We start from the raw sequence: 65,301 nt of genomic DNA on the forward strand, positions 1-65,301 counted from the left end.
GATAGTAATTTCTGAGACTTTCACCTCCCTTTTGCTTGAGTCCTTTCAATTCTGCATGGGTGATTGGATGTGTAATGATTCCTGCAAAATTCTCACAAAAAGCTCTTTGCAAATCCTCCCAATTTCTGATAGATCCTGGGTTCAGTTTGTCGAACCATTGGAGAGGCATGGCTTCCAGTGCCATGGGAAAGAACAGGGTTTTGATATCGTCGTCTCCTCCGGCTAGTTCAATTGATTGTGAATATATTCTGAGCCATTGCCTTGGTTCAGTTTTGCCATCATACTTGGAGTGGTTAGATGGTTTGAATTTGTGAGGTAATCGTACCAATGCAAGCCTGTTCGCGAAACAGGGGAATCTGTCGTGCGTCTTGGTTTCTTTGAATTCGGATTCGGCACCTTCTTCTGGCCAACTGTCGTTCTGACGGGAATAATCTTGTGAGATTGTTTGGGTAGGTACCCTACTCCTAGTCTTCTTTGGTGGTTCAAATCGGTGGCCTTGATTATGTTCCTTCCTACTTCCTTCGTCATGGCTTCCACCCGGCCCAAGTCTTTCGAAAGCGGATTTCCTTTGATTTTGATCTTCTTGCCTGTAGGTTGTTGATCTGGCGGGTAGTCTTGATCGAGCTCTCTCTTCATGCATTTTCGGGATCGTCGGTCGGAGCAAGTCCTGGAGCTGTTCATACTTCTCACTGGGATGTGAAGTTTTTCCGAGTTCTTCTAATGCTTCTCGAATCTTATCGTAAGGTGTATTCGCCGTGCGTCTCCCCTCGACTTCTCGTTGCGATTTTCTTTTGTCGTACTCTGCCAATTCTGACTCGTATCTGATCCAAGCTTCCCTGCGCTGCCTAGCACGGTGTTGACGCCCTTGCTTCAACTTGTTTTTTCTTTCTCTAGCTTATTTCTGACTATCTGTTTCTCTGTCGTAGCCTTGGGCAAAAGGTGATATGTTGGATTCTGATTCATCTGATGATCTGACATCGGGTACTTCTGGGGGATTTAATGGTGACCGCGGTCGTCGAACCATGAGCACTTCTCGCGCATGAGCCGTTCTGTTATTGGCGTTAGTTTTCATGCTGTTGGAGTTGTTAATAACTTTAGTGGATGCCTCGGTGTCGTAGATCGAGTCTCCTTCTTGGTAGGGTAGAATTGCTGTTGTCGTCGTGCTGACTAGTTGGGTACCGCTGTCCTCAGGAACAGAACCTGGCCAGTGGATGATGCAGTCTTGGGGTGTTATTGTTAGCACGAGACCCTCCTGAGCTCCTGTCAGTGGTATCCCGCATCTTGGATTGAAAGATCTTTCGAACTGTCCCTGATAGGATTTTGCCATGTTGTCGAGCCCAAATGGAAAAGAACTCGACTTCTTGGAAGAACTCTGAGGGTAATCCGAGTTGTTTTGGGTTGTGCTCTGGAATCTTGCCAAAAAAGAACTCGGTTTTTTGAAAGCACTCGGATAAAACTTCGCCTTGATGTTTGAATTCGAATCGGATATGAGTGGCTGTGAGATCTGATTTGAATCGGATACTGTGAGTTGTGCGAATCTTCTGGTGAGCTGATCCGTTGTAGTTGGTGAAATATGAAATTCTTTATGACGATCTGGATCTTTGAGGAGATGGCCCTGAAGCTTGCCGTTGTTGTCCGCCTCGCAGATCCATGAGCCGAAGATGAAAGTTGATCCCGTCGGGAAGATTATGTTGTCGAGGTCCATCGAGTTCTCGGATGCAAAATCGCCGAAGGCCCCTACCTGGCGCGCCAGCTGTCGATGTTTCACCACCGATAGCCTGCCACGGGGGTACCCGGGGCAGTATGTTCGGGCTTCGGCGTATGCCGAACTCGACGGTTAACGCAAGACACAGTCGATTTATCCTGGTTCAGGCCCTCGATCGTAGATCGAGTAATAACCTTACGTCCAGTCGGCGTTAGCCTTTGCGTTGGATTGATTGTCAAGTGTTGTGTTGTTCAATTGTTGTCCTGTTTCAGGAGCCCTGCCCTCCTTTATATAGTCAGGAGGCCAGAGTCCTAGTCCGTTTACAATGAGATTTTCTAGTAGGATTACTTAATAGCTATACTACTAAGATTACATGGGGAGAATCCTAGTTGGACTAGATCTTCTCTCTCTCTTGCGGGGTATCCTGTGGGTCCCGCATCGACAGTTGCTGACCCCTACTTACTAATTACTATGACTGAATGATAAAAAAAAATTACTATGACTATGGATTGGATCATGCAGGACTCCCGGACTCCCTACGGAGTCACTAAGATTTGCGCATCAAGTGTAACACCAAGAAATGGATATCACTTACCTGAAGTATTTAAGAAATCAAAGATGGTCCAAGTGTAACACCAGGAAATAGAAAGGAGTACGAAATAAGGAACCAATACCCCCTACCCCCCCCCCCCCCCCCCCCCCCCCCCCTCTTCTCTCTCTCTCTCTAAAAACAAGGAACACCAAATGCAAGGCACAATATATAATCAGTCGCCCAAGACAATAATATATCATAGAATCACACTGCAGCTGAAAGTCACCAGAATCAAGCATGATCCAAGTCACACCTGTTCCATCAGAGAAGGGCCAGGATCGATCATATCATTCAGCTAAATAGCACAAGTAGTGTTCCAACAGCATGCCATGGACAAAAATGGAGCTGACAACCGAACGTGCAGCCAGACCCCCAAAGCATGTCACCGGCGCAGAGCATGCCATATCCCACCCAAAACATGTTACCAGCTTGAGTCCAGCACTGCTAGCTAAACCTGGATCAAAAGGAAATTTCGGCAAAACAAAGTCCCATTAGTAAACGCCTGCCTTGCATAATGTGGGAGGGTTAGAAAGAGCAAACTAAAACCATGTATGTGTGTGTGGAAATGAGTTAACCTAGTAGGGAATTAAACAGCTGCAACCGCTTCCACCCATCCTGAGCTCATCCTATGAATTTCATCCTCATGTTACCAACCAAGTGGTAATCCTCGGGCATTTTCGTCGGTGGCAACGCTTCGGTTGGTTCAGCTGAGCCGATGTCACGCGACCAATTCGCCGGTCCTTCAAGGAAAATCAACCAATGCTTGTCAGAACACAACACATGGCATTTTGCAAGTCTGGGTTTATGGTGGGTCAAGCTTAATGCTTGTCGGCCGCGAGCGCGAGGGTTTTGGCGCTGCCTCTGCTGCAGGCCGCCGCAGCGGAAGCAAGCCAGTGCAGGTGGAATCCCATCCCAATTTCCTTGGACTGGCTTGGGGATTGGGGTTGGGGTTTTGCTCCTGTGCTTTGCTTGTGCGGGCGCGGGCGCGGGCGAGAGCGAGAGCGAGAGCGAGACGAGTGGTGGAAGGGGCAAGACCTGCTGCTGCTGGGGCTAGGCCGCTAGGGCCCAATTCCATTTTCACGGTCGCTTGTGTGTTCCGAATCGAGCGAGCCATACGTCATCCACTTGACCAACCTTATCCCATTATTTTTCTTTCCCCTTTTAGCCTTTCGTGTTCCTCCCGTCGCACGTTGCGAGACTCGAGAGACTTTGCTCCTGGAATCCCTGCGCGAGGAGCCTACGGACAGCCGGTCACCGGCATCTCCGGGAACACCCCGTCATCCCTCAGCAACAACGTGCACATCAAAGGAGGTGCTCCACGCCATCGCCGAGATCCAGGATGAAGACCCCACCATCGCCAGGATTTGCCATTTCTGTCCCGCGTCCCGTACGTGGGGTTCTGGAGTCCAGCAGGTTTTGAGCTGTGTGGCTACTGTTTTAGTTACCGCTCATGCTTGTTGCTGATTAGTTGTCCCTCCGGTGTGTTCAAGTAGAGGTTAGACTGCTTCGTTATGTTTTTTTGGCATGCCCCTGGACAATTAAGCTTTGCTTAAAACCTGTTCACTTGTGTTCATGTTATCGAAGTTGGCAGATAGTTTGATTAAGACAACATTGTCTACTGGTGACTGTAGGATTTTATGATTTTCATGTAATCTATAAATGTCTAGTATGGTGTGTGGTTTGTTTCTTCTGAAGTCATTTTCCTTCTAGCTTATTCATGCAGCTGGTGTCTGTGATGACACTGACATTTGTTAGCCTACATTGCTCGTGTTGCTCGATTGCATATTCTCTCTGTGTAATAAAATGCCACTGTTTTGGACTCATAACTAGGATAGTTTTAGTTCTACGCATTTAGCTAAATCTAACTTTGGCACATTGCTGATGTGTTCTAGCAGGTAATTTAGTTCTATGCATCAATCTTTCTCTGAATTTAGATGCATATATTATTGATCTTTGCCTAAAACAAAAGCACAGGACACACTTGCACACCGTGTCATTATTGCTATTTTTTTTGGTTGGTTTCTTTTGATATTTTGGTAAGTGATATTTTGATATTTGAATGTCTCCCATGTTTATCTTGAGTTCTTGATATCAAGATTACGTTGCAATTTTACTGAATTTAGTGATAACACACAAGTTTTTATTGGCATACCTAGGTTAAAAATGAGCAAAGTCCTGCTAGAGACTGATCTGCCTCGTTTTATGATGGATTCCAATGAAGAATGCAAGATCCACCATGGCATTACGTTCTTGATAAGTAAGTGCTACAACTTTCCTTAATAAACATTTTTTTGGTCTCTATTGCTTGGCATATTTGATAATGGTGGTGTGGGATCTTGTATAAAGAGATATTATAATCCATCATATTTCATGAAAGCATGGGATATGCTAATCTACAAAGAGAAAAGTGATAGCAGAAAATTAAGGTTATATTGTTCATTCACAGTGTCTAATGTTGATATCTATGCTTAGTAATCTTTTTTTGTTGGAACACACTTCTCCAGTTTTCTTTTGTGATCACTCATTCATTCATGTACACTGATTAGGAACTGAATAGTTTACTTCCATTTCCCACCTTTTATTTATGGATGTTTGAGTTTACATTTTTGCATATTTTTTATTATGACAAGTTCCTTCCAATCAATTTCTGCCCCATCCTATGCAATGAGAAATTTACTTGACTATTTCAATTCATGCTTGTAGTGCCATACTTTGTACCATCATCACTGTCCCTCTATAAATAATTAAAAATCTCATTTTCCTAAAACAAAAAATAATCATATGAGATGGCTAAACTGAACATATGAATAGTGCCTGATAATACAAAATTGGATAGTGACTGATATTATTTAACTAATGCAATTTTCACTATAATGTATTAGCAATAGGCTGTATCATTGAACTTACTTGCAATAGTGCATATTTTAAATAAACACATCTTACAAGTGAATTCTACATATAAATTATATATTACTTTTATATAATTTGTACATAAGCATAACTTTTTTATAAAGTAGTGTAACTTATGTACATAAGTTATACTCCCACCATCCACGAAAGAATGTAATTCTCACGTTTTGAGAAGTTAAACAGTTTCAACTTTGACTAAAATTATATAAAAAATATACTAACACTCGTGAGACAAAATAAGTATCATTAGATTAGTTATAGAATATATTTTCATAATAAATTTATTTCGAGACATAAATGATAATACTATTTACTATAAACTTGGTCAATGATGAGTAAGTTTGACTAGCACGTTTTCATAATTGTATTCTTTTATGGACAGAGAGAGTATTATGTAACTTAAGTCGTGTAGAATAACTTATGTACATAAATTCAATTGAATAACTTATACACATAACTTTTGTGTCTAACTTTTTGCATATAACATTTGTGTCTAACTTTTTACACATAACTTTTGTGTCTAACTGTTTGCACATAACTTTTATGTCTAACTTTTTGTATAAAACTTGTAGTTGTTTACTGTCTAACTTTCTGCACATAAGTTGTATGGTTTATTATATTTATATATAACTTGTAGTTATTAACTTGTATATTGAACTTGGTTTATTAAATTACATGCTAAAGTTTTGTTTGCAAATTTTATGTCTAACTTTTTGTTCTCAAATGGGTACTTAATTAGCCATTGTGATTAGACTTTTATTATGTTTTGCCTTTTTCACTCAACTTTTATGTCTAGCTTTTTGTACCTATGACCTTTGCTCCTTCTCAAACTTGTTAGGGTATAAAGCTTTCAAATTCTACATCAACAAGGTATAACAGGTACGATTTTCTACTAACTTATTACATTCATTGCTATTGAAATAGTTTCTTCTGGTTTTTATGAGATTCTTCATTCAAATGTGCTTCTTAATTTGCTCTATACATTTGTTCTATATAGTTTTTTGTGCTATGTTAAATAACAGAGTTATTTATCTGTTTTTTGTTTTCATGTGTGCTACCTAGCTTAGTTAATTAACTTATTCTATAGAGTTATGTATCTAACTTATGTTTTTATGTGTATGTAAGTTACTGTACAGAGTTATGTATCTAACTTATGGTTTTATTTCTATGCTACTTAACTTATTTGATTAACTTACTGTTCAGAGTTATGTATTTAACTTGTGTTTTCATCTGTTAAGTTATTCCTCAAAGTTATGCTGTGTAACTTAGTTTTCTAACTTATGCGCGCGCTTCTCAAAAAAAGAAAAAAAAAGAAAATGTGCAAGCGCGTCAGACCAACCGTGCGAAATGGAAACTACTTGCGCGCTCGCGTGCGAAAAGAGAAAGAAACATGCGCGCCAAAACTGAAGGAGAAATAGACGCTAGCACAAACTATACGTAAAAGGAAGCAGGCGTTAATTATTGTTTCCTAAAAAGGAAAGTCTGGCTATCGGAGAGTTGTTTGCTGAATTTAGGTGGAGTGAGCGTTCGCCAACTAGTGGTGTCGTCGCTAGGGCTCTCTCCTATATCTTCCTGTCCCGGAGACCAGACGACTGGACGGCCTGACCGGGTGCCAGTCGTCGAGCTTTCAGCTTTTGCAGGTTTGGAACGTGCCGCACCACCAAGGCTAACACTTATAATGGTTCTAGTACAAATAAAGTGATCCCCATAAACTAGGAAATATTAATACTACTATTCACACAATGCAAACTATTACTACTTGTGGTTTGCAAAGAAACTTTTTCCTTTCATCGTACCTCATCTTTACTTCCTCTCTTTCTTGTTTTTTTAGCATGGATCACTTTCTCTCTCCCCAAGCATATGTAGCTTCTGCAAGCCACTATGACAAGTGTGATTTTTTTTTTAATTTTAACACTTTTTGTAAACTAATTTAAAATCTGACACTGTTTGTTTTTTAAAACTGACACTTTTGGCCGTGCCTATTGTCATGGCGTGGCGAAATGCCGGTGCCGCGCCATGCATGGTGGCGTGGCGGGAGGGGTGACGTGGCGAAGACCTGGGCGCTGACCGGTGACGTGGCAAGGTTTGCCGCGCCACCGCCCACGGCGCGGCACTGACGCGCCACGGCCCATGGCGCGGCAGGACCTAGACGCATACAGGACCATGCGCCGTGGCGCGTCCGGACCGCGCCAAGATCGGTGGCGCGGCAAACTTTGCCACATCATCGGTCAGCGCCCGGGTCTTCGCCACGTCACCCCTTCCGCCGCGCCACCATGCATGGCGTGGCACAGGTATTTCGCCGCACCATGACAATAGGCGCGGCCAAAAGTGTTAGTTTTGAAGTAAAAAAACAAACAATGTTAGATTTAAAATTAGTTTACAAAAAGTGTTAAAATTAAAAAATATCACAAGTGTAGAGCACCTACTTTTTTATTCGATCCTACATGGCACTTGGGGCTACTGATAAAAAATCAGCGTTGGGGAAGCCCTGATCTCCTCGGCTGGCCGGGCGGGGTGTGCCGTGGTGTGCGGGCAAACGATCCGGTGAATCCAGCAGATTGCAAAAATTATAAACTCCGAATCAAATTTATTTAGATAAGATTATATTCCTTTAGTCCTAAATAACTGCACTTCTACGATTTTCAATTAAAAGAGTTAAAATGTATAAACGGCTTCTAAACTTGTCAAAAAAACTATCACTTACATTCACAAACTTTGAAAATACATTTCTAAATCACTAGACTATGTTAAAGACCCTGACAATTTTTAGGCTAGCTTTTTACACCATAGCCCCATAACAACCACGGTCGTATTGCCATTGAGCTTTGGTGTCGTCTCACCTATAGAATGGATCCTTAAATTCCCTACTAGGGGCATCGCTCGTATCCATCCTCCCCAAACCCTACCGTCCCGAATCCGCTCGTCGCCATGACATGAAAGGGAATGGTTGTAAAGTTCTGAAAATTTTGGTCCCACATGCACTCAAGCATCAATGCAGAACGTTGTAATCGATCCATCATTTCTGGGCATCCACACAAGCAAAGTATATAGATTCTTTTCGACACCGCTCACATTGTGGCCAGTCTAAGGAGACGAGACGACAACGCGCACAAGGTAGTGAGGTTAGAGGCAAGGTCTATGCTGGCTTTTCTACTTTTCTTTTTTTTTCAAATGCAAAGGGTGAGATAGATGTAATATATGATGGGTTAAATGTAAAGTGACAGTCACAATCAATGTTATAGCGCAATGCTATGCACGAGGCAATATAAAAACTACGATGTACCACTTAACAAATTTAGTGATTAAATATACATTTTTAAGGTTCGTAGTACTAGGTGATACCTTAATTTGAAAACTGCTCATGAATTTAACTTGCTTAAAATTCATCCTAAAAAGATGCATGTATATTTAGGCTAGCAGGTGGACTTGCTTGTGGGACCCACGAGGCCCTCGTGTAGGCGGTAGCTCCACCACCGACACATGGCCAAGGCCATGCTTCACACCACATCAGTCCCCTCACACCGTGGCCGGTCCAGCAGTCCGGGACAGTCGGTCGTCGTCGGTACGCGACAATGCCAGGGTGAGGTTGTGACCCATCGTGACACCCAAATTTAAAATAGGTCTCCAATAGAATATCTATACGGCGTGTTCGGCTGATCAAGTTCCAGCTTGTTTCAGCTTATTCTCTCTCACAGAACACTATTGAATCATCCGAAATCATCTGAAATCTACTGCGCAATGGATCAGTCAAACACTCTCCTCCAACAGAATAACTTATTTTAGGTGTCAGGAGAGGTATAATATTCTCTTTTCTGACGACCCATTTGCAAAAAGAATTCTCTTTTAAGTCTCATTGTTGAAGAAGACCAAAAATATATATTAAACCCTTTGCATGTACCACTATCAAATATGAATGGATGGGTGTTTGGCTGGTCACATTTCGACCTTATTTCGACTGGTTTCGACAAATTCAATAGTGTTTCATGAGAGAAAATAAGCTGAAATAAGCTAAAACAAGCCCAGACTACACAAGGAAAACGTTGTCTTTTGGATAACAGTCGTTGGTGACAATTTGGGAAGCAGCTTAAGCTCGTACGGACAGGGGGCCCACCACTCCACTCCACCCTCGCTTTCTTGTGACCTCGCCGGCTCCGCCACGCCCGCAGCCAAACGCCCAAACCAAGCCAAAACCCTCTCTTTTCTCCCCACTCGCCGCCACAGCCGCGGCACGCCCCCACCGCCCTCAGATGGCGCCCGCCGCCCGCCACGGCCGACGTCGCCGTGGGTCATCCTCGGCAGCATCCCGCGCGTCGTCGAGCTCGAGGGCGGCGCCGACGTGTCCCTGGCGCTGGTCGCGCCCCCGCGCGTGTCGCGCCTGGCCGTCTCCCCGCGGGTCTTCCCGGCCCGCCCCACGCCGCGGAACTTCCCGTTCCTGCTCGCCGCGGACCCCTCGGGCCTGCTCCTCCTCTCCACGATCCTCGACGCGCCGCTCACCCGCGTCGACGTCGACCTCCCGGGCGAGCAGTCCGTCCACCTGCGCTACTCCGACCCGCGCTACTTCGTCCTCGACGCCGCCACGGGCTCCGCGCTCCGCCTCCCGGACACGGACCCCAAGAGCCCATCCAGCACCAGGCGCTCGTCGGCGTCCTCGCCTCCCCCGGCAGCGGCGGCGGCTACGTGGTCGCCGAGCTCCTGCCCTTCATGGGCACGGACAAGGCCGACCTCCGCTGCTTCGCCTCCGACGTCGGCGAGTGGGTCAACAAGCGCGTGCGCTACCCCCTCCCAGCTCGCGTGCTCGCGCCGCTCCGCACGCTCGCCCACCACGGCAGGCTCTGGTGGGCCGACTACTCCTGGGGCGTCCTCACCGCCTACCCCTTCGCCGACGACCCCGTGCTCGGCTTCGTCCCGCTGCCCCGCCCATGCGTGCTCAAGAGCAGGGAGGCCTGGGGGTGCTCGACCAGCTCCGCTACGTCGGGGTCAGCGCCGGCAGCCTGCGCTTCGTCGACACCTACCGCCGCGGAGGCGCTCCCAACAAGGTCACCGTCTGGACGCTGCGCGATCCGGACGCCACGGAGTGGACGCTGGAGCACCAGGCCACCTTCGCCGACGTCTGGGCCGACGACACCTACAAGGCCACTGGCCTCCCAAAGACGGCTCCCGTGCTCGCGCTCATCCACCCCCACAACCCCGCCGTCGTCTACTCCTTCCTCGAGGACCACCTCTTCGCCGTCGACGTGCTCGCCCGCAAGGTTGTCGACTGCGAACGCTACCACCTGGTGGCGCCTCCCCGCGAGTACGGCATTGCCAACCGATTCGTCCGCGATTGGGAGCTGCCGCGGGCGGTCTCCTCAGGTATACCATGTTCATGCGTCCATGCCTCGTCCTCATCTCATCTCTGGCTAATGGCTATTCTGCTTCAGAATTATATTATGGGGTTTCCGTCCTGCTCAATGTGTTTGCTTTGGACTCATTCGCTGGTAAATCGCCTCTGTGTATCTTCTTGCCACATTCATTTATATTTGCTCTACTACTAGTTCATTGCTTGATATTTCTTCCTCAGAAAAGTAAAAAAAAAAAGTTCATTGCTTGATCTGTGCGCACTCGCACTGGTATATGTTTCAGGGTTAAAACTTGTATATATGTCCCTGCAGAACTCTCTTTGATGTGCTCAAGTTAAGAGCTACATTAATATTTGGGCAAGGGGTCCCAAAGTGATGCACATGATGATCGATAAACCAATTATGTCTTGCCTCCTTAGATGGTTAGAGTGTTCAAATTGGTTAACTTATTTTCTTGAAATTATAGTGTTCTGCACTGGGGGCGTGCTATTAGACTACTTTATTATTGTTTTTGTTAACCACAAGTTGAGAGTAAGTTTTTGTATGTTACATATTAACATATGCATGCTTCATCTGTGAATAAAATGTTTACGTCGTATATAATGCTGGATTGAGTTAGGCATCCATCAATGCCTTTTCTTACACATAACACATATTGGATCACCAAGATTCAAGAATAATTTGTTGATCACAAGTTTAGAACCTCAAATCACTAGTCATCAAAGTTATTGTGATGTTTCATTCTTAATGCACCATTCTAGAATCTGATCACAGTTAGAAACAGCCACCGTAAGCTTCCTACTACTTCCTACGCATCTGCTTTTGAATTTCCTGTTGCTAGCAGGCAGTATATATTTTGTACCTAGGAGCAATTAATTAGGCTATCCAAATAGTGACGGAGAGAAATCCAAATTGGCATAATGCCTTTGTTTTGACTGCTGAGTTTTGACGAGTGTTGGTTTTGCTTGAAGGGCCAGGCAATTGGTCGAGTGACATTGGCTTGACTGAGCCAACTGAAGCAGCACCACCATCCCGGCCAATCCCTGGCGGTTACCACTTGGTTGGCAACACCAAGCAGACGTTCATAGGATGAGCTGAGGAGCAAGGGGTTTGAAGCTGTTTAATTTTCTTCCAGGTGAACTTGTTTCCCCGACACTGATGTGAATATGTGATATCATTTCCTCTGTATAGACCTTCCCAAACTTGATGCATGCATGCTATGCAAGCTGCTGATTTCTGTTCTGCCCAAATTTTCTTTGATACAGGTTAAGCTGCACTGCATGGGGTCAAGCTATGTTATGGCGACGTGTTTTGGCTGGGACAGTTTTTTGGGGGGTCATGCTGCAGATGAACTCATCTCCTCTGCTACTTTCATGAGATGGCAATATGGCATGCTAGCCGTGGGAACACTGTCTATGTTGCCTGAATGTATTCTTTGATCGAACCCTCGTCAGGTCGAAGTGGAACACTACTCGATCGCCATGTTGTGGCTTTTGTTTCACTCTCAGATTCCGGTAACTTGAAACGCAAAGCTACCCTATGATATATGCCCCGATCCTGGGTGACGAATTGGCCCTTGCATTTGCTGTTTCATGTTTTCTTTGTGGTTTGTGAAACCTTGCTCCATCATTAGTGTTAGCGTGTGTGCCTTGAATCATGCCTGACTTCGGTGACTTGAGCTGCAGTGCCATCTTAACTGATTATTGTTCAACTCCTAGCTGAACTGTGAACTCAGACTTGCAAACAACTCAGGACGTGGACAAGCGAAGGTCAATCAATCACGTAATTAGTGCTTTTTTATTAAAAAAGAAAACGACCAGCAAAATGCTGACTGATTTATGGGATGGTCTGTCTTTGAATGTTCACATCACTGCGAAAGAGCAGATATTGAAGCTACCCTAGTCTGAATAATTCAATGAACACAACAGCAAAGCCTGATGACCCAAGTTCGTCTCTTCCCCTTTCCCTCTCTCCCTCCTTACTATTATCAGAATAATCTTCTGTACTAAAGGCTGAAAGCAAACAAAGGAGCTACGGTAGAAGAAACCACTGAGCAATGACATTGTTTATGTACACAAGCAAATAACAAATCCTATCTCTTCATCTCTGTCCCTGCTGGAGTATTTACATCTGATGATCCTGAGACCACCTGCCCATGAGCTGCTGGTAAGTTGCCGAGGCATTCCCATTCGCCACCGGTAATCCGGACTGCTGCTCTGGGTTCACCTTCGCCTCGCCTCTTTGCAGCATGAGGCCTGTGCAGCCCTGCATTGGCGATCCATGGCCAGGCACCTGCGCTGGCATGAAGTTGCCCAGAGATGGTACCGGCATTGCCATGCCAGAAGGCAGCATTCCGAAGGAGAAACCCCCAGAAGCTGCAGCTGCACTGAGTTGTGGTGAGAGACAGAGTGAGCCGTAGGCAGCAGCAGCGCCGCTCAATTGAGCCATGCTGAATTGTGGAGGCTCTGGCCTCCGGTGAAGGCCGCTACCCTGTGGCGCAGCACAGGAGCCAGAGGTCGGATGCCCATTGCTGTTCCTGGCAGCTGGAACTTCATGGTTGTGTTTCCCCTCATACGTCGTGATCACGGACTTGAGATCGTTCGAGGCCCTCTCCACATGCTTGCGCACTGAGCAGCCCGCATAAGTGCATTTATAGTAGCTCCTATATGCAAATAGAAGGGTGTGTTGAACAATTGAAGAGGCTAAAATTCCACTTGGTTTCCTGATAAAGGATGAGTCAGACGGAAATTGGCACCAAGACTGACCTTGGGTTTGGGTTGCCTTTCACAACTTTCTGCCCATACTTGCGCCAGCGGTAGCCATCGTCAAGGATGTCGACCTCGCTTGTTGTTTGCACGACAATCAGAGGCTCCCGGGAAGCCCTTGATGCCATAGCCGCCATATCAATGCCAGTGTTGCTAGTGTTAGTAGCGGCAGAAACCTCCATTTTCCTGGAAAAGAGTCAAAGGAACAAATGAGAATTCGTTGACTAGGATGGTAGCTAGAATTATGTACTTGGTAACAAGGTCCAACCTTCTTTTAGATTCAGTCTCGTCTTCGTTCATGCCATTGGTTGAAGAAACAGCACAATGCATTGCCCTATTACCCTTCTCATTGGAGGAGAGTGTTGATGAGACATCCATAGACTCCATAACAGACGTGTCAGCAATCTCGGTTGTAGTAAGCGAGCCAGACAGTTTTGTTTCAAGAGCTCCGCTGTGCACATCTTGGAACTGGCCATTCGGAGCAATTCCCTGTGAAGTTGCCGAGTTATAGCCAGGCCCAGGCTTGGAACTGAAGTTCTCCAGACCATCAGCTTCTGAATCATTGAATTGCGACAAAGGGACACTCGGCCGGCGGTTGGGAAGCGGCAGTGGGTGACTATGAGAACCTCTGTAGACTATCTCCGTTATATGACCTTCTAGAGAACGCTCCACCATTTTCTTGACAGGGCATTTTGGGTGAGTGCATTTGTAGTAGCTCCTTGGATGTTGACTGTTCTTCACTTGCTTTTCTCCATATTTTCTCCAGTTATATCCATCCTCGGCGGTGCCAGTGACTGGAGCTGAAGAATCTTCCCCATTTTGGATTTCCTCGCTCTGTTCTGGCTCAACGTCAGGGGAAGGATGATCATTATCAAACATGGAATCATATGTCTTAGGTTTAACTAGATTTTCCTCAGTTTCATGCTTGGTCGCAGTTGGGTTGGCATGAAGATTTAACTCCTGACTATCCTTCGCTAAGGACTGGGTTTGGTGAACAACACTTGACCCCTGACAGTGCAAATTCATCAAGGCGAGTGCATTATTAACTGCTACATATGCTTTTGCAGATTGAATTAGTAGAAAATAAAAATAAAAATGCAATTATAAGAAATAGCAATGGCAATAAATAAGTACATTATTAACTGCTAGATATGCTTTTGCAGATTGAATTAGTAGAAAAAAAAAGAAAATGCAATTATAAGAAATAGCAATGGCAATAAATAGGTGATCAGGCAAATTACCTTCTCTGCAGTCCATAAGGTTGATGGTTTAGACCTCAAAATGGGCTGGAAGGAAAACGCAGAATCTTCATGTGAGTGATCTTCAGACTTCTCGGGGACGGACGGCATTGTTGATTTAAAATTATTAGGCATCAGGAATGGCAATTTACCAGTGGTAGGAGAAGGTTGCGACTGCAGAGATATAAACAGTTACGGAATGTTCAGACAATAAAGATTGGTTCACCTTTTTTTCTTCTTCGAAAATTCCACCTTCGCAATAAGACATTGGAAAATGGTAAAAAAACAACCAATTAGATTATCAGGTTAGAATATAGTTCAAAGCTATTGGCCAGCCTATCCTTCACAGTATCACCCAGACAAAAATCACACAATGAATACAGACACTTACAATGGCATTTGGAAGGAAAACCGGTGACTCAAGAAGTTCCCTTGGGCTCACACCAGGAGGAATTGTCACAGGAGACCGGATTGGTGCACCAGATGAACTGACACGGGACGTGTCAATTTTCAGGACACCAAAACCCGCTCTTGCGGCCATCCTCTCTGCAAGACCTCCAGGAGAGGTTGATTTCTGATTTGCGCCAAAAAGGTTTGATTCAGTCTGTGGATGGTCTTTCATATCTTGAGAGGTTTCTTGAGCACTCGAACCAATGAAAGATTTACTCTTCTCAATTTCATCCAGTGGTTTGTTGCTTCTATCGTCACTGAAGATGTTGGAGAATGGAGCGGAGCTGAATTCTTCGCTGAAGAAGCTTGGCATCAGTGTTCTTGGGCTGGGTGAGGCCTCCATCAATGCGCAGCGGTTGTCGGTCCCAGCAATAAGGGAAGCAACTCAAACTTAAACCTTTAAAGCAAAACCATTATGTTAGTTGAAACACTAAACAATTGTGTTAATAAGATCAAGTGGTGCAGTATTTCTATCAACTGTGCATATGATAAGGCAAATGATATTACTAGACATGGCATATGATAGCATAGCTGGAAATGAGAATAGCTAACTGAAGATAGAAGCAGTCATTTAATATACAGGCACTTGAGTTCAGGATATGGACAGGTAATGGGGCAACCTTTGCACATACATGAGAGTACTTTACTGCTAAACCCACGAGATTATATAAGGTGTGGAATTCATATAAACACAGAGTACACATATAAACACTACTGATTACTGAACGAAATCATAGTCCTATGTGCAAGTAAATTACAGCCAAACCAGCTCCGCCCTTTTCGCTTGAGCTTATTCATTTTCAGCCATGGAACAACGTTTTTTCTCTCACAACATTTTAGCATAAGCATCAGCATAAGCCTAATTTCACCATCAGCGAAGAGGAGATCGCTGACATTTGAACTGAATCGAAGCACACCACTGCAAGATGCAGTTCGACTCAATCATGCAAACAACCACGGTGTAAAAAATAAAAATAAAAATAAAACGTCAGGTCTCCTGTTTCCATAAAAAAAACGTCAGGTCTCCAATTCTTTGCAAAACGACCCAGGACACAATTTTCTTACACAAACCACAGGTGACTAGCGTCTCAATTTTGCATTTTTTTTATGGAACCAAATAAACCTCGAACTCGACACGCAAATTACACAATCCAAGGAACAACCCACAAAACTTCGGCTTCGATGACAAAGGCGCCGCCTTTACCACAAAACTTTAAAAACACGGATGAATTAAACGCGACGGGCATTGAAATGGGCATCTGAGGTGGCTGGAGCGGTCGACGGCAACAATACAGCTCTCTATCTTCTTTGACAAAGCGAAGCGGCAGGAGTGGAAGAGGCGGCGAGGCGGCGGATGTGCGAATGCGGGGTGGATGGTCAAATCGCTCGCCCGCGGGGATAAGAACAGAACAATCGGGCCTCTGACTATGGACAAAAATTCCTGTCTTTCTACGGCCTTTTCCCGGCTCCTTTTGGCCCCGCAATTGTCTCACCAGAGCAAGGACCTACCGTCCACGGCGGCAAAAACCATGCAGTAAGCGGAAGTGGAAACCAGGTTCTTGCCCCCCACGAAGAAGAATCTGTTCCGAGACGACTGAATTGGATTCACCTCTCTCCCTCTGGGCGTCTCTGTGGGTGGCTTCCTGATATTTATGGGGAGCAAGCAGTTTTTGCCAGGACCAGGATGGGTATGGACTCAGCAGAGGGAGAGGGAGAGGAGATGGAAGAGGGAGTAGACAAGGGCGGTTGGCCGAGAGGAGGCGAAGGGACCGAACGGCGGCAGAGAAACTGGAGGGAGGGGTTCGTTGCAGCTGCAGAGCTGTCGTCTTCCCCACTCACTTTCCCCCCATCCAGCGGTTGCTCTTTAACCGTCTGGCGGTTTAACTTTAACCATAACCTACATGCGTCATTATTTGCAGACATATTCTCATTTTATATTTTTAAATATATAAATGATGCTTATTTTCTCAACCACAAAAAATAAATAAAAACATAGAGTCCAGTTCTTTTCTTGAGTGGCAGTAGCACTGTTACCGTGTGCATTAGGTTAGTTATTAAACAGCACATATCCAGCATCCACTGTCATCTCATCTATTTTTAGCAGACTAATAAAACGAAGAAGACCAAGTCAGACTAATAAATATCATGCCACTCCAAGTCAGAGATAAGAGATATATTATTTTGTTTTTCATGTTCCAAGGATCTTCCTACAGGTACACACAAGTGCAGTAGTACTCCGGTAAAGAGGACAGGACAGAGATGCCGCAACCCTGCAAGTTGCAGCTGAGCTGACAGCTCTCCCTGGCTCTTTTGGCCTCTGGCTGCCTCTACTCCAGCAAATATTGCAGGGGATGCAGAGGAGGAGAGGCGAGGTTCATCTTCTCTTCTCAAGCTCGGTGGTCTCATCCCATGGCGGCAGCCATCTCCTCGGCCTGACCAGCAGTTTTGGCACAATGCAGTGGGTGCCCATGGTACATGCACCATGGCACCATGCTGGGATTATGGATATGCATCCATTCAGGTGTCTCGCGCCAGGTACCATGTAGAGAACTGTAAACAAACATGTACAATTGCCACGAAGGAGCAGCTGAATCCTGGATCACTGAACTGTACTCCTCTACGATGAACTGCCGTAGCTGAACACTGAACTATGTTTTGATCCAAAAACTAAAGTTTAGAAGGTGTCACATGGAGGTGTTTAGATACTAATAAAAAAACAAATTACAGAATCATTCGGTAATCCGCGAGACGAATTTATTAGACCTAATTAATCCATAATTAGCACATGTTAATTAGGCTTAAAAATTCGTCATGCAAAACAATCTCAATCTATGCATTTAGTTTCGTAAATAGTCTATATTTAATGGCAACATATCAGATGCAAACCAACAACCTGTGCAAACTTGAAAACTATCGATCAGGACCACTAGATGCTGATCCAATGGATAGGGTGAGAGGCTTAAGCGTAAAAAAAGACCGGTGAGTAGAGGGCTTAAGCGTGTTGATACCGTTTTTTGCACGTGTCAAAATGATTAGAGTGGGCTAACCGGCAGGAGGAAAGTTACTGTATACACTGACAGTCAATGAAAATCAGCTTGTAAAGATGGTTGCCGATGAATGGTGGTGATCGATGGAGAGGTTGATTTAGACTCGGGCGTTGCCGATAAGGTTGGAGATGTTATTGTCGATGTCGATGAAGGAAGGCTTGAAGGCTACTGCCGATGAAATAGGAAGTATGCCGATGGAAGGGAGGTCGGTGAGATTTCCATCGTAATCGAGGCGGACAGGGAAATAGATAGAAGTTGATTTCCTTTTCTATATTTGTTAGAGTGTGATTCATGTAAGAGTCGCATGTTTCCTTAGATTTGGACTTGGTGTCCTAGTTGTGTTTGGCTATGTCTCTTTAGATCAGGGTATAAATATAGATTGAGGGGCAATGTAATAGATATATCAATCAATATCAAAACCAATTTTTACTACTATTTGCATCTACTTACTTTTCGGCGACTTCATCAATTTGCATATTTTTCCTTTTTTACGAGTTCTCATTGATTCGGCGAGTTGCATAGCTTCAGTGCGACCTTCGGCGATTCTCGAGTTCCGTGTGAGTACCTCTTGGCCATGACTTCCGGGCGTATCGCTGTTGTCAGGACCAAAGTGCTCGTATCTTCATCCTTGTCGATTAACAGGTCAAATCGACTGGCACGCTTTGGATATCGATTCGGGTATTAGCCCTTTGTGTTTGCAGATCCACTTTTGCATCAACACATCTTTTGGCACGTCTGGTGGGACCAATCAATCCGATCAGTATGTTCAATTCCGAGATCGATTCAGGGAACATTATCGTGGTATCAGAAGAAGATCTTAAGGAAGAGTAGAGGCAGGCTATGGAAAAGGCTGTAGAAGAATACAGGTAGCTTTGTCTGAAATCGTTTAGCCTAAACAAAAGTGGACAAGTCATCCAGAAGCAAGATTTGCCGTTGCCTCGGCAGGTTACCTTTGACTCCAATCCTGGTAAACTTCAAGAGATGGTTAATTCTGCAGTAAATCATGCTTTGATTAATCATTCCAATGTACTGTCCAATACTGTTTATAATGCTGTGGTTCGAACTCTCAAAGAAGGACAAGCGTCACAGCATTACGTTGGGCCTGCCTATCACCAACCAGAGCCGACATCTGTTAATACTCCATCGGCTCCCTCGGCCGTTGTGGGTACAGAAGTTACTTCTTCTCCAGTATCGGCGGGCTTACCTAATATTTAATCTACACCGATACGATCAGATCCGGTACTACCAGGAGGACGAGTTGAGCTTAATACAGATCTAGCGGCATCAGCTATGTCAGGCCCTGTGTCTCAGAATAGCCAGATTTCTGCTAATTGGTGGGGATATGGTATGCCTCCGGAGTCATCTGCTTTCAATCCTGGGTTACCTCAAGTATTTGACGCAGTAGGAAAAGCTCCTATACCATCGGCTGTTTCGCCGATGGCTCAAGTGCCTCAATATGCCACAGCAACTACTGTGCAACCAACTCTATGAGGTTTCCAGATGCCTTTGGTTCAAACACCCAGTTCAAGTCCATCGGCAAGCTTACTGTCGATGCAGCAGAAAGCCCCTGTTATGAGTCAAACTGGGTTCAGTTCATGCCTCAAGCTGGTTATAATTATCCAACAATGTCAGCAAATTACCAGCCATCGGTAAGTTTTGTACCGATGAGTTCTAATAATGGTTGGTCAGGACAGTTACCTGTTCAACATACAGTTCAGCAAAATCAACAGGTTGCAGGGATTCAACAAGGTCATATGCAAGCTGGTTTCTAGAATCAAGCATCGGCAGCTCAGCCGATGAATCCTTTCCAACAGGTTAATGGACCACAAGTAACGGTAAATATGCCGATTGCTGGAGATCATGGGCCACAAAGATATGTGGAGGGATATCAGCAGGCACCTCCCATAGAAATTCAGCCAGTTCGTCATCAGGAGGCTGATGCTTTTTGGGCCGATAGGATAGCAGAAATTATGAAGGATCAGTTTGGGATAAAGCCCAAGGTCAATACTTATTCTTATCGGACTCCATACCCTCCTGCATATGATTTAATTCCTCTCCCAAATCGGTACAAGGTACCAGATTTCACTAAATTTTCTGGGCAAGATGATACATCAACAATGGAACACGTCAATCGCTTCATTATTCAATGTGGAGAGGCAGCTAGCAGAGATGAATTAAGAGTTCGATTATTTTCATCATCTTTGTCTGGATCGGCATTTACATGGTTCATTTCATTACCACCAAATTCTATTATTACTTGGGTTGATCTAGAAAAATAATTTCATAAGTATTTCTTTACTGGAATCCATGAAAAGAAGCTTACCGATTTAGTAAAGTTGAGATAGCGTAATGATGAATCGGTAGAAAGCTTTGTGCAAAGGCTACGAGATGTAAAAATAAGTGCTACAGTCTGGTGCTGGATGATCGGCAGCTTGCCGATCTAACTTTCCAAGGGTTATTGCCACATCTTAAAGATAAATATGCTTCTCAGGAGTTTGAAAGCCTCAGTCATCTTGCGCAAAGGATCTCTGATCAAGATACTAGGGTTTTTTAGCCTAAAAAGAATTGGAGTAAAAAAGTATCATTTGTTGAAGAAGTAGGAGATTCTGATTCTGATGAAGAACCAGTTATCGGCTTAGCTGAGTGGGTTAAGAATAAAAAGCCGATATCTTGTCCCTTTGGTCAGAAAGAACCAGAAAAGTTTACCTTTGATATCACCAAAGCCGACAAGATATTCGATCTTCTGCTTCAAGAGGGCTAAATTAAGCTGTCACCTAATCATATGATCCCATCGGCAGAAGAGTTGAAGAAGATCTTGTACTGCAAATGGCACAATGCAACTTCATACAGTACAAATGAGTGCAAGGTGTTCAGGCAACAGTTACAATCGGCTATTGAATCTGGGAGAATTAAGTTTGGTACTTCCAAGGCCCAGAAGCCGATGAAAATTGATCAACACCCTTTTCCAGCAAATATGTTGGAGGCCAAAGGGAAGACCAAGGTATTAACGTCAGAAGTGGCTGAGAAGAACGCATTAGTAGATCCCCAACATCGGATAACTACCGATGATGCAAAAAGTAAGGGTTTGCTGGGAGAAAGCAGTAGTTCCAAAAACCCTCCTCGACCTGGCATTGTGATTACCCATCGAAGGCAACAGGAGGATTAGCGTCAGCGTAAGGACCAATATCGACAACAGCAAGAAGAGAGACGTCGGAAAGAATGGTATCGGCATAAAAATCATTGGAGGTGCCCATTTTTCATCCATTGTTGGGAAGAAGGTATTAAATTGCCAACTGTTGAAAATTGCCCTGAGTGCAATGGTTATTATGGGGTCAATCGGTCAGAAAGGAGGTTTCAACCTGGCAATCAGGGTTTATTTATCAATGAGCCGATCAGAGGCAGAGCGTCAGTGCATGATCGGCTGGGGGGCAGACTTAGTGTATATGAAAGACTTGGTAAACACGCTGGATATTTTCCAAGGAATCAAGAGGAGCTTGAGGAAATGGCAAACGCAAGAGTTCCCGATGAAGAAATATTCTATAGGGACCCTAATATACGCCGTGTAGAATCAACTAGGACTTGTTATCAGCCGGTTTGGAAAACCAAGTTTCCTCGATGGTGCCCGGAGGGTCTAACAAAGACACAGAAAAGAAGGATGCAACGTGAGCATCAGGAGGATTTATACCAAGAGGAAAATTCCTCCAATGAGAGGTCCGGTCATCAGCAGTGGCAGGTAAAACACAAAAATAAGAGTTCATCGGTAGATGTTAATATGGTATTCATGTTGCCGATGGAGTTTTTGGCACTATCTGATAATAAGGACGAAGTTGTTCTCTCTGATCAAGTAGCTCAGTTGACACTAGATCCAATGATGGCTGTTTTTGAGAAACCTATTGATGACGAGAGACAGCATCTTAAGGCTTTGTTTGTGAAATGCAGAGTTGATGGGCAGCCTGTATCTAAGATACTTATCGACGGAGGGGCTGTAATTAATATTATGCCTTATGTGATGTATCGGAAACTTGGTAAGGGAGATCAAGACTTGGCCAAAACCGATATGATGCTGAAGGATTTTGGAGGCAATGTGTCACCAGCTAAAGGGGCGGTATGCGTCGAATTGACTATCGGCAGCAAAACCTTGCCGACGACGTTCTTCGTTATTAATGGCAAGGGTGCATATAATCTGCTTCTAGAGAGGGATTGGATTCATGCTAATTGTTGTGTTCCTTCTACAATGCATCAATGCCTCGTATAGTGGATTGGGGATAAGATTGAGTTTGTCCCTGGTGATTCTTCTTATATCATCGCATCGGCAGAATCAGATACTTATGAGCGAACTAAATGCATATCAGGAGAAGTTTAGGAAAAAGAGTTCCTTAGAGTTGCTGATTATGAAATTCTACCGATCCAAGCAGTCGGTTCTGAAGAAGAGTTTTAATGGATAGGTTTGCCGATGATGGAAAATTAGGTCAAGGGTTCACATCGGTAGATGATTTAGTAGAAGTAGATATTGGTGATGGCAATAGGCCAAGACCTACTTTTATTAGTGCTAAGTTAGATTCCAAGTATAAACAGCAAATGACTGATTTGTTAAAAGAGTATAAAGATTGTTTTGCTTGGGATTATACTGAGATGCCTGGATTAGACCGATCGATAGTTGAACATCGGTTACCTATCAAATCTGAATTTCGGCCACATCAGCAGCCAGCGCGCCGATGCAACCCTAATATACTTTCTGACATTAAGGCCGAAATAACTAAATTAATTGAGGTAAAATTTATTCGGCAGTGTCGATATGCAGAGTGGATCTCTAATGTGGTTCCTGTTTATAAGAAAAATGGAAAACTTCGTGTTTGTATTGATTTTCGGAATCTTAACAAAGCCACACCGATAGATGGCTATCCAATGCCGATTGCTGATTTGTTGATTGATGCTGCAGTCGGACATCAAATAATCAGCTTCATGGATGGTAATGCAGGTTATAATCAAATATTCATGGCTGAAGAAGATATTCCCAAGACTGCTTTCAGATGTCCAGGTCATGTAGAGTTGTTTGAGTGGATAGTCATGACGTTTGGTTTGAAAAATGCTGGTGCTACTTATCAAAGAGCTATGAACTTTATTTTTCATGAATACATCGGTACATTAGTGGAGATCTACATTGATGATGTAGTAATTAAGTCTGGAGATATCACAAAACATCTAGCCGATTTACGAAAGATATTGGAGTGCACAAGGAAGCATGGATTGAAGATGAATCCTAATAAATGTGCATTTGGTGTATCGGCAGGTCAATTTTTGGGTTTTATGGTGCATCAACGGGGCATCAAAATCAGTAGAAAGTCTATTGATGCAATTAACAAGGTGATTGCTCCTGCCAATAATACTGAATTGTAATCTTTGATCGGTAAGATTAATTTCATTAGAAGATTCATATCTAATCTGTCGGGAAGGATCAAGGCTTTCAGTCCATTACTTAAATTGAAGGCCGATCGGGAATTTGTATGGGGAGCTGAGCAGCAGTTAGCCCTGGATGAAATTAAGAAATATTTAATAAATCCTCCGGTGCTAGTTCCACCTCAACACGGAAAATCTTTCAGGTTGTATTTGTCAACTGATGATACCGTTATTGGTTCAGCTCTTATTCAAGAATTTGAAGGGAAAGAACGTGTTATTTATTATTTGAGCAGAAGATTAGTGGATGCTGAGATAAGGTATTCGGCCATCGAAAAATTATGTCTGTGTTTATACTTTTCTTGTGTCAAATTAAGACATTATTTGTTATCTACCGAATGTACGGTCATATGCAAAGACACGTAGTCAAGTATATGCTGTCGATGCCGATATTAAGTGGTAGAATCGGCAAGTGGATTTTAGCATTATCAGAATTTGAACTACGTTACGAATCGACTAAGGCAGTTAAGGGGCAGGTTATGGCTGATTTTGTCACTCAGCATTGTAATACAGTGGACTCTCTGGAGGTTGCTCCTTGGACACTTTTCTTCGATGGATCTACATGTGGTGAAGGAGCAGGTATCGGCATTATGTTGATTTCACCTCAAGGAAGGAAGTATGAGTTTTCATTGCCGATTATTGCTACGTCAACAAACAATCAGGCTGAATACCAAGCCTTGATAAAAGGGTTGGAATTGCTGAAGGAGATACGTACCGATGCTGTTAAAATCTTTGGTGATTCTATGCTAGTTATAAATCAATTGGCTGGGATCTATGAATGCCGAAGTGAAGTTTTAATTTCGTATTATGAAAGATGTTTGCAATTGTTGAAAGGGTTTAGAGATTTTCATCTTGAACATATTTCTCGACTATATAATGAAGAGGCTAATCGACTAGCTCAGCATGCTTCAGGGTATCAGCCTATTCAGGAAGTGCTAACATCGGCGGTCGATACCGATGACTAGAGAAAGGAGATTGTCGATTATTTAAAGGATCCATATAAAAAGGTTGAAAGACGTATAAGGTTTCAAGCTACCAAGTATGTGCTCCTCGATGATGAATTATATTATCGAACTATAGATGGAGTTTTACTCAGATGTGTTAGCAGTGATGAATCGAAAAGCTTGATGGGTGAAATTCATGAAGGAGTATGTGGAGCGCATCAATCGGCTTTCAAGATGAAGTGGATGATCAGAAGAAATGGATATTATTGGTCGACTATTCTTGAAGATTGTTTTAAGTATTTTAAAGGATGTCAGGGGTGTCAAAAGTTTGGTAATATTCAAAGAGCGCCTGCATCGGCTATGAACCCTATAATTAAACCTTGGCCGTTCCGGGGATGGGCTATCGATCTCATCAGTCAGATTTATCCGCCATCGAGCAAAGGACATAAATTTATTCTGGTTGCTACCGATTATTTCACAAAATGGGTTGAGGCAATTCCTTTAAAAAAGGTGACATCGGCTAATATGATCAATTTTGTAAAGGAGCATATTGTTTACCGATTTGGTATTCCTCAAACTATCACTACCGATCAGGGTACTATGTTTACATCGGGAGAATTTGATGAGTTTGCTGTAGGTATGGGAATTAAAGTTTTAAATTCTTTTTCATATTATGCTCAAGCTAATGGTCAGGCTGAGGCTTCTAACAAAGGGATCATCAAACTTATTAAGCGCAAAATTAAAGAAAATCCTAAGAGGTGGCATACAGTATTAAATGAAGCCTTGTGGTCATATCGGATGTTATGTCATGGTGCAACCAAAGTAACGCCTTATCAGTTAGTATATGGACACAACGCAGTATTACCTTGGGAAATTAAGATTGGCTCTAAGCGAATACGTTCTCAAAATCAGCTGACAGCCGATGATTATGATACTCTTATGAAGGATGAGTTGGAAGATGTGGCGGGTCATCGGTTAAGGGCTTTAGTTAGCATCGAAGAAAATAAGAAAAGAGTAGCCAGATGGTATGACAAGAAGGTGAAGGTAAAGGAGTTTGCCGATAGAGATCTGGTCTGGAAATTGATTTTACCGATTGGGACTAAAAGTTCGAAGTTTGGAAAGTGGTCTCCTAATTGGGAAGGTCCATATCGGATAAATCAGTCTGTTCATGGTAACGCATATATTCTATAAACCCTCGAAGGGGTCGTGTTTCCCAGAGCATTAAATGGAAAATATTTAAAGAAATATTACCCTAGTATCTAGATGGATGCATAAAAGTATAAGTGCCGATAACAGTACTATCGGCTAGAATTATACAAGGATGTCAATGTCTCGTAAAGTGCCGATGCAATAGACAAGGTTTATAAGTTTAACAAGGATTGGATAGCCAATATCGCACGTAGGCAAATCTGGTCGGCTTCCTTCATTTCTTTGATATCTTCATCGGCAGCACCTTCCACAGGCTTGAGTTTTTTCTTCATGGCCAAGGCTTTGCGAGCCTGGGTGTCTCTTTCTTGTTGAAGGGCCTTGATGGCATTGGGTAGCTGGCTTTCTTCTTGTTGAGCATGAGTTAAGGCTGCCTCGACTTCTTTCAATTTAGCCAATAAAGCCATCTTCTTTGCCGATAAATCTAAGATTTTCTGCTTAAGTTCAGCGCCCGAAGTCTGCAAGTTGCCGATGCCCTTGTGCTTCTCATCGACAATTTGTTTCAGTTGTAGCATCTCTTCTTTGAGTTAAGCCTGAGCTGCTCTATCGGCAATGCATTGAGTAGCCCGTTGATATTGCAGTTGGCGGCTTTCTAAATGGGCTGCTGGGAAGAGTACTTCTTCAACATCGGCAGGGACCTGGCCACGGATTGTTTTGAAAATTGCCTTTGCGGGGTCCGAGTCATCTACCAGTTGGGCGGTATCCTGCTGTAACAAGTTCAGGAGAGCTTCCAACTTGGACTTAGTTTCTGCCGATATTGTTCCCAGTGCAAGGGAAGAACTTGTTTCCTCTCCATCATCGTCAGAAACGTCAATGACAAAGGAAAATAGGCTGTTTGGGGAGTCTTGTTCCTGGGGAAAAGAAAAAGAGGTTAGTTAAGGATAAGTATGAATATTATAAATCGACTAGGTCAATCGGCTTACTTGTTTCAAGGCAATTTCCTATACTTGGCTGGAGGAAGCAGCCTGGAGTATGCCGTGTGGAGGATCGGCTGAGCTTGCTGATGGGATATCCTCTGTGACCTCATCGGTGGTTGGCTCTTGGGGTATGATGACCGATGGTATGTCCTGTACAGGAGGATTAACTGCTTGCTCAGTTGCATCGACTGATTCTAGGCGAATTGCAGACATTGGGGCAGATGTGGGGATCGGCATAGACTTCTGTCGTTTTGGCTGTGCCTCGGCATCTGTTAAGGCTTTGCGCTTTGCTTGGGCATCAGCAACGGTTGGCTAGGGGGCATCGGCACTTGTTGGTTGTAAAGCTTGAACATCTGGTATGCTTGCCGATGTACCCATTTGTTGCTGCAAAACAAGTGTAAGGTATGATATTTAACAGATAAAATGTGAAATCAAAGGGATACCTCTGAAGGTTTGTCAGAAGTAGTGGTGCTTGATATCGGAGGAGTTGCCGATGACGATCCAGCAACGGCTCTTACACCCTGATGATTAATGTTAATACAGTTTGTGATCGACATGAGTAGAAATAAACAGGGTTGTTACCTTGAATGCCTTGACCAGGGTTGTAGCAGCAGCCAATGGAGTGGCCCTAGCTGTAGCCAATTTAGACTTGGAGGTGATGGTCTTGGCACGGATCTTCTGGTGAGTCAAAGCAGCTAAGGTGGGGGCGTTGTAACCGATCGGTGATATCGGGGAGACAGGCCGAAGATCAAAGGGTTTTCCACTTTTGCTCATAGATGGTGCTGGGTTGTTAACCTGTCACGAGAAAATTAGTTACCGATATATGAAAGAAAAAAGCAGAAGGGAGTTAAAAGAAACTTACTGCGTCATCAGGGATGGCGTATTCAGGGTCGATCATGTGCCGATATGTGTGAGCAGATGTTGCAAACAGTTGTTCCCTCCACTCTCGCCACCATTGCTTATATGATTCGGTGATGAAAGATACTGGTGTCCAGATGGATAGATCGACATCTGTAGTATCGGCATCGGGGGAGAGTTGCACTACCCTGCTCCAATCTGTTCCACAGGTGATTGTTTCTCTGGGTTTGATCACATCGGCAAAACAAAGTTTGATTGGCAGTTGCCCAAAAGCCAATTGATGGGATACTGCCGATGGATTGTAAAACTCATACGTGATATTGGTGTTTTTCCTGCTACCGAATGTGTTTACTGGGATTGCCCTGGGAGTAATGATGGCCATCATGAGTTCATTATCCTGATTCAGAGTGTCATCGGCAAAGTTGAAAAGAAGGGGGAATCTGTTTTCTTCGTCAATATAAGGTACCCAGACCCTATGATCACGAGAAAGACCATTGTAGAAGCTTTGGAAGAATCTGCCGATCTGGTCTTCATTGGCCTCTGTTCCAGGGAGGACAATTATGGCTTCACCAAAATTGAGGGGTGAGCGTGTTGCCGATTCCTCATCCCCAAGTACATGGTCTTCAGCAATTTCTCGTGGGAATTGTTGGGCAAAGAAGTCCCATTGCAAATATTTGTGCATATGGGTATTCAGCCACATGTTGATAAACCACCACGAGCCTCCTAAGTTGCCGATGGGTTCGCCAAGCAAAAGTTTCTGAGACACTTGATGAAGAAGATGATAAGTGGAGCTCAGAAGGTATCGGCCAAGAGGGAACCTTACACCATTGGCCAAGAGTTCAGCCGCGGGGAGGAAGGCGTTGGTTGGTCCTACTGATCGACCACAGAAGATAAATTTTTCTAACCACATATTCAAGAATGTGGCATGTTCCCTCTGGTTAACTGTCCCGGTCTTCTGGCATTCTTGAATGTATCCTGTCCAACCGCTGATGTTGCGGGTATTCACCCTATATTCAGATTTTCTGCCATCGATGGAGCCTTCATCGGCAGTTGAAATATCCAAGCCAGTGAGCATGTAGACATCGGCAAGTGTGAGAGTAGCTAGGCCATGTCCAAACATGAAAGTGTTTGTTGTGTCTGACCAGAAGTAAGCAGCTGCAATCATCATTGACTCATTATTTTGCATATCGGCAATAGATAGCCTAATGCATTGGTCTAGCTTCCGTTCTGCCCAGTGTACTTGCATCGACCTATTAACCCTCAAGTACCAATCTTTCCACCCTTTGGTGGTTTTGGGCCAAGATCGGAATGTATCTTTCTATAAATTCAGAGAGAAATTTTGGGCTCTAAAGGGGATTCTGTTAACCTCTGCATTAATCAGATCAGTTGGATCTGGGTTGCCCATTGGTCCTAGGCATTGGACATGCGGCTGATCGGTTGGAATAACTAATTTATTGCGCGGTTCCTAAGTTTAGAGGATCTGGAGAACAAAAGAAAAAAAAAATACTAACTGTATGAACTCGCAAAGACCAGAGGAATCGAGGTAAAAGGTAACGGAAGTGGAACGAACCGCAGGGATGTCGAAGTTGATTGCCATTATCTTGAGGTAGATGGGGGCACGAGCCGGAGACTTGAGGTTGACGCTGGAGAAGAGTTCTTATTGGTTGAGGTCGTGCAGTTGTTTGTCAGAGTCGTCGCCGGAAAGAGAAAATGTCAAAGATTGGAGTCTGAGGGTAGAAGACGAGCGTTCCGGAGAAATCTATTTATAAGCCGCTTGGAGTAGGGGTATTTTGGACTTATCTCTATGCCACGCGCATGTAGGTCGAGGTGGTTTAGATGGATATGGTAACTGTTCGCACGATAATCAGGGGATTGTACAGATGAGTTGATGGCAAGTAATCATGACTTGGAAGAGATATCGGTACAGGATATTTTAATTCTGAAAGTGGCGGCATTATTATGTTAGGATCTTGCCGATGGATTATTATTTCGGTATCTTAACCATAATCAAGGCAAGAGTGGTTAGCAATTGTGCGATATTTACTGAGGTGCGTGAATCAGGATTAGATTTGATTAGATTTAATAACAGATCAAGTTTTGGCTTGGAGGATGAGTTACGGTAATTGGGCGAAGGCAAACGTTATCTAGAGTAAATTTTGGAGCATTAATGGTTTTATACTCCGAAATTGGGGGGCATGTGTTGACACCGTTTTTTGCACGTGTCAAAATAATCAGAGTGGGCTAATCGGCAGGAGGAAAGTTACTGTATACACTGACAGCCGATGAAAATCAGCTTGTAAAGATGGTTGCCGATGAATGGTGGTGATCGATGGAGAGGTTGATTTAGACTCGGGTATTGCCGATAAGGTTGGAGATGTTATTGTCGATGCCGATGAAGGAAGGCTTGAAGGCTACTGTCGATGAAATAGGAAGTATGCCGATGGAAGGGAGGTCGGTGAGATTTCCATCGTAATCGAGGCGGACAGGGAAATAGATAGGAGTTGATTTCCTTTTCTATATTTGTTAGAGTGTGATTCATGTAAGAGTCGCGTGTTTCCTTAGATTTGGACTTGGTGTCCTAGTTGTGTTTGGCTATGTCTCTTTAGATCAGGGTATAAATATAGATTGAGGGGCAGTGTAATAGATATATCAATCAATATCAAAACCGATTTTTACTACTATTTACATCTACTTACTTTTCGGCGACTTCGTCAATTTGCATATTTTTCATTTTTTACGAGTTCTCATTGATTCGGCGAGTTGCATAGCTTCAGTGCGACCTTCGGCGATTCTCGAGTTCCGTGTGAGTACCTCTTGGCCGTGACTTCCGGGCGTATCGCTGTTGTCAGGACCAAAGTGCTCGTATCTTCATCCTTGTCGATTAACAGGTCAAATCGATTCGGGTATTAGCCCTTTGTGTTTGCAGATCCACTTTTGCATCAACAAAGCGCAAAAAAATCTCACCTCTCACCCCATCCATTGGATCAGCATCTAATGGTCCTGATCGGTAGTTTCTAAATTTACACAGGTTGCTTGGTTTACACTTGATACGTTGCCTATTTAATACTATATACATGTGTCAAACATCTGATAGGACAGCGACTAAAGTTTAGGACGAGGAAACAGACACCTCGTAAATCGAACTGCAGTAGCTGAACACTGAACTAATAAAACGAACTGAAGTAGCTGAACACTAAACAAAGTGTTTGTTTAGTTCCCAAAAAGTGCTACAGTAACCATCACATCGAATATTGAGATACGTGCATGGAGCATTAAATGTAGACGAAAAAAACTAATTGCACAGTTTGGTTGAAAATTGCGAGACGAACGTTTAGAACCTAATTAGTCCATGATTAAACACTAATTACCAAATAAAAATAAAAATACTACAGTAGCCAAATTACCAAAATTCGCGAACTAAACACAGCCAAAATGCTGCGGTAGCTGAACTACTGGACCCAACTCTGAACTCTGAATGCCTGCATAGAACTGTGTGGGGCTGCATGTATGGAACTCTGAACTCCGAACTCACTCGTGCAGCAGGTGAGCAACGCAACCAGATCAGTCTGTTCGCTTGTTCGTAAACGATCATAAATTTTCAGTCGGGAATATTGTTTTTCTCTCACACTAAATCAGCTAGCAGTAAATAATCCACGATACGATACGGCCTCCCGAACAGGCTGATTCAGCCTGTTCGCTTGCTCGTAAACGATCGTAAATTTCCAGCCAGGAACAGTATTTTTCTCTCACACCAAATCAGCCAGCAGTAAATAATCCACGATCGTTTACGGCCTTCCAAACAGGCTGACATCGTATGCTGTGGCCGCAACCAGAAGGCCAGAAGGCAAGTGCATTGTGAATTTGTGATCCCTAGAATGGAGCCATTCTCCCTTAATACTAAGAGCTAAAATCTGACCGAAAAGATGGAGTAAAGTGATAATTAATTAGCCCTACTTAGTGGCGAATGTAGAACAGGATTGAAGGGATGCTAGTCTCTTCTTCTTTCTCTCTCTCTTCATTTTTCTTCTTTCCTCCACCTCTTTTTCTCCCTCACTCTTCCCATATTTTCATTGATGCACCAATTCAGCCCCCCCTTTAGATCCGCCCCTGGCGCTACTTGTAACCTTGAAGTAAGTCCATAAACAGCATGATAGCATCCTGATCAGTTTATCCCCTAATCTTTGCTTTGAGGAAATTGTAGTATATATTTGTGGCCTCCTCATTACAGAAGAGTTATGCCGTAATCCCCGTACGTGTAATTATGTGCTATCATGATTAGCATCCAACAAAGGCCAAAGCAGAGCTTTATCTGTGGATAACAGCTTTGTCCAGCTACTTGATTGGCCTCTTGTTTTTATTTCTAACTTTTGCGCTCATCGCTTTTGGCTGTGTTTACGTACGTGGCATCGGATTCGGATCCTTGCTTATCTGGCCGGCAAAAATCGTGGGAAAACAAGTAGCCATCGTACAACGAGCAGAGAACGAGAGAGAATGGTTTGGAAGCAAGGGACCATTTGTCAGTTTAGGCAAGGAGACAATGGAAAGGCAGCTTGATCTTATCTTAATTTTTTTTCGAACACAGTACATACGTATCCATACACTCACCGTTATAAACACACAAACACACTATGTTTTTATAAGGCTATTGTAGTGCTCATAATGCATAGTTTCATTTCTATGTTTCATAAGCTCACATATTTAAACGTTGAATGGTGTTACGAAATGAAATATTTTTAATGAAGTTTCACTCAGTTTCCAATTCATGTGGGAGCGAAACAAAATGCTCCCAGTGGAGTTTCACTATGCTTGTGCGGTGGGTTTCAATTGCTCATCTCTGTAGGAATCCTGCCTCCAAAAGACGGGTAACGGATCGGGCCACGTCGCCCGTTAGCCCGCTGACCGTCTGATCCGGCGAACAAGCCATGTCCACCATTCGATCGTGGTCTTCGCGGGTCTCCTACCCGTTAATCCACGCAACCGGGCCGTCAGGAATGCTTCGGAACCCACTCGACTCACCCCCTCCATCTCGGACTGCTGCGCGCCACTCATACTCATGCGCCACCAGTCGCCTCCCCGTGCGGCGCCGCCTCCGTTGTCCCTACTCCCGCCCGAGGATCGACGACGCCCGGGGCTTGCCACGTCGCCGGGTCCTTCTGCTCTGCCACACGCCGCCCGAGGTCTGAGGAGAATGGCGGCGCAGGGACCCGCGGACACGAACATGCTTCATCACGGTAGAGCGAGGGCCGCGCGCTATGGCACGTGGGGCTGCGGAGCGGAGGAGCACGGGCCGCGCGGATGGCCGGCGGCGCGGGTCCGCGGGGGCTACGAACAGGCCACGGCATAGCGACGTGGGGGCCACGCGGACGGGCGGCGCGGCAGGTCCACACCTGGGCTTCACACGCCTCGTGTGCCTACTGTTCGACAAAATGTCACACTCAGCCTGAGCTTTTTCCAGACTCTAGACGACAGCAATGCTCAAGGCACTTTCCGTGGGGAAAAAGTGGACACTGGCCCATGTGAAAATCCACGTTGCGTAAAGAAGGAGCTGCAGAGCCAGCGACGAGCTCCTAGCTTCTGACACCCATTCACTACTACTTCAACCTCCTGCGTGCCAGAGCAGTCAGAAAGGAATATGTTCATATACGAAGGTAATTTTTTTCTCTCTTTCTAAGTCCTACTTGACTGCACATGACCAGATCCATATAAAATTCCACATTTTTAGATAATTAAACAACTTAATTGCAAGCTTTGTGATGAAACAGCCGAAGTATAGCGACCACTTATGAAATGTCAAGTTAGCATATGCTACATTTTTATTTCTTCTGAGTTTGTGGAAGAAAAAAGTTCTAAATTTTGAGTGTGCAATCAAAATACTTGAGCCAGGTACAAACACTTCTCTTTATCTATTCCCGTGTCTGATAGGGTTTACCTTTTCTAAAATCTTAGCAAAGGGCTTCCATACTCATGTAAGATTCTTTCTTATAAGCACTCATTATATTGGGTACTATCATTTGTTTATGCTCTAGGAGTCTTCAGCTGCAATGCCTATAGGTTGTAGTGGAGGCCTACTACCATGCTGCTTAACAAGGTTACAGAATTATATATAGATAAAAAGTAAAACTTATTTTATATGATTTAGGATATTTTAGTAATACGAAAGCAAAAAATACATACTTATACCTTTTACTACGCATACAGTTCAAATAATAGGCTCTGAAATAGCAGTTCATGTATGTCAAATTGTTGCTTGACATGTGATTATGCTAATCTCAGTTCTTTGGTTAGTTCTTTGCTACTTGTAGTTGGGAAAATATAAGTCACAGCCAATTTTTTGGATATGACTTCAATACCAGCCTCAGTATAATGTGCATCCAGAAATATCAGAATAAAAAATATGGCTTTTGCTGTAGTAGATCCTAATTTGACATCTAGAAAGTAATATTACACTTATACAAGTAGATTTTAGTTATAGAAAGTCCTGCAATGATGCTATTGGAAAAAAATGAAATATGAACAGTACACTGGTAGGCATTTTCAACCACTGCATAGTTCTTCGGTTGTTCTGAAGTTTACCACTCAGTTTCTTTATTAACTCTGTCCTTTCTCCAAATTCATGACCATTTTTATCAGCACATGTCAGATATGCAATGCAAAGATTAGAAAGTTTTTTTTCATATGATTGAGCTACTGTGTCAAACTTGTGATCTGGTGATCCAAATCCAACTGCCTTCCCACTAGAGCGATTATGCTGATTAGCAGCAAAATATAGAACTAATCTTAAACGATGGCTCACTCTCCTAAGCATCTATTTTTTACCTAAAAAATGTAAACATGGTCCAAGCTATTTTCTTATGTATAGTAAAATACAGCAAAAGAAAGAAAAATATAACAGAAGCATCAAGAATAGCATGAAAAAACTTTAGAACAGGACAAACTATTCATCTAAGAAGAAAGACTATTGCTAAGAGAGGACTTAAATCTATGTAGGTGTAGCTTTGTAGCACGTACAAAACAAAATTTCTAGATACTACTTATTTTCCATTGGAATACAGATCTCTTGAGAACAAACGTCAGCTAGCAGCAGCTAGCAATACACAATATTCACAAACACCCTACACTTGTGCACTGTTCATAATCTTATTGCTGAGATCAGGTGAGAATCCATCTAATGATTCGTTCATGAGCCTGTTTTGTACTTCTTAGGTTGATTTAATGCCAATTTCTTGGTTTCTTATCTCTTACCCTGCACATGCATGCGATGGATACACACCATGTACTCAATGGTTTGTCTCAGTCGAATGGATCGTCTGCTGACTAATAAACAAACTAAGTAACAAACCAAACAAACATGCATGTCGGCATATAATTATAGTTAGTTTCATTGACATTTATTTTGATCAAGTTATGTAGTAGACCCAAGATACTTTATGATATTTAATTAATTGTAATGTGACTCAAGTAATCTTAGTTCAAAATCAATGTCCACTTCCTCAAAGCGAACACTTCTCGGCGCACAAGATGTCCTTCTCTTGGTGTTCATCAGGCTGCTCTTCTACGAATTCAGATGACAAACATTTTTTTTCCCTTTGTTCAGTTTTTCATCACTCAAGGTCAACATGTGATTACAAATGCCTCCCATTTCAAATATATTGCGTTTGGGACAAGCTCAGTAGTTGATGCCTTTCGTGGAGGTTTGAAGCACTGCTCCTAGAAATGCAAGGTCAGTGTGTAATGCAGGAAATCCACGCTAATTATTTGACATAATTGTTGCTTGCTTTATTAATCTTTTATGCTTCTGTGTCATGCAGGAGCAACAGAATTACTAAGCACAACAGTGGGTGCTAAAGAATATGACACTAATGATTTCCAATAGCCACTTTGGATATACGCAGATCAATATAAGCTTCCTCTAATACCATTTTCTTATACCTTGTTTGCTAAGTTCCCAAAATGTAAACCATGTTGGCGTTTGCTAAATTCTAGAAGTTGCACGGGTAATTCATTGCTGCAACTTATCATTTATATTTTATTATGCACAAATAGACGAGAAACAAGAACAAAGCTCATCACATTTTATGAATTATGACTGTGAACTCTATAAGGAAGCTGTAGGCTCTCAGTTCAGCTAGACAATTATAATCTTTTATAGATTCATTTTCTTTTCAGGTGGACCACACGTGTCATTATAAAATATATATTCAAGAGTTGGGTAGGATCTATGTTCTTTTTCATTTGTGGTTTGGCAATTGGCATCAGTTCCTAGACATGTACTGATTTGCATCAAGAGTTCTATAGATATAAGTACTCAAATATAGATAGGAAGTTCTATATACTGTAGTGTCAAATGGCTACTGAAATGGAAGGATCTAGATTACGAACATGCTACATGGGAACTTCAGCCTTCATCTTCAAAAATAGACAAGGTATGCCGAAAACATTTATTTGTGTTAACCGGCACACGACAACTTCATTCAACATTTTTCCGCAGTTGTGTGGTAATGTTGCTTTGCTAGGCTACCTCATGCAAATATTGAGCTCTCTTAGAGTGTTAGTCCAACCAAGTTTTTCTTTCTGCTCTTTGGACATTAGACCATTTGAAGCATGGGTTCAGAGTGACCTCATGGGATTTCCTGTGAAATCTGTTACATTGTTACATTCCAAAGATGCCCTAGATTGCCGTCGAGGAGCATTGCCTCACTGTCAAGCCAGAGCTCAAGGAGGCAGGGCTTCGTGCAAGCAAGTGCCTTGTTATGCTTGAGTGTTTTTCGGATTATATACATAGTCATATACAATTGCGTGAGACTTAAACTATGAAAAAATATCGTTGTTCGGTTGTTTTCATGTGCATTCTGAAAATAAAAATGTGGCCTTAGCACGGGCACTGTACTAGTCATTCTTAGTGTCACTGAATGAAACTCCTATTGAACTAGCCTAAGCATCTTCTAAAGAAAAGAAAGATATTCAGATTGACTAAATTACCATATAATTTATTTTATTATTAATTTGTATAATCTCTTTTTATGGAACATAATCTCTAGTTTTTTTTTTTGAATCTAGAATCTCTAGTTTTTACCGGTGAATGAAGTGAAGAGAGTGAGACTGTAGAGTGGAAGACCCGCCCAGAAAGATTGTGGCCTAGACAATGCGCACGAGCCTGTCCACGTAAACTCTCAGGCCGAGCCCATATGTATTGCTGGGCTCAAGGCCCATAAAAGGCCTAACTACGCCATGCCCTCAAAGCACAACGAGCCCAGTTCCAGGCTTTTGGTTGGGGAAACCGTGGGCTCTCGCCCACCGCTCGCGAGTCCCGTTGCGCCTCCACGCCGCCGCCGCGCACTCCTCTCCCCCGCTCTTGTCCCCTCCTCGCTTCGCCGCCCACCACGCCCATGGCCGCCGCCCCCGCACCCTAGGCTCTCGCCCCGGGATCGAGCGAGGCCAGATGCTCTCCCTGGGCGCCCTCCGCAAGCTCTGCGCAGCCTTCGACGCCGTCGCGCTCACCGTCATCGCCGCGGGGCTCTCGCGCCCGCCCTCGGGCCGCCACCCCTTCTCCTCCGCGCACGCGCACTCCGCTCACCCGGCCGACTTCCCCACCATCGCTGCCTGCCGCGCCGCAGTCTCCGCCTCCAAGGGTGACCGCCGCCGCCGCCGCCCCGGCGTCGGCCATCCCTCCCCCTCCCCCGCAGCCGCCGCAACCGAGGAGAAGGCGGAGGAGGAGGAGCAGCAGCAGCCGGTGCTGGTCAGGATCAAGCATGAGCGGGACCCGGAGCGGCTGTACCAGCTGTTCAGGGCCAATGCGCAAAACCGCCTCCTGGTGGAGAACCGCTTCGTGTTCGAGGACGAGGTGGGGCGCCTGGCGGGTGCTCGGCGGAATGACCTCGTCGAGGAGATCCTCGAGCAGCACAAGGCGCTGCCCCAGGGGAGGCGGGAGGGGTTCGTGGTCAGGATCATCGGCCTGTACGGGAAGGCCGGGATGCCGGGTCACGCGCTGCGGACTTTCTAGGAGATGGGTATGTACGGGTGCCTGCGCACCGCCAAGTCGCTCAATGCCACCATGAAGGTGCTGCTGCGAGCACGGATGTTTGATGAGGCTCTGTGTCTGTTTGAGGAGGGGCTGGAGAAGTACGGCGTTGAGCTGGACGACATCTCATGTAATACGGTGATCAAGATGTACTGTGACATGGGGGACTTGCGTGCGGCCTACCGGGTTATGCAGGAGATGGATGGGGCTGGTGTGCGACCGGATGTCGTCACGTACACGACGCTGATGGCTGCGTTCTATAAGTGTGGCCGGCGCGAGGTTGGAGATGGTTTGTGGAACCTCATGAGGCTGAGGGGTTGTGACCCGACACTTGCTACTTACAATGTGAGGATCCAGTTCCTGATTAACAGGGGAAGGGGGTGGCAGGCAAATGAGTTGGTGCGGAAAATGTATGCAGCGGGGATCAAACCAGATGAGATCACGTACAATCTAATTATCAAGGGTTTCTTCATAATGGGTGAGCATGAGATGGCCAAGACAGTCTTTGGCGTGATGCATGGGAGGGGATGCAAGCCAAACAGTAAGGTTTACCAGACAATGGTCCATTACCTCTGTGAGAGAAGGGACTTTGATTTCGCATTCAGGTTGTGCAAGGATAGCATGGAGAAAAATTGGTTTCCGAGTGTCGATACTATTAACCAACTGTTGAAAGGCCTCATGGCTATCTCAAAGGATAGGAATGCGAGAGAGATATTGAAGTTGGTTACTGGGAGAAAACCTTGAAATGAAGGTCTTCAAAGACATATTATCTCATAGGAAGACTGGAAGATAAGTTGATGTCTAGATAGGAAGTTTTGCTGTAAATCCACCACTTGTAACTGTAAGGCCGTTGTTGACATTCTTTCATCACTTTGTTTTCATAGGCAAGTTGAAATGAGGTTGATCAAAGGGTTTCAAATATTGAACCATCCTGTCAAGCTCCTCAGACAACAATTTTTCAGGTCCTTAAAAGTTAGTATAAGTTATAGAAAGATAAAAATTCAAGTATCACGGATGACAAGGACTTTAAGAGCTGAAGGTTCTGTTTTGTACTTTTCGTTAGCTAATGTTCAGGAGTTTTATAAAAAGGTTGGGATCGTAATAATTCAACATAACTACATAAGAATGTGTTGTTGGAGCATTCATTGGGAAAACATATGAGCATGGCAGGAAGAAGGAATCAGTGGTCTCCACAAGTGTTTAGGATAGAGTTTGTTCAGGAGTATTATCAGTTCAGTCATGGTTTGTTCAATTCAGTTAGGGTCCAGACTTTGTTTTATACTTTTAGTTGGAGAAAAATAAGAGTTTGATATTTAGCTGCACCTACTTAACGTGAGAGGCGTTCCAGTTGTAATCAAGAAGAAACAAACTTGATTCCATATAAAGTCGTTGCTTGGAGCCCCTTATAAGGGCAGGTACGCCATCTTCATCTTTGGTATCAGTGTTGATGAAGTAATGAAGTATTCTGTGCAGTATACAAACCTATGTTTGGGAAAATTTGATCTTGTTATCATTTTTTATTTTTCCATTACCAAGATAGTATTGTCTACATGTTAAGAACAAGAAATATTTTAATTGTGCCTCAAAGTTTCCCTACCCTAAGATTGATGATTCTTTTGACATTGATGAAAAGGCATAGGAAACAAACCAAAACAAAATCAACTGGATTTATTTCCATTTTTTGTAGGAGCCATATGATAGTTACACAGCTTTTCAAATCTGTGCTGCATGTTTCTTGTTAAAAATACTAACTTCCTTGACAACTATGTTCAAATTTGTGACTGATCAATAACAGTTTTCAGTTACCAGAGTTACTACTTGCTATTCATCAGTCATCACTGATTGACTAAAAAGTAACTAACATTGCATGCTACTTGATGCATACACCTCTATGATGCATCAGTTCGGATGATTAGTTAATAATGCGCATGTCTAAAAGTAAAACAAACTAATGTGACTAGGATAATTTATTATCTCTTAGATCTGTGAAAATTTTGCACCTAGGGTATGCGATATGATTGAAACGTTGTGATTCTTAACATGATTGAAATGATGCACATGACCTTTACAATTATACATCAAGATTATTCTTCTGATTATTTTTGTTGGTTAAAATACGACATAGGCACATAGCACTTATCATTCAGTCATCAATAATTTTAAATCTACACTGTACATTTTATCATACTTTTGCTAATATGTGGACAGCTCTTTTACCCCCTTCCACCTGTTGATAACCATGTAGCTTTAAGTTGTAGTGTCTGCTACATTATTTTTAAAATATTGTTAGAAGGTTTCACATGAGTAATCTCAGAGAGAATCCTGTATTCCGTGAAAAATGTGAAATATCAGTGAATAAACCTAGACTATCTATATGAAATCCTACTTTTAAAACATTACAATAGTGCTAGTCTTAAAATCCTAGATGTTTTTCACTGATCTTGAAACCAATTATGAGATACATGGATCCTGGAAACGATGGGAATTGGGAAGGGACTGTTATTTGGCATTCAGGTTGTGCAAGGATAGCTTGGAGAAGAACTGGTTTCCCAGTGTCGATACTATTAACTGGGAGAGATAACGGAGTTGGTTACTGGGAGAAAACCTATGTATTCAGATGATGAAAATGATGGTCTTCAAAGACACCATGTACCTTATGAAGACCGGAATATAAGTTGACGTCTGGAAAGAAATTCAGCTGTAAATCCGCCACATGTAACTGTCTTTCCTTTATAATTTTGTTTTCAGTCAAGTTAAATAGAAGCATTTCATGCAGCTTTTTCCATCTTATTATCTCTTTTCCCTTTTAGTTCTGCAAACTCAGCGATATAAAAGTTTAATTTAGGATTGATGATTCTTTTGATACCAGTAAGATGGCGCATGAGACGGTCATTTGAATTTTTTTTTTGTGAGCTTTTATGATAGTTACATTAGTTTTCAAATACTTTTATGTTAGCAGCAGAATTCAGAACTAATGTATGTCCTGAGGCATGAGAAAAGAAAACTGGTGTAATTGATACTTTGTGGAAATTGAGGTATTTCATAAGATCACTTCTCAGCATATTTGGTCACATTTACACTCACTGCTCATAAAACTTTGATACTCTTCCTTGTTCATCTCCATCTGCAACAGAACTTTGACTGCCAGTACACGTTTTGGGTTTCTTCATTATGGTTATGGGTGAGCATGAGATGACCAAGGTGGTTTTTGGTGACGCAAGCTGGAGAACAATGTGAAGGACTTTAGTTTTGCATTCAGATTGGGACAGCATGGAGAACAGGAGAACACCTTTTCTTTTCCAAGTGTAGTTACTATTAACTAACCGTTAATGACCTCACAGAGATTTGAAAAGAATATGAATTTGAGAAGGTAATGAAGTTAGTTACCGGGAGAAAACTTCATATTGACAGGGAAGATGATGAAATGGAGGTCTTCAAGGGCATGTTTCATGGGGTTACTGGAAGATGCGTTGACAGCTTGATAGGGAAGTTCTGATGTAAGTTCCACCATATGTAGTGTAAAGCTGTTGTGGATATTCTTTTGTTTTCTGCTGCCAAGTTTAAATAAACAAGATTGAGGGGGTTCTTGAATACTGTCTTGATAATCTTTTTGGACTCCTCAAATAGCAATTGTTCATCTGCTTAACAGATGCTACTATAAGGTACAATTCTACATGATACCTTCCCGTGTAGCAAAAAATGATCACAGAGACTTTAAGAGCTGAAGAAATACCTGTATCATATGGACTATTTTTTTTAAAAAAAATCTATTGAACAGATGTTTTGTGTTAAAAAGAAATAAACATAAGAACGCTTCAAAACATAGCAACTGTTGAGTACTGATGAAGTAATGGAGCATTTCGTATGGTATTCCAACCTGTGTTCTGCTAACTTCAGAAAACATAATAAGAAGCACTTTTATTTGTCAGTATTTTTTTTTTCTGTACCTAACGCGCATCCTTTCTCTACCAAGTACCAAACCTATCTTATATATCTACCACATGATGGCTCAAAAACTTAGCCCGGCTAGAATTGAAAGAATTTAAATTCTAAAAGGCGCGCGGATTGGACGTTCCTATTAATGTCAAATATGATAAGGAACGATTCCTTATACGCTACCGAAATCCTTGATAAACCACCGTCGGTGACGGTAACAGGGCCCACATGTCATAGACGCAGTTTTCTCCTAGATCAGACATCCAAACACTAACGGTGGCTAACGGAGCTGCGAAAAGACTTAAATGCCCCTAGACTAGAGAAGCGAGATAAAGTTCAGTTTTTCCCTGTGCCACTCCCTGGCAGAGTATTTTAGCCAAACTAATTGGCATTGACCTTTCTTGACCACACTAATTTAATTGGTATTTAAATTATTTGCAATAATTTTTTGTTTTGAAAATCACAAATTTGAAAATTTCACCTTTCTTATATTAAACAAACCTATTCCGACGACAATATTTCCGATCTAGCTGGTACCCAAGACTAAAATAAAAAAAAAAGATAATAATAAACCAAACTATTTTTTAAATAATATTTTTTCTCATCGTGGGTATTCAGAACAACCGTGGACAGCACAAGTCAGGGCTGCCAAACTAATTACTAACTGATTTTTAACACGTATCATGAAAGCAAAACATCACGATTGCAAAGAATTTGAGGTGAGCTGACAGTAGTTAGCTAGCTAATGGCACATAGCTAATATTAGCTGGTAAATAATTGATTAGCTATCTGTTAGCTAGAAGTAGGCATGCAAATAGGTCAGAGTTGTATATCCAAACACTAACCCAATCAACCCACCAAATTCTTTTTTGGGTTTTGGGCCAACCCAAACCCACTCTGTCCTTGAGTACTGGTTCCACCCACCAAAGAACACTACGACCCTGCACTCGTCGACCGCTTGCGCGCCACGGCTTCAGGGCATGGCGATGTCTCCGTGGCTGTCAAGTGCTTCGTCGCGCTTAGGATCCTCCTCGCGCAGGGCGCGTTCATCGTCCCTGACCAGCTCCTTGCCGTGCTCGTTCGGCAGTGAGGAGCAGGCAGCTAGGCTAAGACCGGAGCCAAGCGTTGCAGTTCGGCTGCGCATGTATGGTGGGAAGTAGAGGTGCACGATGCCGCTGGGTTACTCAGATGACCCACACACCACGACACTGTTTGGTTGGCACCAAATTATTTTGGACCCAGGGTGTTTGGATACATAGATAATTGATGACTTGTTACCAGACCCAGCAAAGCAGAGCAGATAAAGAGTTCACGGTTAACACTCGACGTACGGCTCAATACCTTGCTACCTACGTACCTGCTAGTTACCGTGATTGGCCGTCGTTGTCAACGAGTAGGGCGGTCAGCCTTGCACGGTGATGAGCAAGCTGGAGTCCTCGTCGCCATGTGATCGATGTCGCAATCTTGGCATGTGGCATCGTGTCTTTCCCACCGTCGTCGTCTTCGCTCACAACAAGGTGGCTCCCGGGCGCAACAACTCCGGCGAGCACCTCAGAGAACGCGCGCAGCCGGTGTGGTCTCGTACCACCACCACTCGAGGCACACGCTGGCGCAGCTCTCGACGGCGAGCATGGCCTACGTGCGCTGCCCGCTGCAAGCCTGCAGCCCAGCGTCGCGCCCTGCCTCGCCCGCCTGCGCGCCCAGCCAACGCAGCCACGAACCGCTGCCGCCCTAGCCTTGCTCGCGCCGCCACCGTCTGCTCGCCACAGCGTCTCCCTTGCGCGGGCTCCTGCGAGCTGGCCGCCACGCGGGCCCAGCGCGTCACCACGCCGCCTCCGTCACACCCCGGCTGGTCGGAGCCTCCACCCACCCCTCGGTCGACCATGCGCACAGCTCTCTGCTCATGGCCGATAGTGAGGCGAGTGAAATTTTTGTATTTTGGTCTTTTGAAAACAATTTTTAGAAAAATACCTACGCCAAAACATTTTCTGAAAATAGACTATTTTTAGGCGTTTTAGCACATGACGCCGAGATATGAGGCTCGGCGTCGTGTCACACGACGCCGAGGTATTGCCACGTCACGGACGACCGGGGTCGTCATCGACACGGTGGCGCGTGGGTCCGAGACGTCAGCGTCGTGTCAGCCGACGCCAAGTGCCCAACCTCGGCGCGGCTGGACTACGCGCCGAGCTACTGGCCCCATCCGGAGCGCGGCCCAGGCAGCCCAACAAAGCACGGTGGCCCAGTAGCTCGGCGTTGGGTCACTTAACGCCGAGCCTCCAGACCTCAGCGTGGCCCGACTCAACGCCGAGGTCTGGTCCCTTTAGGCCGCGCCGAGGCCCCTTCTTCTTCCTCCCTCCATCCTGAAACCGCCGGCCTCCTCTTTTTCTCTTCTCCCCCGCGCCGCCACCAAACCCTAGGCTCCAAAATCGACCCTCAGTGCCACGATCTTGTCTCCCGAAGCTTTCTCGAGGTAATGGTCCCTCCCTTCCTCCATTCTATCCGTGTAGATGTGCTTACATTGTCTCTAATCATGTGGAATCATGGTTGTATGGTATTTTGGTATATTTGTGTTTGCATTTATAAAATGTATGGCTTAGGATGATTGAGTGCATTGTTGTTTAACTGTTTTATGTGCTGAACATGTTAGGTTAGTTTGGTTTCTAGTTATTTTGGTCATTAGGGTTCTTTGTTTATTGTAGGTGTCATTAGGGTTAGTTATTTGTTGGTCATTAGGGTTAGTATGTATTTTATTTATTTGTTGGTCATTATATTTCAATTTTTTATGATTAGAAATGATTATGTTGTTGGGGTTGAAAAAAGATGAAATAATATATTTTAGTTTCTACTTATTGGATTGAAACTCGCATGATATCTTCATATGTTACACTACTTGTTGTGTGATGACTGTAGATGGATAAATTAGTGAGGTTGCATCATAGAGGCCGTATTGTTAGGACAAGAGATGATAGTTTGGAATTTCTGGACATGTGTGAGGAGTTGTTGATTTTTTCTGAAACACCATCTTTGACCCAGTTAGTGGAGCGAATGAAGGTTATGTTAGGCTGGAATGAAGGAGACGTGCATGTTCAGTTTGAAGGTGTCATAGATGTTGGGTCATCGAAGGTCCTCGGATCAAGCAGTTGCTCAAAATTACAAGCGAGACTGAATGGAATGATTACAAGGCAGTTGTATTGGCCTCAGAAGTGCGATCTTTGGATTTAGTAGTAAGTAAGGAGTCCGGCTTAGGAAATAATAACTTCGAAGCATGACCATCTTCCCCCGCTCACGTAGGTTATGGTCCTTTGCCTGAAGAAGAAATACTTGTCACACAACTAGGCTACAATGGAGATGAGGAAGAGAATCCGGTTACCGATGGTGAGGGCAATCATGATAGTGATGAAGAGGATGATGATTATGTAATTGTTGATGCAGAAGAAGATTTGGACGACGCTAGCGGAGACTTTTCTATTGAGGATGAGCTTAGTGACGAAGATGATCTTAGTGGTGAAGAAGACTTTGGTGATGCTAGGGCTATGAACCGTTTTGACATGGAGATAGCTGGAGATGATGAATCCTTCATAGAGGAGATAGCCGAAGACTCTAATGACGATCGCCCTGTTGGTCGTCTGAATTTTAGGGAAATAGAGATATTGTCTAGGGTCTTGCCTTGGAGAGATCCACTAGTTGGTGATTTCGAGGACCTTAGCTATGGTCATAGGGCAGTAGCTGATGGTGGGCCAAGTGATACAATTGTGCCTGATGTTAGCGGTTGCCTCATCATACGGAAGGGCATATTATTTGGTACCATGGCTGAGTTGAAATCATGGTTGCAAGAGTACTCCATTGTACACAACCGGCCTTTTAGGGTCATCAATTCATTCAAGGAGAAGAGGTATACTATTGCTTGTGAAGAACAACAGTGTGGTTGGAGAGTATGTGCTAGGAAGATGAAGGCAAGCAAATGGAAGATTACCTCAGTGAAGCAACCATATGTTTGTGCCACTGCTGAGGCAGAAGAGAACCATCTGCAGCTCAATTCTAGGTTCATTGCAAGGCAATTATGCCCCGTTGTAACACCCGGTTTTAAGGACAAAGCCGAATGCACACCATATGTGAGCCCTGGTAATCAAACCTCACATATAGTTACAAATAAAGGGGCAGTATCAATTCACAATGCTTAATATATAGCGAACTTAGCAAAAGAGATAACCTTAGAAAGCAATCAACAGATAGACAACTCTGATCTCCGGGTGCAGACTTCACTCCCCTGGATCCAACTGACTGGTTGATCACAAGCCTAACTCCTTCAGACTCCAGCAGCCTGAGGTGTGGGGGAAATTGCAAGGGTGAGTCCATGTCGAACTCAGCAAATATAGCAACAAGGTAGTGCATTCCATAGCCACATGATCAAGTATAATTGAATAATAAATAGCTCAAAATAACTCAGTTAAGCATAATTAAACAAGTGCTCATCTTTGACGTAAGAATCCCTTGGCCGCTCGTGACCGTGAGCACGGCTGATATATCAGTTTATTAAACTCTGCGCAGAGGTGTACACTTTCACTGTGAGTCATGATTTCCAAATGTACGGGTTTGCAAGGTCCAAACACCGGAAATCATATAAAGCTACTCAGAAGTTCGTCTAACCGGGAAGGGCCGCAGGGTCATCGGATATAGAAACCCCCCTTCCATTAAAAGGCCGCTTCCATAGCAAGGCACAACATGACAGAGGCTGTCCTATACCCAACTCGCAGTATCCTCTAAGCCTGCTAGAAAAGGTCTCCCAAGCAACTAGAGCCAGAGCCATATAGCCCTCACAGCTGTACTGTAAGTCCCGGATGATCACTTACAAATGAGACCTTGTGGAGAGGGAATTTAACCCTCCTGTTGTTGCTAACAAGTCATCTTTTATGTTTGTAGCATATTCATTAATCAAGTTTCAAGATCATGGTCACAGAAAGAAAACCCAAACTATACTTGCCTTAAACACCGATCCTTCGGTAAGCTTTAATCTTCAACGTTTTCTTCTTCTTCTTCTTCTTCTTCTTCTTCTCCAACTTCTTATAGATCACCAACGCAAAACTCACCGACTGGACAAGACCGAAAAGCACCACACAAGCATCCTAACAAGCATGCATAGCAAACATACTAGATTAGAACAATACACCAATCCATGAAAAAGATTCGAAATCTAATCTACGCATTGCTACGATCACGCACACGCGAAAGATACACTAATCGAGCTACGGTAAAACAGAAACATCTATCGAAGGATTTACGTTGGAAAGAAAACTATATGCTTTATCTATTTTAATGATCATAAAACATGTATAAGATATCTCAGGGGAATATCTAAAATTGAGTTAAGTCATTTTATACTTGAGTTATTAGATTTAGAAAACTAAGATAAATTAATCATATTTTAATTATAAATATCTTGATATCATTTATGCAAATTAAATTGAAATATAATAACAAATGAGAGTATATATATTCAAAGTATATATGTCACATTTAAACTTGGCAAATTACAATTTAAAGACATACATGTTTATGTCACTAATTAATCATATTTTATTAATCAACATATCTCATATTATATAAAGTATTTAAACTTTACTTTAGAAATATAGAACATGTGAGAGCAACTAATAGAACAATTATATTATGTCTCATAATTGATCTAAGCAAGTCATAATTAAAAAGACATTAATGTTGGCATACGTCATATTTTATAATTATAAAAGATTATATATATACTTTTAGTCATTTAAACATCTATAAATTAAAAACATAAATCATGTGAGGGCATCTATTCATACTTAACACATATGCAACATTCAACTAATTATAATCTAAGACTGTACTGAAGTTACTGATTAATCAGATTAACAGGTTATGTATAATCACCGGAATACAAGACCTATATTGTTTCTAGTTATAAAACTAATTATAAGCATGCTAACCAATTTAATATTTAGCTATATATGAAAAATCATGTGACATGAAAAACATTGCCCCTAACATATCATTCACGTCAGCACGTACCAAACGCAACTTAAACGGTGCAAAACGAAATTAGAATTTAAATTGCTCTTAATTAACAAGTTATTGAATAATCCTTAATCAAATTAATATTCAACTTATAAATTTCCAAGACGTGAGACATGTAAACATCGCTGCTAACACGTACCACACATTACGACGAAACTCGCGCAATCAAATCGAAATCAAAAACCTAAATCGACTTTAATTAATTAGCGATTAATTAGTTATAGACACAATTAATATTTTAATAAAATAAATTCTTAAACATGTGATATAAAAACTAATAACTCTACTGCGTAGATCTCGACGACACGAAACTAACGCAACTGGAACGAACTAAAACGGATTTAAAACGAAGAAACGACGGTGATTAAACGAACCAGTGGCAAATCTGTAATTTGCATGTCTTCTTCCTTGCCTTCTTCTTGCTCACGGACGTGGCATGGCAGCCATGGAAATTTGATGCTGCTGCTGTTCGTCGCCAAGATGAGGAGGCTCGGCCTCAGCAGGGGCTTGGCCGAGGGGCCGGGACAAGAGGCCGGTAGCAGCACGCCACGCGCCGGCTCTGGCCCGTGAGGCATGGCTGGGCGCCGGCAGCCGATGGCACCTGCGGTGCCACCCTTGTGCCCGCAGAGGAGGATGTGCGAAGGGCCACGCCGGGGAGGGGAGTAGCAGGGCGCAGGGCGCTCAGCCCAGGCTGCGGTGGAGGACGGCCGACTGCAGGGAAAAATTTCTCGGCCGGAGAGAGGAAGAAGGTGCCGGCCATGGTGCTCTCACCGGAAAAGAGGAAGATGGGTTAGGGAAACGATCAAACGATGATGGATTCGCGAAAAGAATGGCAAGACGGTGTAGAGAACGACGAGATCTACCTCGTGGTGGTGACGGTTTTCGCTGGAGACGTTCGAGGTGGCCGGAAAAGCTCGCCGAAGGTTCGCCGGAAACCTAGCTGTGGAGAACTTCGGCGTCCGATCTGCGGGGCTACGAGTGGCGGCTCGAAAAACGGGCTGTACTTCTGGAATCCTCGCATCGAGGGCTACGCCGGCATATATATACACGTAGGGTTTGGATATTTTGGAAATCCGAGATATTTTAGTAAATATTGATTTTCGGAATTAAAATAATTACAGAAAATCGGGAATTACTATTTAGGCTCCGAAAAAATATCTCTGAGCTCCGAAAAATACTAGAAAAATTCCTGAGGATAGATGGAAGAATAAGGAACACAACCAAAGTGGTTTAGCTCCCGAAAAAGACTTTTGCATTGATCAAGGAAAAAGATAAAACTCCAAGAAATATGAATTTAATCCCGAAAAAGGTCGGAAAGATTCCCGGAAAGAGAGGCATCGTCCTAACGTGTCTTAAAACCTTTTCCAAGCCTTTAGATTTTAAAAACAAGGCATCATCTAACTTTTGTTTTTGCAAATTTTCAAATTCTTTTTAAACCACTACTTGAAAGCAATATTTTAAAGATTGAGATTTGAATTTATTTTCCTAACCACTCATCACAAAAGTATCAATGCAACGGCATGTATGCACAAACATGTTGTTACCCTTATGTTGGATTTTAATTTAAAGAAAAATTTCTTTTACCTATGTTTTTATGAGCACAAAACTACAAAATAAATCATTTGTACTCTATTTCTAAAAGTGCAAAATTTGGGGTGTTACAATTCTACCCCCCTTAAGATGAATCTCGTCCTCGAGATTCGGAAGATGATGATCAAGATACTAGAATACACACTGCCATTGGATCTTCTCCACTTTCTCGAGTAGTTCCACCATCTTGACAAAGATTTCTCTTGACTTTGCACACCTGTTAACTTTTACTCCAAATAGCATACTCGCTGATCCCAAGATGTTTCTAGGCCCTCTAATTAACTCTCAAGTATCCACAAACCAACTCTCTGGTACTCTTCCAATTGTTAGGCCTCTTCTCTTTTCCTTTTTAACAACCTCAATGAACTGTTGCAGCTGGGTGCTAGCTTATTCTTTACACTGACACTCCATATGCTTCTCACAAAGACCACTTTGGAATCCATTAGGTGACAAACTCTTGTCCTCACTAATTCCAAAATGTAACACAATACTTCTCAACATGTCTTGCTAGATTTTTTTTAGTCCAAGATATCAAATCGACCACTTCATACATCCATATTCCAATTGATCCTCATGTATTACTCTCTTGGTCCAAAATAGATTCCAACTTCAAAACACTATTAACTATATATATGCTCAGGTTGAGTTGTGACTCTTAAACACAAAACTTAATCCATGGTGTCGTTCAATCTTCTTAGCATAGCTCTTCCAATTTGCTAACGGCATTGGCAACGACTTTTATTTCTTCTAAAGATAACACATACTTCTAAACCAAAAACATTTGGTTAATTGAACCCAACACTGATGTCACAATCTCAAACCAACTTACTGAAAGTGTCCCTTAGATTCTTATGATTCACGTAGATATCACTCTTCATGTCCAAGTAGATAATACCACTATGCTCCACAATGGATATCTCTAGATCTCATATGTCAAATAGTCCATCTCAAGCCTCCATAGTTGACTTGATGCATAATTCACTGCTTTTCTTACATAGAGCACATCCATATCCTTGCCAACCGCTTTATAAAAGAAACTCTTATGTTCAACACTATAATACCTCTAATGAACGTGTGATAGAATCTTACCATTCCGAGGAATTCTGAATCACTCTTGCATACTTAAGCGGGTTCCTAGCTCAACACATCTCTCTTGAGCGAATTGTCTGTATGAATTCTATCATTAGAGACATCCCACAACCAAAAAGAGAACTCCATCCAAACTAAACTCACTTAAGTTGCCAAAGAACCAACTGTAGAGGAGTCCAATCATCATATTTTCGTATGCCATCAGTGCCAACTTGTCTTGAGTTGAAGGATTGAACTCCCAAGTGATGATAGCTTGAAGCGAAGACCAATCCTGACAAAATATTTGAGCTCCTTGTAGATGATCCAACCTGTTAACAATCTTGAACAAAGATCCTTGTGTCTGATAGTGATTTCTCAACCATAGGAATAACCGATACTTCCAAGTGAAGCTCTAGATTGCATGAGACCTCCATCTTGCGATTCCTTTATGCCTTGGCTACCCCCCTTAAGAAAAGATCAAGTAGGGCACCAAAGGATAGCTTGAATCTTCTTCTAAGTGAGTTAACTTATCAGGATGACCTTTGATAACCTAAGAGGAACTCATGTGTATAAGTAGGAACAAGTAACCTCAGTTTATCCGCGAGTAGAAAAAAACAGCAGTGCAGTAAAACTACTATAATTCCTGTTCTGTAAATCCAATAATGTCGTACTTTACACCGTTGGAAAGCTCATTAAATCCTTTATAACTTTCATGTAGAAGACTTCTCCAGATTCTACAGCTAAGTTGGTCGAAAATAGGGCACAACATAAACTGTTCCAGGTTTCAGACTGCACAGAAACTTCAACTTGTGATGACTATATTTCCCAAATTAAAATAGCTATGAGGGTTAATCCGGAGGCATATGATAGGTACAGAAGTCCAGTTGATCCCATAGAAATTTTGTAACATTTTCTCGAGCAGGTATTGTGATATAACCAGAAAACCACATACTGCTCCAGATCTCAGTCAGCACAGCTATATCCTCTTATGATTTTGATAACTCCATAACCTAATTAGATATCAGGGTGATTCTTGAGGTCAAAGAAACATGTTGAAGTCTACGTATTCTCCAGAAGTTTGTCATGATTTTTAATTGACCCAAGAATAGAGATATAAACCAAAGATGATAGGTTGCTCCAGAAAGATAGGATAGGAAAACAGGAGAAAACCAAAACCCAACTATCTATTCATTAATCCTTATGTCTTATGCCTATAAACTAAATGAATTTGTGGAAAATCCCACAAAATCATTGCACTCATTACAAAGATTCAAAACAAAACATAATCATAATGACAAGCCAACAAGCAATTAGGGTGCACAATTCAATCATTGACTTAAACTTGCGATACTATCGTCTTCTGCATATTATGGGTAAAGATCCTATAGCTTAACTTCAAATTGCGCGAGAAGGTGGTAAGACAAGATTCTAAAAGCATATCAAAGCAAGAAGTAGATGGGAACAAAAAGCTTTTAAAGAAGCATCAAGGAGGGGACGAATATCAAAGGTAAGAATGTAGTAGAGAAGAAAATATCAAGGTTTATAGAACAAGGATTTTTGCTGTAACTTGTAAACCTTAGAACGACCAGTTTCTACTAGGCTTGCGTCCTACAGTCAGCATTTGCTCTGATACCACTTGTAACACCCGGTTTTAAGGACAAAGCCGAATGCACACCATATGTGAGCCCTGGTAATCAAACCTCACATATAGTTACAAATAAAGGGGCAGTATCAATTCACAATGCTTAATATATAGCGAACTTAGCAAAAGAGATAACCTTAGAAAGCAATCAACAGATAGACAACTCTGATCTCCGGGTGCAGACTTCACTCCCCTGGATCCAACTGACTGGTTGATCACAAGCCTAACTCCTTCAGACTCCAGCAGCCTGAGGTGTGGGGGAAATTACAAGGGTGAGTCCATGTCGAACTCAGCAAATATAGCAACAAGGTAGTGCATTCCATAGCCACATGATCAAGTATAATTGAATAATAAATAGCTCAAAATAACTCAGTTAAGCATAATTAAACAAGTGCTCATCTTTGACGTAAGAATCCCTTGGCCGCTCGTGACCGTGAGCACGGCTGATATATCAGTTTATTAAACTCTGCGCAGAGGTGTACACTTTCACTGTGAGTCATGATTTCCAAATGTACGGGTTTGCAAGGTCCAAACACCGGAAATCATATAAAGCTACTCAGAAGTTCGTCTAACCGGGAAGGGCCGCAGGGTCATCGGATATAGGAACCCCCCTTCCATTAAAAGGCCGCTTCCATAGCAAGGCACAACATGACAGAGGCTGTCCTATACCCAACTCGCAGTATCCTCTAAGCCTGCTAGAAAAGGTCTCCCAAGCAACTAGAGCCAGAGCCATATAGCCCTCACAGCTGTACTGTAAGTCCCGGATGATCACTTACAAATGAGACCTTGTGGAGAGGGAATTTAACCCTCCTGTTGTTGCTAACAAGTCATCTTTTATGTTTGTAGCATATTCATTAATCAAGTTTCAAGATCATGGTCACAGAAAGAAAACCCAAACTATACTTGCCTTAAACACCGATCCTTCGGTAAGCTTTAATCTTCAACGTTTTCTTCTTCTTCTTCTTCTTCTTCTCCAACTTCTTATAGATCACCAACGCAAAACTCACCGACTGGACAAGACCGAAAAGCACCACACAAGCATCCGAACAAGCATGCATAGCAAACATACTAGATTAGAACAATACACCAATCCATGAAAAGATTCGAAATCTAATCTACGCATTGCTACGATCACGCACACGCGAAAGGTACACTAATCGGAGCTACGGTAAAACAGAAACATCTATCGAAGGATTTACGTTGGAAAGAAAACTATATACTTTATCTATTTTAATGATCATAAAACATGTATAAGATATCTTAGGGGAATATCTAAACTTGAGTTAAGTCATTTTATACTTGAGTTATTAGATTTAGAAAACTAAGATAAATTAATCATATTTTAATTATAAATATCTTGATATCATTTATGCAAATTAAATTGAAATATAATAACAAATGAGAGTATATATATTCAAAGTATATATGTCACATTTAAACTTGGCAAATTACAATTTAAAGACATACATGTTTATGTCACTAATTAATCATATTTTATTAATCAACATATCTCATATTATATAAAGTATTTAAACTTTACTTTAGAAATATAGAACATGTGAGAGCAACTAATAGAACAATTATATTATGTCTCATAATTGATCTAAGCAAGTCATAATTAAAAAGACATTAATGTTGGCATACGTCATATTTTATAATTATAAAAGATTATATATATACTTTTAGTCATTTAAACATCTATAAATTAAAAACATAAATCATGTGAGGGCATCTATTCATACTTAACACATATGCAACATTCAACTAATTATAATCTAAGACTGTACTGAAGTTACTGATTAATCAGATTAACAGGTTATGTATAATCACCGGAATACAAGACCTATATTGTTTCTAGTTATAAAACTAATTATAAGCATGCTAACCAATTTAATATTTAGCTATATATGAAAAATCATGTGACATGAAAAACATTGCCCCTAACATATCATTCACGTCAGCACGTACCAAACGCAACTTAAACGGTGCAAAACGAAATTAGAATTTAAATTGCTCTTAATTAACAAGTTATTGAATAATCCTTAATCAAATTAATATTCAACTTATAAATTTCCAAGACGTGAGACATGTTAAACATCGCTGCTAACACGTACCACACATTACGACGAAACTCGCGCAATCAAATCGAAATCAAAAACCTAAATCGACTTTAATTAATTAGCGATTAATTAGTTATAGACACAATTAATATTTTAATAAAATAAATTCTTAAACATGTGATATAAAAACTAATAACTCTACTGCGTAGATCTCGACGACACGAAACTAACGCAACTGGAACGAACTAAAACGGATTTAAAACGAAGAAACGACGGTGATTAAACGAACCAGTGGCAAATCTGTAATTTGCATGTCTTCTTCCTTGCCTTCTTCTTGCTCACGGACGTGGCATGGCAGCCATGGAAATTTGATGCTGCTGCTGTTCGTCGCCAAGATGAGGAGGCTCGGCCTCAGCAGGGGCTTGGCCGAGGGGCCGGGACAAGAGGCCGGTAGCAGCACGCCACGCGCCGGCTCTGGCCCGTGAGGCATGGCTGGGCGCCGGCAGCCGATGGCACCTGCGGTGCCACCCTTGTGCCCGCAGAGGAGGATGTGCGAAGGGCCACGCCGGGGAGGGGAGTAGCAGGGCGCAGGGCGCTCAGCCCAGGCTGCGGTGGAGGACGGCCGACTGCAGGGAAAAATTTCTCGGCCGGAGAAAGGAAGAAGGTGCCGGCCATGGTGCTTCTCACCGGAAAAGAGGAAGATGGGTTAGGGAAACGATCAAACGATGATGGATTCGCGAAAAGAATGGCAAGACGGTGTAGAGAACGACGAGATCTACCTCGTGGTGGTGACGGTTTTCGCTGGAGACGTTCGAGGTGGCCGGAAAAGCTCGCCGAAGGTTCGCCGGAAACCTAGCTGTGGAGAACTTCGGCGTCCGATCTGCGGGGCTACGAGTGGCGGCTCGAAAAACGGGCTGTATTTCTGGAATCCTCGCATCGAGGGCTACGCCGGCATATATATACACGTAGGGTTTGGATATTTTGGAAATCCGAGATATTTTACTAAATATTGATTTTCGGAATTAAAATAATTACAGAAAATCGGGAATTACTATTTAGGCTCCGAAAAATATCTCTGAGCTCCGAAAAATACTAGAAAAATTCCTAGGGATAGATGGAAGAATAAGGAACACAACCAAAGTGGTTTAGCTCCCGAAAAAGACTTTTGCATTGATCAAGGAAAAAGATAAAACTCCAAGAAATATGAATTTAATCCCGAAAAAGGTCGGAAAGATTCCCGGAAAGAGAGGCATCGTCCTAACGTGTCTTAAAACCTTTTCCAAGCCTTTAGATTTTAAAAACAAGGCATCTTTTGTTTTTGCAAATTTTCAAATTCTTTTTAAACCACTACTTGAAAGCAATATTTTAAATATTGAGATTTGAATTTATTTTCCTAACCACTCATCACAAAAGTATCAATGCAACGGCATGTATGCACAAACATGTTGTTACCCTTATGTTGGATTTTAATTTAAAGAAAATTTTCTTTTACCTATGTTTTTATGAGCACAAAACTACAAAATAAATCATTTGTACTCTATTTCTAAAAGTGCAAAATTTGGGGTGTTACAATTCTACCCCCCTTAAGATGAATCTCGTCCTCGAGATTCGGAAGATGATGATCAAGATACTAGAATACACACTGCCATTGGATCTTCTCCACTTTCTCGAGTAGTTCCACCATCTTGACAAAGATTTCTCTTGACTTTGCACACCTGTTAACTTTTACTCCAAATAGCATACTCGCTGATCCCAAGATGTTTCTAGGCCCTCTAATTAACTCTCAAGTATCCACAAACCAACTCTCTGGTACTCTTCCAATTGTTAGGCCTCTTCTCTTTTCCTTTTTAACAACCTCAATGAACTGTTGCAGCTGGGTGCTAGCTTATTCTTTACACTGACACTCCATATGCTTCTCACAAAGACCACTTTGGAATCCATTAGGTGACAAACTCTTGTCCTCACTAATTCCAAAATGTAACACAATACTTCTCAACATGTCTTGCTAGATTTTTTTTTAGTCCAAGATATCAAATCGACCACTTCATACATCCATATTCCAATTGATCCTCATGTATTACTCTCTTGGTCCAAAATAGATTCCAACTTCAAAACACTATTAACTATATATATGCTCAGGTTGAGTTGTGACTCTTAAACACAAAACTTAATCCATGGTGTCGTTCAATCTTCTTAGCATAGCTCTTCCAATTTGCTAACGGCATTGGCAACAACTTTTATTTCTTCTAAAGATAACACATACTTCTAAACCAAAAACATTTGGTTAATTGAACCCAACACTGATGTCACAATCTCAAACCAACTTACTGAAAGTGTCCCTTAGATTCTTATGATTCACATAGATATCACTCTTCATGTCCAAGTAGATAATACCACTATGCTCCACAATGGATATCTCTAGATCTCATATGTCAAATAGCCCATCTCAAGCCTCCATAGTTGACTTGATGCATAATTCACTGCTTTTCTTACATAGAGCACATCCATATCCTTGCCAACCGCTTTATAAAAGAAACTCTTATGTTCAACACTATAATACCTCTAATGAACGTGTGATAGAATCTTACCATTCCGGGGAACTCTGAATCCCTCTTGCATACTTAAGCGGGTTCCAGCTCAACACATCTCTCTTGAGCAATTGTCTGTATAATTCTATCATTAGAGACATCCCTCAACCAAAAAGAGAACTCCATCCAAACTAAACTCACTTAAGTTGCCAAAGAACCAACTGTAGAGGAGTCCAATCATCATATTTTCGTATGCCATTAGTGCCAACTTGTCTTGAGTTGAAGGTTGAACTCCCAAGTGATGATAGCTTGAAGCGAAGACCAATCCTGACAAAATATTTTAGCTCCTTGTAGATGATCCAACCTGTTAACAATCTTGAACAAAGATCCTTGTGTCGAATAGTGATTCTTCAACCGTAGGAATAACCGATACTTCCAAGTGAAGCTCTAGATTGTATGAGACCTCCATCTTGCGATTCCTTTATGCCTTGGCTACCCCCCTTAAGAAAAGATCAAGTAGGGCACCAAAGGATAGCTTGAATCTTCTTCTAAGTGAGTTAACTTATCAGGATGACCTTTGATAACTAAGAGGAACTCATGTGTATAAGTAGGAACAAGTAACCTCAGTTTATCCGCGAGTAGAAAAAAAAACAGCAGTGCAGTAAAACTACTATAATTCCTGTTCTGTAAATCCAATAATGTCGTACTTTACACCGTTGGAAAGCTCATTAAATCCTTTATAACTTTCATGTAGAAGACTTCTCCAGATTCTACAGCTAAGTTGGTCGAAAATAGGGCACAACATAAACTGTTCCAGGTTTCAGACTGCACAGAAACTTCAACTTGTGATGACTATATTTCCCAAATTAAAATAGCTATGAGGGTTAATCCGGAGGCATATGATAGGTACAGAAGTCCAGTTGATCCCATAGAAATTTTGTAACATTTTCTCGAGCAGGTATTGTGATATAACCAGAAAACCACATACTGCTCCAGATCTCAGTCAGCACAGCTATATCCTCTTATGATTTTCATAACTTCATAACCTTAATAGCTGTCAGGGTGATTCTTGAGGTCAGAGAAACATGTTGAAATCTAGTATTCTCTAAAAGTTTACCATGATTTTTGATTGCCCGAAAATAGAGATATAAACCAAGGATGACAGGTTGCTCCAGAAAGCTAGGATAGGAAAACAGGAGAAAACCAAAACCCAACTATCTATTCACTAATCCTTATGTCTTATGCCTATAAACTAAATGAATTTGTGGAAAATCCCACAAAATCATTGCACTCATTACAAAGATTCAAAACAAAACATAATCATAATGACAAGCCAACAAGCACTTATGGTGCACAATTCAATCATTGACTTAAACTTGCGATACTATCGTCTTCTGCAGATTATGGGTAAAGATCCTATAGCTTAACTTTAAATTGCGCGAGAAGGTGGTAAGACAAGATTCTAAAAGCATATCAAAGCAAGAAGTAGATGGGAACAAAAAGCTTTTAAAGAAGCATCAAGGAGGGGACGAATATCAAAGGTAAGAATGTAGTAGAGAAGAAAATATCAAGGTTTATAGAACAAGGATTTTTGCTGTAACTTGTAAACCTTAGAACGACCAGTTTCTACTAGGCTTGCGTCCTACAGTCAGCATTTGCTCTGATACCACTTGTAACACCCGGTTTTAAGGACAAAGCCGAATGCACACCATATGTGAGCCCTGGTAATCAAACCTCACATATAGTTACAAATAAAGGGGCAGTATCAATTCACAATGCTTAATATATAGCGAACTTAGCAAAAGAGATAACCTTAGAAAGCAATCAACAGATAGACAACTCTGATCTCCGGGTGCAGACTTCACTCCCCTGGATCCAACTGACTGGTTGATCACAAGCCTAACTCCTTCAGACTCCAGCAGCCTGAGGTGTGGGGGAAATTACAAGGGTGAGTCCATGTCGAACTCAGCAAATATAGCAACAAGGTAGTGCATTCCATAGCCACATGATCAAGTATAATTGAATAATAAATAGCTCAAAATAACTCAGTTAAGCATAATTAAACAAGTGCTCATCTTTGACGTAAGAATCCCTTGGCCGCTCGTGACCGTGAGCACGGCTGATATATCAGTTTATTAAACTCTGCGCAGAGGTGTACACTTTCACTGTGAGTCATGATTTCCAAATGTACGGGTTTGCAAGGTCCAAACACCGGAAATCATATAAAGCTACTCAGAAGTTCGTCTAACCGGGAAGGGCCGCAGGGTCATCGGATATAGGAACCCCCCTTCCATTAAAAGGCCGCTTCCATAGCAAGGCACAACATGACAGAGGCTGTCCTATACCCAACTCGCAGTATCCTCTAAGCCTGCTAGAAAAGGTCTCCCAAGCAACTAGAGCCAGAGCCATATAGCCCTCACAGCTGTACTGTAAGTCCCGGATGATCACTTACAAATGAGACCTTGTGGAGAGGGAATTTAACCCTCCTGTTGTTGCTAACAAGTCATCTTTTATGTTTGTAGCATATTCATTAATCAAGTTTCAAGATCATGGTCACAGAAAGAAAACCCAAACTATACTTGCCTTAAACACCGATCCTTCGGTAAGCTTTAATCTTCAACGTTTTCTTCTTCTTCTTCTTCTTCTTCTCCAACTTCTTATAGATCACCAACGCAAAACTCACCGACTGGACAAGACCGAAAAGCACCACACAAGCATCCGAACAAGCATGCATAGCAAACATACTAGATTAGAACAATACACCAATCCATGAAAAGATTCGAAATCTAATCTACGCATTGCTACGATCACGCACACGCGAAAGATACACTAATCGGAGCTACGGTAAAACAGAAACATCTATCGAAGGATTTACGTTGGAAAGAAAACTATATGCTTTATCTATTTTAATGATCATAAAACATGTATAAGATATCTCAGGGGAATATCTAAAATTGAGTTAAGTCATTTTATACTTGAGTTATTAGATTTAGAAAACTAAGATAAATTAATCATATTTTAATTATAAATATCTTGATATCATTTATGCAAATTAAATTGAAATATAATAACAAATGAGAGTATATATATTCAAAGTATATATGTCACATTTAAACTTGGCAAATTACAATTTAAAGACATACATGTTTATGTCACTAATTAATCATATTTTATTAATCAACATATCTCATATTATATAAAGTATTTAAACTTTACTTTAGAAATATAGAACATGTGAGAGCAACTAATAGAACAATTATATTATGTCTCATAATTGATCTAAGCAAGTCATAATTAAAAAGACATTAATGTTGGCATACGTCATATTTTATAATTATAAAAGATTATATATATACTTTTAGTCATTTAAACATCTATAAATTAAAAACATAAATCATGTGAGGGCATCTATTCATACTTAACACATATGCAACATTCAACTAATTATAATCTAAGACTGTACTGAAGTTACTGATTAATCAGATTAACAGGTTATGTATAATCACCGGAATACAAGACCTATATTGTTTCTAGTTATAAAACTAATTATAAGCATGCTAACCAATTTAATATTTAGCTATATATGAAAAATCATGTGACATGAAAAACATTGCCCCTAACATATCATTCACGTCAGCACGTACCAAACGCAACTTAAACGGTGCAAAACGAAATTAGAATTTAAATTGCTCTTAATTAACAAGTTATTGAATAATCCTTAATCAAATTAATATTCAACTTATAAATTTCCAAGACGTGAGACATGTTAAACATCGCTGCTAACACGTACCACACATTACGACGAAACTCGCGCAATCAAATCGAAATCAAAAACCTAAATCGACTTTAATTAATTAGCGATTAATTAGTTATAGACACAATTAATATTTTAATAAAATAAATTCTTAAACATGTGATATAAAAACTAATAACTCTACTGCGTAGATCTCGACGACACGAAACTAACGCAACTGGAACGAACTAAAACGGATTTAAAATGAAGAAACGACGGTGATTAAACGAACCAGTGGCAAATCTGTAATTTGCATGTCTTCTTCCTTGCCTTCTTCTTGCTCACGGACGTGGCATGGCAGCCATGGAAATTTGATGCTGCTGCTGTTCGTCGCCAAGATGAGGAGGCTCGGCCTCAGCAGGGGCTTGGCCGAGGGGCCGGGACAAGAGGCCGGTAGCAGCACGCCACGCGCCGGCTCTGGCCCGTGAGGCATGGCTGGGCGCCGGCAGCCGATGGCACCTGCGGTGCCACCCTTGTGCCCGCAGAGGAGGATGTGCGAAGGGCCACGCCGGGGAGGGGAGTAGCAGGGCGCAGGGCGCTCAGCCCAGGCTGCGGTGGAGGACGGCCGACTGCAGGGAAAAATTTCTCGGCCGGAGAAAGGAAGAAGGTGCCGGCCATGGTGCTTCTCACCGGAAAAGAGGAAGATGGGTTAGGGAAACGATCAAACGATGATGGATTCGCGAAAAGAATGGCAAGACGGTGTAGAGAACGACGAGATCTACCTCGTGGTGGTGACGGTTTTCGCTGGAGACGTTCGAGGTGGCCGGAAAAGCTCGCCGAAGGTTCGCCGGAAACCTAGCTGTGGAGAACTTCGGCGTCCGATCTGCGGGGCTACGAGTGGCGGCTCGAAAAACGGGCTGTATTTCTGGAATCCTCGCATCGAGGGCTACGCCGGCATATATATACACGTAGGGTTTGGATATTTTGGAAATCCGAGATATTTTACTAAATATTGATTTTCGGAATTAAAATAATTACAGAAAATCGGGAATTACTATTTAGGCTCCGAAAAATATCTCTGAGCTCCGAAAAATACTAGAAAAATTCCTAGGGATAGATGGAAGAATAAGGAACACAACCAAAGTGGTTTAGCTCCCGAAAAAGACTTTTGCATTGATCAAGGAAAAAGATAAAACTCCAAGAAATATGAATTTAATCCCGAAAAAGGTCGGAAAGATTCCCGGAAAGAGAGGCATCGTCCTAACGTGTCTTAAAACCTTTTCCAAGCCTTTAGATTTTAAAAACAAGGCATCTTTTGTTTTTGCAAATTTTCAAATTCTTTTTAAACCACTACTTGAAAGCAATATTTTAAATATTGAGATTTGAATTTATTTTCCTAACCACTCATCACAAAAGTATCAATGCAACGGCATGTATGCACAAACATGTTGTTACCCTTATGTTGGATTTTAATTTAAAGAAAATTTTCTTTTACCTGTGTTTTTATGAGCACAAAACTACAAAATAAATCATTTGTACTCTATTTCTAAAAGTGCAAAATTTGGGGTGTTACACCCGTGGTGAAGCATATGCCAACCATTACGGTGTCTGCGTTGGTTGAGATAATCTTCCAACGGTACAATTACTATGTCAAGTATGGGAAAGCATGGAGGACAAAGCAGCGTGCATTGGAAATAATATTTGGAAATTGGGAAGAAGCTTATGAGCGCCTCCCTGTAATGTTGAACGCAATGAGGGTTGTAAATCCTAGGATGCACTTCGAGTATTTACCTAAGGAGGGTGAAACAAGGAATGGTAACCAGGTCTTTGGAAGGGCGTTTTGGGCGTTCAGGCAGAGCATCGAAGCATTCAAGCATTGCAGGCCCGTCGTCTCAATTGACGGGACCTTTCTTACAGGGAAATTTGAAGGCACAATGCTTATTTATATTGGGACAGATGCAGAAGACCAGCTTGTGCCATTGGCCTTTGCGATTGTTCGGAAGGAGAACACGGATAGTTGGTGTTGGTTTCTCAGGCTAGTAAGACAAGTGGTAATTGGTCTGGGACGTGATGTTTGTGTGATATCCGATAGGCATGCTGTCATTCTGAATGCCGTAGAACAAGAGATTCCTGGTTACGGCCAAATACATCACCGATGGTGCACCAGACACCTTGCTCAGAATCTTATAAGGCATGATCACACAAAGGACAACTTCAAATTATTTGAGGAGGTTTGTAGGCAGCAAGAGGTTCGATTATTCAAAGACAAGTTAGATGCCCTGAAGTTAGCCACAAATGTTGATGGCAGGCAATTCTTGAGCGAGTTGATGGCGTCGAAGGATAAGTGGTCACTTGCATATGACACGGGTGATTGGAGATGGGGCTTCATGACTAGTAACATGGCAGAGATGTTCAACAGCCTTCTAAGAGGTTGTCGTGGTCTGCCTGTGACTGCTATTGCCTCATTCACCTTCTACAAGTTGAATTCTTGGTTCATTTCGAGGAAGAAGCATGCGAGGTCTCTATGGACAGCAGGCAAAGCTTGACCACTTTTAGCATCTCAGGAACTAGCTTTCTCAAAGAAAAAGTCTAAACGATAGAAGGGTTCATGTTTCGATCCGATCAACCATGGATATGAGATTCTAGAGAGTGGTGGAACTAACATTGGTGGTGAAGACCGGGGTGCTCGAAAACATAAAGTAGTGATCAATGAGAACAAGTGTACGTGTGGAAAACCGATCATATACCATAGACCTTGCTCCCACATGATTACAGCCTGTCGCCTTAGACGTGTTGACGCTGAGGTCCCTCCCTGTATGGCCGTGGAGTTCTCTTTGAGGAACCTAATGAGCATCTGGAATCCTCAGTTCGAGCCATTTCTTGACGAGAGTCAATGGCCTACTTATGATGGCCCCAAGTATGTGGCTGATCTTGGTTTACTCTGGAAGAGTAGAGGACCTAGGCGGCAGAAGCGGTTCAGGATGGACATGGACCGAGCCATGAAAGGTAGATCAACCACGAGTAAGGTTGGGAGACATTTTATAGAGGACACCCAAAAGAGCCGTTGCTCTGGTTGCCATAAGCCGGGCCACAATAAGAGAGAATGTCCTGAACTACTTAGACAACAGGTATCCACCAAGCTAGCTACTAGAATTGCTTTGTGTAATAGTACATTGGTTTACTTTTGTTTTTTTATTTTTATGTTACTTCGTACCACATACACATGCTTTAACTTATACTAATGCTTTGGCATTGCTTATGTTGCAGGATGGATCGGTTCCCCCTTCTTGATCCAAGGTTCGATGAGCACCACCGGACTCGGAGGATCGAGAACGGAGAGGTATATTCAACAATTCATATGAAACATTGCATTGTTCATGTTTTGCTCTATAGTCCATGCTCTTTATAAAGTGACATGAACTAATACTTTTTCATGCTTGTCTTTTTTTTGCAGGTTTTGAATGTGCTGAGGCCAATGACACATGAGGCCTCTACGACCATGGTCTACGACGAGAGGTACACGCCCCTCCTGAAGCTGGCGAACCTTGCTACCGTTGCTCGTGTTTGTCGTCGAGGCATGCCACCTTTTAACCCAGTGGCGCTGATGACGTTGATAGATCGATGGCGTCCGGAGACACCCAACTTTCACCTACCACGCGGGGAGATGACGGTCACTCTCGAGGACGTTGTCATGATCCTTGGAGTCAAAATCCAAGGATTCCCAGTGACAGGAGACACAGAGTCCGAAGGATGGCAGCAGCGGGTTGAGCACTTCTTGGGACGGCCCCTAGCGGCAGTTGAGGCTGGCAAGAAACGGCATAGTAGTGGGGTGTCCCTGAGGTGGCTTCGTCAGTAGTTTTGGGAGTGCCCACCCAACGTAGACGCTGAGACCGTGACATACTACTGTTGGGCCTACGTCCTCCACATGTTTGGTACGGTTCTCTTCCCTGACGGCACTGGAGACACGGCATCTTGGATGTACATCCCATGCCTTTTGAACTGGGAGGATGCCGGCAATAGGAGTTGGGGCTCGGCTATACTTGCCTTCCTGTACCGTCAGCTTTGCGAGGCTTGCCGCCGTCCTAGAGGCGCGCACGCTACAATGTCAGGGTGCATCACACTGTTATAGGTAATAAAGCAAAGTTGTACAAGTTTCCACTACAATTCAATGTTTTTTCTTAACAAAAGTGATTAACATTCATGTTTCCACTCTTTTTTTTGTAGATTTGGATGTGGGAGAGGCTTTCAGTTGGGAGACCACATCAGCTTGATCCCCTACAACCTTGGTTTCCTCAAGGAGACGCAGTTGTCACCCCTACCGTGGCACACCTCTACGAGCGAGCCCACGGAACATACCACGTGTCACGCCACGCGTACATTAGCTTCACCAACGAGCTAGACACCCTTTTGCCACAACATGTAAGTTTCCCACCCTTTTGGCCTAATCAAGGATATGTGCACAAATTGAGCGTCGACTAGTTGATGACGACTTTGTGTACAGGTTCAATGGCGCCCATATCGGCGGAGGCAAGTCACAGATCTCAACTTGAGCGCCTTGTGCATGGCAGACGAGGACGTCTGGACAATGAGGACCCCCCTTATTTGTTTCTATGCAGTGGAGTACCATCTCCCTCACCGTGTAGCACGACAGTTTGGTAGGCTGCAGCCTTCTCCGCCCGATGATTTCTCCACCGGTTGGCAGCTCCACAAGTACGTAACATGCAATATTTTGTTCGTTTCACATGAATGAATCATTAAGTAGGCCTTCATATTGCCGATTTGGTGTAAAATTTGCAGGTTCAACAGATAAAAAAATAAGAAGATCACCAACTAGCAGCTGGAGCACCAGCGCTACATTGATGAGTGGATGTTGATGGAGCAGAACAACATGGGCATCCACGCCGTCCATCGTGACAAGGCATTCGATGATTACCTTGTTTGGTTTGGTCAATGAACAAGGCTTCAATTGAGGCCCGCTTGGATGGAGCAAGACATTGCTGACATTGTGAGTGAGGATGAGGGCAACAACCTATATGACCAAGCTACCCGAGAAGACAGGCAAGTTGAGATCGCCCCTACGTTAGCCAAAGCTGTAAGTGATACAACTATTTCCATCTCTGAGGTCTTTACTATGATGGAGACTTAAATTCTTGTTTTTGTTGCATAGAGCATGGAGATAATGAGGACAGTGGCCGAGCAAGGAAGGGCATTGATGATTCCTGTGGGCGATCCTGATGAGGCCTC

The 65,301-nt window shown here is 42.6% G+C and overlaps 1 protein-coding gene and 2 pseudogenes across 3 annotated transcripts; 2 read left to right on the plus strand and 1 right to left on the minus strand.

Moving 5' to 3' along the window:
* Window positions 1-7,207: 7,207 nt before the first annotated feature.
* On the plus strand, window positions 7,208-12,113 carry LOC136499824 (uncharacterized; annotated as a pseudogene).
* Window positions 12,114-12,339: 226 nt separating this feature from the next.
* Window positions 12,340-16,791, minus strand: LOC136500563 (probable WRKY transcription factor 2). Of its 3 annotated transcripts, none has more exons than XM_066495935.1 (6): window positions 16,509-16,791; window positions 14,941-15,396; window positions 14,553-14,723; window positions 13,580-14,319; window positions 13,312-13,497; window positions 12,340-13,208 (listed from the first exon to the last, which is right to left on the minus strand). In XM_066495935.1, the coding sequence occupies exons 2-6, from the start codon at window positions 15,340-15,342 to the stop codon at window positions 12,671-12,673; spliced, it is 2,037 nt and encodes a 678-aa protein (XP_066352032.1). In that variant the 5' UTR covers window positions 15,343-15,396; window positions 16,509-16,791; the 3' UTR covers window positions 12,340-12,670. The 3 variants fall into 3 exon arrangements, with proteins under 3 accessions (XP_066352032.1, XP_066352034.1, XP_066352033.1); XM_066495937.1 differs by lacking the exon at window positions 16,509-16,791 and having other exon boundaries at window positions 14,553-14,597; window positions 14,702-14,723; window positions 14,941-15,078; XM_066495936.1 differs by having other exon boundaries at window positions 14,941-16,791.
* Window positions 16,792-36,728: 19,937 nt separating this feature from the next.
* Window positions 36,729-41,553, plus strand: LOC136501362 (pentatricopeptide repeat-containing protein At1g80150, mitochondrial-like; annotated as a pseudogene).
* Window positions 41,554-65,301: the final 23,748 nt, after the last annotated feature.

Source organism: Miscanthus floridulus, chromosome 13 (genome assembly GCF_019320115.1).
Source record: "Miscanthus floridulus cultivar M001 chromosome 13, ASM1932011v1, whole genome shotgun sequence".
NCBI classification, from domain to species: Eukaryota; Viridiplantae; Streptophyta; class Magnoliopsida; order Poales; family Poaceae; genus Miscanthus; species Miscanthus floridulus.

Coding starts and splice junctions, on each gene's coding strand:
- LOC136500563 (XM_066495935.1), bottom strand. CDS start 15,342: ATGGAGGCCTCACCCAGCCCAAGAACACTGATGCCAAGCTTCTTCAGC. Junction 14,320..14,552: donor CCTTATGGACTGCAGAGAAG/GTAATTTGCCTG, acceptor TTGCACTGTCAG/GGGTCAAGTGTTGTTCACCA. Junction 13,209..13,311: donor AAAGGCAACCCAAACCCAAG/GTCAGTCTTGGT, acceptor ATTTGCATATAG/GAGCTACTATAAATGCACTT.